The 72,089-nt window shown below is 33.6% G+C and overlaps 2 pseudogenes; one reads left to right on the forward strand and one right to left on the reverse strand.

Annotated features, from left to right (window-relative positions):
- Positions 1 to 13,043: 13,043 nt before the first annotated feature.
- LOC149535612 (putative chromatin-remodeling complex ATPase chain) lies at positions 13,044 to 51,790 on the reverse strand (annotated as a pseudogene).
- Positions 51,791 to 54,649: 2,859 nt separating this feature from the next.
- On the forward strand, positions 54,650 to 63,899 carry LOC149535613 (filament-like plant protein 4; annotated as a pseudogene).
- Positions 63,900 to 72,089: the final 8,190 nt, after the last annotated feature.

The following is a 72,089-nucleotide window of genomic DNA, read 5'->3' on the forward strand; positions in this document are numbered from 1 at the left end:
TAATAAAAAAGAAACTAGAAAACTTTTGGTTAGGTTGTTGTCAAGTAGTAACTAGAAAGTTCTTGGTTAGGTTGTCTTGATCAAGAAGAAACTAGAAACCTCTTGGTTAGGTAGTATAAAAGGGGGGTCAAGGGAGGCATTTGGTGAATAGAGGAATGTCAATTTTAGAATCATTTGTAGTGATAGAAAATGGTCTTGCAGTATTAGCAAGGGCCCAATGATAGCATTGGTGATAATAGTGGGGAATATCAATAGGATAAATTACAATGTTGTCTAAAATCTTCTAGTGAGAGACAATGAATTTTGTATCTCTTGATTTGTTGAAGTTAATATATATTCCATCTGTAGAACTAGTTTTCCCTTAGGGTTTTTTCTAGGAATGATTTGTCCAAAAATATTGTGTTCATTGTGTTGTGAATTTATTTTCATATTTTATTGGTGAAGTTGTAGTTGTGTTATTTTTTGATATTAGCTATGAAATTATTTTTGGTAGTGTAGTAGTTGTTTATGATAGGAGATTAATAATCATTGACTGCAATAGTGTTGATTTTCACATGGTATTAGAGCAATGTTGAGGGTAGAAGAGATTTTCCCTAGGAAATAAATTAATGGTTTATATAACCTAGTGTGATCTCTTTAGAATTATCATTGTGTTAATCCCTTGAGATGGCTTTAGCTAATTTGAGAGGTTAGGACATATTGGATGGTGCCTCGAATTTTGGTGTCTGGAAGATCAAATTTTTTTAATTTTTGGAAGAGAATGGTATCAAGGATTATGTTACTAGTGTTGTACTTATACTAATGGATGTGACACAACTTGCAACATATAAGAAGGATGATGCCAAGGTGAGGAAGATTATCCTTGATGGTGTCAAGGATCATATTGTTCCACATATCTCAGAGCTAGATACAATGAAGAAGATGTGGGATGCCATTTTTAATCTGTACAAAAATGTTACCACCAACATGAAGATGATTCTTAGAGAGAATTTGAAGAACACCCAGATGAACTACGAAGAAGAATTTACAAGTTACCTCACCAGGCTTAGACTTGTCAAGGATTTGTTAGCAGCTATTGGAGATAGTCCTAGTGATGACAAGCTAGAAATAATAGCCCTAAATCATTTTTTAAAATAAAGGAGTGTCTTTGTTCAGGTTGTTAGTGGAGAAGATACCTTACCAATTTGGGATCGACTATGGACTAATTTCACTTAAGAGGAGTTTAGAATAAGTCTTGTCAATGGGGCCAACAAGAGTCAAGAAAGTGAGGTGGAACAGGAGAACGTTGCCCTAGTAGGGAAAGGGAAAGAAAAGAAGGAATCTAGAAAAGGATCAAATTCACAATGTGATTAGAAGAATAGAGACCTTTCTAAGGTCAAGTTCTTTCGATGTTATTAGTATGATCACTATGTGAGCAATTTCCCAAAAAATAAGAAGGAGAAAAAGAAGGTGGTAGCTTTAACAAGTGTAGATGAGCTCTCCAATAGACCAGAAGATGAGTTTGCACTTATGGATTGTATGCTGAGCTCAACCTCACAGACTATATAGTATATAGATAGTAGGGCATCATTTCATATGACAAGAGTTAGAGAGTACTTCTCTAGTTATGAGGAAAACACTAATATCCAGATTTCTATAGGAAACTTGTCCAAACTCAACCCTAGTGGGAAAGTGATAGTTAAGTTTTAGAGGGAGAATGGAAAGATAATTCCAATTCATTATGTGTTACATGTGCTAGGCTTAGATATGAATTTGATTTATATATCTGTTCTTGAGGATAGGGGGTATAAGGTACTCTTTAAGGGTGAACATGTGTTGATTAAGCACAAAGATTCGAAATCACCCATAACTATTGGAGTTAGGAGTGGTTACCTTTATAGGTTGTAGTTTGATACTGTTAGATTGTGGTGACTGATTAGGAAAGTACTGTACATACTTCAGAAAAAAAAATTTGGGCAGTGGCCGACATGGTAGCCAACATATTATGGCCGACATGTTATAACCCTAAAGAGGTTTAATACTTGTATAAAAGGGCTTAGGGTTGGGTATTTTTTTATTATGTTGTGATGCAAAATTGGTTCTTGCAGCAGTATTGAGCTGTAAGGGATTATGGATTGTAATCAGGTTGTAATCACTGGATTGTAATAAGATTAGACTTGCTGTTTGGTGGACGTAGCCCAGGAATTGGGTGAACCATGTTAAATCTTGGTGCCTTGTGTTCATTTTCTATGTGTTCTATTATTTTTTCTGTTATTGGTTATATTTGCATGTAGTTTTTTATTTCTGTCCGAGGTTTATCCTAACAAGTGGTATCAGAGCGAGGTTGTCTTTCAATTATCCTCTGCAGGAAAGTCTCACGGTTAAGTGGGAGTCTCACAGTTGAGTGGGAGCGATGGCAAATGAGGGTAAGTTGAGGGTTGATAGGTTTAATGGGAAAAACTTCTAGTTATGGAAGATGCAAATGGAAGACTATCTATATCAGAAGGATTTATGGAAGTTGTTGGAAGGAAAAGCCAAGAATCAAGGAACTATGTCAGAGGCTGAATGGGATCTTTTGGATAGAAAGGCACTCGGAAGCATTCGGTTATGCTTGGCACCATCGGTGGAATTTAATATTACAAAAGAAAAGATGATAGAAGATTTGATGAAAACCCTAGTGATACTGTATGAAAAGCCCTTCACTTCAAACAAGGTATTTCTCATGAAGTGTTTATTTAATATGAAAATGGCAGAAGGTGGATCTGTTGCAGATCATTTAAATGAGTTTAATACTATTACTAGTCAATTATCTTCTATGGGTATCAATTTTGATGAAGAAATTAGGGCTCTCTTGATTTTGTGTTCTTTGCCTGAAAGCTGGAATGGCTTGGTAATGGTGGTGAGTAATTTTGTTCCTGGATCTAGTGCCCTAAAATGTGATGATGTGATCGGTGTTATTTTAAGTGAGGAAACTCGTAGAAAATCCTCAGGTGGATCTACATCAGGAAGTGCTTTAAATGCACAAAGCAGGGGCAGAATGATTGAAAGAGGAAGTAACTCTGGAAATCATGGGAAATCAAGAGGAAAGTCAAAGGGGAGGAGGTCACAATCGAGAGGACCAAATGATTGCTGGTATTGTGGGAAACTAGGGCACAAAAAGAAAGATTGCTGGAATCAAAAGAAAAATGAAGGAGATAAATCAGATGGAGACAAGGAGGCATATGTGGTAAGTAAAAAATCCGAAGAGGATGCTTTGCTTCTATCTTTAGAGAGTGTTGATGATTCATGGGTTTTAGATTCTAGTGCTTCATTTCATGCTACACCTCATAAAGGTTATTTCATTGATTATGTCCAAGGGGATTTTGGGCTTGTTTATTTGGGGGATAATGAACCCTGTCAGATTGTTGGAAAGGAAAAAATTAAGATTAAGTTGCAAAATGGGAATCATTGGCTACTACATGAGGTAAGACATGTTCCAAAACTAAGTAGAAATTTAATTTCAACAGGGCAACTCAGTGATGAGGGTTGTGTAGTTACTTTTAATGATAAAAATTGGAAGGTTTCAAAAGGTTCCCTTGTAGTAGAAAAAGGTGTGAAAGTAGGCACCTTATATCTTTGTATAGGTCATATTGTTCCTTCTACTTTGATTGTTTCAGAGAAAAATGAATATTCAGGAACAATTACTCCAGTTGAGCAAGGAGAACAAATAGCTGCTGTAGATTCTGATACAGCGCTGTGGCACAATAGACTTGGGCACATGAGTGAGAAAGGTATGAAAGTACTTCATTCAAGGAAAGTTTTACTAGGTCTAAAATGTGTGAATATGGATTTCTCTGAAAGTTGTGTGTATGGAAAACAAAAGAGAGTAAGTTTTGTAAAGATAGGGAAGGAAAACAAAAAGGAGAAATTAGAGCTTGTGCATACAGATGTATGGGGACCAGCCTAGGTATCTTCCCTTGGTGGCTCTCATTATTATGTTACATTTATTGATGATGCAACTAGAAAAGTATGGGTTTATTTCCTTAGACAGAAATCTGATGTATTTCAAACTTTTAAGAAATGGAAATGCTTGGTTGAAAATGAGACTGGTAAGAAATTAAAATGTCTCAGATCTGATAATGGTGGTGAGTATTGCAGTCATGAATTTGAAGATTATTGCTCCATTAATGGTATTCATAGATAGAAAACTATTCGAAGGACTCCACAGGAAAATGGAGTGGCTGAACGCATGAACAGGACTATAATGGAGTGCGCAAGGAGCATGAGGTTGCATGCTGGGTTGCCCTTACACATGTGGGCAGAGGTTGTCAATACTACAATATATTTGATTAATAGAGGTCCCTCTACTCCTTTGGGCTATGGTATTCTAGAGGAAGAATGGACTGGGAAGAAGGTGAGTTATTCTTTTCTCAAGACCTTTGGTTGTGAAGCTTTTGCTCATATAGACTCTAAAAATAGAACCAAGCTCGAAGCTAAATCAAAGAAATGTGTCTTTGTTGGATATGACATTAATGAATTTGGTTATAGGCTTTGGGATTTTGAAAATCATAAAATTATAAGAAGCCAGGATGTCATATTCAATGAAAAAGTGTTGTACAAAGATCTGTTGCAGCAACATGAGAAGAAAGAAGATGATTATGTAGTGTTGGATGATACTCCAAAAGCTAATGTTCTAGCCATTCCTCATGATGTGCAACAACCGCAACAAAAAATACCACACACACCAGTGAATGTTAGACGGTCAACAAGGCAAATTAGACCTCCACAGAGGTTTTCTCCCTCTTTGTATTCTATTTTACTTACTGATGTTGGTGAACCTGAAAGTTATGATGAAGCTGTGCAGGTGGATACTAAGATTCAGTGAGAGTTTGCAATGAAAGATGAAATGGACTCTTCACTGAAAAATAAGACATGGGATTTGTGCAATTTGCCTACAAGTAAAAAGGCTTGACAGAATAAGTGGGTTTACAGATTGAAAGAAGAGGAAGTAGGTAAGAAAATATTTAAGGCTAGGTTAGTTGTAAAAGGATTTGCACAGAAAAAGGGAATTGATTTTGATGAGATATTTTCTCATGTTGTTAAAATGACTTCTATTCGTATTGTTTTAAGTCTTGTGGCTACTGAAGATTTTCATTTAGAGCAAATGGATGTTGAAATAGCCTTTCTTCATGGTGATTTGGATGAAGAAATATATATGGCTTAGCCATAGGGTTTTGAGGTCAAAGGTAAGGAGAACTTAGTGTGCAAATTGAAGAAAAGTTTATATGGCTTGAAGCAAGCACCTCGGCAATGGTATCTGAAATTTGACAGTTTTATGCATGAGCATGGATATAATAGGTGTCATTCAGATTACTGTGTTTATTTTAAGAGGTTGGATGATGATAGCTACATTATTTTATGTCTATATGTTGATGATATGCTTATAGCTGGGTCTAACATGCATCATATTAAGGGGCTAAAATGCCAGTTAGCACATGCATTTGCTATGAAGGATTTGGGGGCAGCAAAACAAATCCTTGGTATGAAGATTTGCAGAGATAGGAAGAATAGAACCTTGATGCTATCTCAGGCTGATTATTTTGAGAAGGTGTTGCAACATTTCTGTATGGAGAATGCTAAATTTGTCAGCACACCTTTACTTGGTCATTTGAAATTGACTAAGGAGATGTGTCCCAAGACACAAGAAGAGGAGGATAAGATGTCCAAGGTACCCTATGCTTCAACTTTAGGAATTTTGATGTATGCTATGGTATGCACTAGGCCAGATATTGCACATGCAGTGGGAGTCATTAGCAGGTATATGAGTCATCCAGGATTTGAGCATTGGAATGTTGTCAAGTGGATTCTTAGATATTTGAGAGGGACATCCAATAAGTGTTTACAATTTGGGGGCTCTACTACTGATTTATAGGGCTATGTTGACTCAGATTTGGTAGGGGATATTGATACTAGGCGGAGTACTACAGGTTATGTCTTTACTGTTGGTGGGGCAGCCATGAGCTAGGTTTCTAGGTTACAGAAGATTAATGCTTTATCCACTACAAAGGCAGAGTATGTTGCTACTACAGAGGCAGCCAAGGAGATGATATGGCTTTAGTTCTTCTTGGAAGAATTGGGACATCCTCAGAAGGATAATTATTTGTTTACAGATAGTCAAAGTGCCATTCATCTTGCTAAAAATTCAGCTCTGCATTCTAAGACCAAACACATACAGTTGCGGTACCATTTCATTCGGTCATTTTTGGAGGATGGACAGTTAAAGCTAGAGAAGATACATACCAATGACAATCCAACAGATATGTTGACAAAGGTTGTAACAAGGGAGAAGCTGAACTCCTCTTCAGCTTCAATTGGTCTTTTAGACTAAACATAAATAAAAGAACAGTAGAGTCCAGGGTGGTTTGATCTAGTGGGAGCCCCATGTGGTAGTTGTATTGCTACATGATCAATCTCCAAGTGGGAGATTGTTGTTTAGTGTGGAGCCTGATCAGTCCCCAAGTGGGAGATTGTTAGATTGTGGTGATTGATCAGGAAAGTACTGTACATACTTCAGAAAAAAAAAAAATTTGGGCAGTGGCCGACATGGTAGCTGACATATTATGGCCGACATTTTATAACCCTAAAGCAGTTTAATACTTGTATAAAAGGGCTTAGGGTTGGGTATTTTTTTATTATGTTGTGATGCAAAATTGGTTCTTGTGGTGGTATTGAGTTGTAAGGGATTACAGATTGTAATCAGGTTGTAATCAGTGGATTGTAATAAGATTAGACTTGTTGTTTGGTGGACGTAGCCTAGGAATTGGGTGAACCACGTTAAATCTTGGTGCCTTGTGTTCATTTTCTGTGTGTTCTATTATTTTTTCTGTTATTGGTTATATTTGCATGTAGTTTTTTATTTCTATCCATGGTTTATCCTAACAGATACTACTAAGGCACTCATGAGATGCTATAATCCTAGATATCTTGGAGAGCTCTGACATAAAAAGAATGGGACATATTCATCATGGAGCACTCAAATTTCTTTTTGAGATAGTAACAGGTGTTCTAGAGGTGATCATAAAGCATAATGATGTATGTAAGGGATGTGCATTGGGGAAGTTTGAAAAAGCATATTTTCCAAGGAGTAACGCTAGATTTGAAGGTGTTCTTGATCTAGTACACTCAAATGTATGTGGACCGATGTCAACAAAGTATCTTAGAGGATATGAGTACTTTGTTACTTTTATTGATGATTTCTCTAGGAAGACCTAGATATACTTCTTGAAGACCAAGGATGAGGTTTTCATTCAGTTCCAAGAGTTCAAGGCTCTTATAAAGAACTCAATAGGAAAGAAGATAAAGGTTCTTCAGTCAAACAATAAAGGAAAGTAGAAAGGAAATAAAGTCTAGGAGTTCTATGTTAGGGAAGGAATCAAGAGAGGGTGGACTCTTCCTTATAATCCATAGTAGAATGGAGTTATTGAGAGGAAGAACCATTCTACATTAGAGGTAGAAAGAGCCATTCTACATGACTAGGATATGCTCTGCTAGTTATGGGTAGAGGTGTGTAGTACAACAATCTACATTTAGAATAGGGTTCCACACGAGGTACTTCGGAGGATGAAACTAGAGGAAGCTTTCATAGGGAAGATGCCTGATGTCATCCATTTCAAAATATTTGTGTTTTTTTCTTATTATCATATTCTAGGTGATACACATACCAAGTTAGATCAAATTGTAGAGAGGGGGTACTTTGTTAGATATAGTGAAACCTCAAAGGAATATATGATTTTTATCCCTAGGGTTTGAATAATTATTGTTAGATGTGATGTAAATTTCATAGAGGAAAAGGTATTTAGAAGGTCTAGAGATTATTGAGCAAATGATTAGAATGAGTAACCAATAGAAGCTCCAAGGCCTAGTCAAGGGTAGTAAAGCACACGTATAGTTACAAGTACAAGTGTAGGCTTGGGTGGTGAAGATTCACAAAGCATGGAGCAATAGGTGCAACAATAAATGTATCTAGAAGACTTAGAGGTTGATATTTTATCCTCTATAGTTGGTAGTAGGAACTGTGAGGTTCAAGAGACATAAAGGGATACTCAGGAGTTTGTGGGAGCTCTTAGGAAGAGTACTAGATAGTAGAGACAACCAACTAAGTTCAATGACTATGTGGCATTAGTGAGTCAATTGGTAGATAGTGAACCTTCCAGCTATCAAGAGGCTACAGAGAATTAGGTATGGTGATATTCTAGGGTTGAGGAGTACTCCTTAATAATGTAGAATGATGTGTGGGAGGTAGTACCTAGAGCAAAAAATAGAGCAATTGTTGGATCATGTTGGATCTATAAGATAAAGTATGGTGCAGATGGAAACATTGAGAAATACAAGGTAAGGTTCATGGCCAAGGGGTTCTATCAAAAGGAGGGAATAGAGTACAAGTAGACATTTTCTCCAGTGGCTAGGTATACTTCTATATGAGTTGTGATCTCATTTGTAGCATTGATGTGATAGAAAATCCATAAAATGAATGTCAAGGAAACATTCCTTAATGGTTAATTGAAGGAGGAGGCATACATAGAGAAAATAGAAGGTTTTTTATTATATATTAGAGAGATCTATGTGAGTAGATTGAAGAGAGCATTGTACAGAATTGAGAAAGCTCTCAAAGCATGGTATGAGTGCATTGACACATACTTGCAGGAATTGGGCTTTGTGAAGAGTGAAGAAGATGCTAACCTCTACTACTTGGTGGTTGGCGGTGAGACTCTCATTCTTATTCTTTATGTGGATGACTTGTTTCTTACAGGTTCACTAGGGATCATAGGAGACTATAAGATGGACCTTAGATAAGAGTTTGAGATGAAGTACTTAGGAATTATGGACTACTTTCTAGACATGAAGGTGTGGCAGACAGATGTAGAGATTTTTCTTGGTCAAGGGAAATACTGCATTGAAATCTTGAAGAGATTTGAGATGGAGGATTGCAAATCCATGTCTATGACCATGATCACAAATTAGAGGAAGGTAGATACATCTAAGGAGAAGGATGCAGATTCCACGTTATATAGATAGTTGGTTGGTTCACTTATGTATTTGGTCAACACTTGGCCAGATATAGCACTTGTAGTAAACTCTCCTAGTCAGTTCATGTTGGAACCAAAGAGAATGCATTGGATAGTGACCAAGCATGTATTGCATTACTTGCATGGTATAGTTGAGTATGGGATCATATATGTTTGAGGTGAAGGTATCAAGTTGATGGGCTATACTGGTGTAGATAATGCAAGAAGTACAATAGAAAAAATGAGCACTTCAGGGTGTTGTTTCAGTTTGGGATCAGAAGTTGTATCTTGGTTCAATAGGAATCTAAAATCCATGGCTCTAAGTTCAGTAGAAGTAGAATACATAGCAACTAGCATGGAGACATGTGAAGCTATATGGCTTCAAAAGTTGTTAGTAGCCTTGTTTGGTCAATAGGTTGAGACTACTATGATACACTAAAACAATAAGAGTTGCATCAAGTTATTTGAGAATCCATAGATTCATGATAGGTCTAAACATATAGACATCTATTATCACTTCATCAAAGATTGTGTACAAGAGGGTGTCATTCAAATATAGTACATACCTATAGAGGAGGAGGTAGAAGACATTTTGACTATGGAATTGGGGAAGGCTAAATTCATCTTCTTTAGAGGTAACTTAGGTGTCATGTAGAACAACTTGCTCAATAAGAGGGAGTGTTAATTTTAGGTAGCTTGGATAGTTGTTCATCCATATCAATTAATTAGCAAATATTTGTTAATTAATTGACTCCTAGAATCAACTAGTAACCTATTAGTTAGGTTGTTTTAGTCAAGAAGTGACTAGAAAATTCTTGGTTAGGTTGTTATTAAGAAGCAACTAGAAACTTCTTGGTTAGGTTGTCTTGATCAAGAAGAAACTAGAAACCTCTTGGTTATGTAGTATAATAGGGGGGTTAAGGGAGGAATTTGGTGAATAGAGGAACACAAGTTGTAGAAGCATTTGAAGTGATAGAAAATGGTATTACAGTGTTAGTAAGGGCACAATGGGGAATATCAATAGTAGAAATCAGGAGATCATTTGAATTCTGCCAGTGAGAGGCAAGGAGTTTTGTATTGCTTAATTTGCTAAAGTTAATTTATTTTCCATCTACAGAGCTAGTTTTCCCTTAGGGGCTTTTCTAGGGATGATTTTTCCAAAAATATTGTGTTCGCTATGTTGTGAATTTCTTTACAAATTGTATTGGTGAAGTTGTAGTTGTGTTATTTTTCAATATTAGCTATCAATTTATTTTTGGTAGTTTAATAATCATTTACAATATGAGATTAATAATCAGTGATTGCAATAGTGTTAATTTTCACACTAGGGCACACGATATTGAAGTTTCCTTTAGCTTGTTGTGAATTCAATATCAATAAAATTATTCATTTTAAGTATGTCCTTCAATGGTTTGGAATGACTATCCCCTTCACACTAGTACACAAATAGCAATATGTGACTGAAAAAACCACTAAAATTTGTATCTATGTGATGAAAATGAATCAGTGGCTAATAGTAGTTAATATCCTATCATTTATAATGCTACTAAATGATTTTAGTCACTTATTTGATCCTTGATTTTGGTCATCAATTTAGTCACATATTTAGTGGTAAATTTAGTAGCATATTTAATCACATATTTAGTATGTTTACTCACATATTTGGCATTGTATTTAGTAGTATTTTAATAGGATATTTGATCATATATTTATTAGCTTTTTCAATAGCATATTTAATCACATATTTGTTAGTGTATTTAGTAGCATATTTAATAGTATATGTCATCACATATTTAGTAGCATATTCAATAGCATATTTAGTAACATATTTGGTAGTGTATTTAGTAGCATATTCAATAGCATATTTAGTCACATATTTGGTATTATATTTGGTCATAATAGAGCACAATGGAATCTAACCACCATCCTCCTGCTTGTAAAGCAGGTGCTCTTCCATCGAGCTACCACTCTTTAAAGAATACATAATAAATTATTATTTGTTTCATTTAATTCTCAATATAGTACCCAAAAAGGTTATGGACAAGTATTTCATGAAATGGGGGCAACAAGGCAACATCAAATCAAGTTGATAGTTTAAAGGCTAATAGAGTTTAATCTAATTGACCTTAAAGGTGATGGCCCTGATTTGAACATGATCAGAGAAATACCATTGGAAGATAACCATATGATTGCTCAAGAGTTGGGATCCTCTTCTTGGATGAAAAAATCTCTTTCTTGAGGAATTAGGTAGTTTATTCAATGTATTTCAACATATATTTGGGTAATTGTGTACAAATAATCAGATCTATCTAATGTAGCCAATATCTTATATTTTCAAGTTTTCTTTCATTGAGAAGTCTCATTGATCCTATAAAGTCTCATATTGCTTTATGGAATTGAAGAAATCCATTTACTTAATCCTATGATATCTTTCATCCCAACAATTAAAAAAATAGGTTTCTTCGATACTCTTATTACCACCAACATTCAACTCTAAAAGGAAGTTATTTGGTGTTTCCTTAATCATTGTTACCTCTTTGAATTTGTCTAGACTAAATTGAATCTAAGTAGGGTTTCCCTCTCCTACTAACATCTTTGGTATCTATATTGATGATTATGAGATTTTTCTTAGAGAAGGTAGCCCTATAGATGATGGTTGGCTTCTTTATCATTGTGTGATTGTTATTTACTCCATGTGGATAATGTATTCCTCCTATCTAATTCTATTGATAATTTGCAGATACAATTTGATGCACTTTTTGAGTTTCATAATCTTCACCAACCTATGACCAACCTAGATAAAAATAAATTCATGATCATCAACACCACTAAGGATGCTCTTTCTAGGTTTGATTTGTTATACTTAAGTAGGATTTCAGTTTATGGGTCTCTATCCTACTGGCTTGCATGTCTTACCTTTACAAGCGAGAAACCAGTGGTATAAGGTGGTCCTATCTCATAACATTGGAAAAGATATTGGTGGATATAACATTTTCTTAGTTTCATAGCTATATTTAGTAGGCACTTACACTCTCCTCCAGCATTGAAAATCTCTAAATCCTTTTTAAGAAGGGCTCAATAAAACTATTTTTGCAATTTTGACATCCCTACTTTTAATATTGCTAGCGTTTTAGGGTAAACCCTTCTCAAAATAAGATTTAAGCCTCCACAATAGAAATGGTTTAAGAACCTTCAAATGAAACAAATTTTAGCCAAGGAGACCCATGTTTAATGCATACAAATTACCAAAAAAAAGTAGATTACAAAAGAAATTCAACTAATGTACCTTGTGAAGCTATTGGAAAGCTTGTTTTTGATCATTTTCACTAGATATTTGAAACCATTAATCAAAAGTCTCAGAAAAGCTAAAAAAAATTGCGAGTAAGAAATTCAATAATGACCAAAATTCATTGATATTGTTTTGCAAGCACAAGCAAATAGGCCATTTAGATAATAATTAACACATAGCAAGGTTGATCGTACTAGCTATAAGACTAATTCTTATTGGACCAACGTCCATAGAGTCAAGTTATATGTCAACATAAAATGTCATAGGAACATAATATAATCCTTGAAAAGATTAGGGATGCATTATACTTGAAGAGGTATCCCAATTATAAGAAGTCTGTAACTGGTGTTATAGATTCTCATTGTTTTTGCAAGAAGTGAATTTTCATTCTTAATTCGATGTGCCTCATCAATAATATTATATCACCAATTGAATCATTGAAGTGTTGTTTTTTATTTAATTGTCATCTCAAAACTAGGGACACACACATCAAATTTCCCTAATACAAACATATTTTAATGGATGTTCTCCTGCATAATTTAAGAAGGCCAAAAATCATTAGCAACTGATTAACAATCCTTTGAAAAGGAAATAGGTTAAAATTGGGACATTAGCTTTAATAAGAAGTAGTGCTATATCTTGATTCATAAAAAAAAATGAACTAGTATGTAATCACTACCATTGACCCAAAAGCCTAAATGATATATTACCCTTCTACTCTGTTGTCCTTGCTATATGACCAAGGCATCTAGTGAAAGTTTATTATAAGCTCTCTCTATCACCTTCTCCTCTATAATATATTGTAATTAAAACAAGAGTAAATATTAAAAAATGACAACAAAACTTGGAAATATTTTGTTCATCTCAAGTAAAAAGGAAAACCTCTATAAAAAATCAGAAGGCTTGAACTTCTTTCTTCTGGCCAATCCTATATGCATGATCTTGCACTTATAAATTTACTTGAGGATTCCTGTAACCCTACAAAATTTAGATTCCAAATACTATGGTAGAAATTTTCACATCTAATACAATATTCCTCATATAACAGGTGCATACCAGTCACTATTATATAGAATGAAAACATCTGCAATGGCAAGGTTAATGCCCAAAACTCCTACTATGGTAGAAAGCAAGAAAATAAATTTTTTACTACCCTCTTGGTTGAAACAATCTATTGAAGCATCCAACTCCTCACCATTTATATTTCCATCAATTTGGAAATACTGATTTCCTCAATACATGCAATAATCCTCAAGAATGTCCAATAGCCTGGTCATCTATAGAAGACAAGAAATATTCAAGAAGGATCTTTCATGGTTAAGAATACTACTCTAAAACAATTTAATTAAACTACAAATTACTTGAGAAAAAATGAGAACTTGGGACTCATGATCCTTCAACTTTGGAAGAAGCTTGTCTAAAAGAACTATTTTGCATAGTAAATGGAAAAATCCAAGATGATAGAATTGCTGGAATTATTTATTCAAGGTTCAGATGTCCAAATAAAACTTTTACAATTTAGTGAACCCATATAACATTCTTAACCATGCATGTATTCATTGTGTGTAAACCAAGACTAATATGTTATTGTTAAACTAACATGGAGAAGTGTAAAGACATAAAACATAACACATCCATTAGTATACTTGACACAATGATTTAATGTGGAAACCCAATTTGGGAAAAAGCACTAGTAACTTGCTACTCCTTTCTCACTCTTTTGAAGTGATGCCCTATTAAAGGTTACAACACACACTATTAAATGCAACCCGATTAAGGGATTTCAATCATCCTATTAAAAGTCAGCCTTGTTAGAGGACTTTAGGTTATTCACTTGGAATGCCATCATGTTAAAGGATTTTCCAATGATTGTTAAGTCAACCTTTCTCCAAAGAATTAACCCTAATCTGATACAATTGTTAAAGAGTAATGGTAGAGTTTGATCTAATACAACTTGCAACCTTAATTGTAGACTATAGATCACTATTTAGTCCTCAACTCTACTTTGCTTCCAATATTTTTAGTTCTAATAGCTTGTTCACCCTTCAAGCATTCATCTTCATTGAGCCTTCTTGCTTATCTTTCCATTACAAACTTCTCTTCCTGGGTCACTTGATGAAGCAAACCCTCTTCCTTCACCTTGTCAAATTTTCACATTCAAAAACTCTCTAACCTCTCAACCTTTGCTTCATGACTAGGCATCCCAAGATATAGGGAATTAGAACTATTTTTTCCACTCATTATCAATCCCAAAAATTAGGGTTTTTGCAGATTAGGTAGGATACAATGTATCAACCCCATATCTTGTCTTCTCTAGAAACTTCTCATAGAATCCATTTGAATTTTCCTTTAAAATAGTTTACATAAGATTTTGTGCCTCTAGCTCATCAATCTTATCTTCCTCCTAATTACAAGTTCCAAGAAAATAAACATTTTAGCTTTTATTTGGCAAATATTTGATCTTATTCATAATGTAGTAGCTCGACATTATCAATTTACTGATGCTTGACACATACTATGTTACTCAACATCTATAGTAAAATCACTTGGCATCAACTGGATTTTACTAGTGCTTGACACATACTAACAATCACTCATCATCTACTAACTTTCTTGACACCTATTAGTTTTCTCGGCATCAACTAGAAATTTCTTTCACTCGAATCCAACTAAATTTTTTCTCAGCTTGCACTAACTTTACTCGGCACCTTCTATTAACTTGGTCAAGCTTATAAAATGAACTTTGTCCAACCTTTTACATCTAAACTTTCTAAGTGTAGCCAAACATTTTGTAACCCCAAGTAGATCATCAATATGTTATGTGATCACTATATTAATTGATTCTTGCACTTCAATACGTAATCATAACTCAACTTTTCCTCTAGGTATTTTTGTTACATATTTATGGTCAAATCCTCTTCATCAATCAACTAACTAATAGTACTTGAAACATATAAGAAATTGTCTTACCAACATATAGAAGGTTTGACATCGGTGAAAAAACAATGATTGAAAACACACAATCTTCTTTCAACAATTTTCTACTCAAATGATCTTTTCAATCATATGTCAACAATCTCCCTCTTTAGCATTGATGGCAAACCAAACTGATCAACCAATCAAACAAATGATAAACTAACTAGGTTAAAATAGTAAGGCAATACCAAAAAGAAATCTTGTGAATAAAACTTTTCCCTCTTATCAACAACTCCTTCTTAGGTTACAAAACCTCACTTATTTGATTCTCTTTTGTCATTAATTAGAAGAATATCATAATATCTCCCTCTCTCTTTTTCTTTCTCCCTCTCTCTTGCTTCCAGTCTTCTAATCTTTTGATGTACTTTCTCCAATATACTTTCTCCCTCTGAGTTGATTTTCTACTTCGATCATCTCCCTGTTTGATCATTATGCACTTGATGAATATACTATACAATATCCCTCTTTGACAACAATGGAAAAGACATGTACTTCAACACTTGGAATCTTAATATATGCAAACATAGAATTTTTTAGGCTCTTCAATTTTCTCCCTCTGTCACCTTGCTTGTGATTGTTTTGAAATTCCAACTCTATAATTACTTTAGGCAATTTCCTAAACCAAGATCCATTGCATCAATTTGTATGAAATGAATGTCAGCTTGTTAGATGCAGGATACTCCTTGTGTCTTTTACATAGCCTTTGATAGGAGTATCACCCCTATTTTACCTCTTAGATACTCATAAGCATCCTTAGGTAATGCTTTGGTGAAGATATCAGTGATTTGCTCCTTTGTGTTTATATATTCCATCTTCACCTCTTCGTCTTGAACCAAATCCCTTACATAATGATACTTTATCGCAATGTGCTTTGTCTTTGTATGCATGAAAGGATTCTTTGATATGTTTATAGAACTTCTATTTTCACAATAAAGTGTCGTTGGTTCATTTTTTTCTTCTTTCATTCCTTTTAGCAGTTGTTTGATCCATACAATGTTTGTGCAATTGGTAGCAGCATCAACATACATTGCTTCAATAGTAGATTGGGAAGTACAACTCTACTTCTTGCTTGTCCATGTGACAAGTCTTCTCCCGAAGAAATATGCTTCTCCACTGGTGCTCTTTCTATCATCAATATTTTTAGCCCAATCAACATCAATGTAGGCTTTTAGTTCAAACTTTTCATTCTTCTTATAGTATAAGCCATACTCTTATGTTCCTTTCAGGTATCTCATTATCCTTTTTAGTACCATCAAGTGATTCTCTCTTGGGTTAGCAAAGAATCTAGAAATTATCCCAATAGTTAATGCAATATTAGGTCTACTATGTATACATATTGTAATTTCCCAATCATGGATCTATATAATGTTTGATTGACCTTAGCTGATTCATCATTCTTTGATAGTTTGAGTGTTGTTATCATAGGTGTACTTACTAGTTTTGAGTCCTCAAGTCCAAAAGTCTTCAATGTCTCCTTGACATATTTTGACTAAGTAATATATACACCATACTTCATTTGATATACTTTTAGTCCCACAAAGAATTTGATTTCACCAAACATTGACATCTCAAACTCTTGCTTCATCTATTTTGCAAAATCTTTACACAAATCATCTTGTCCTCCAAATACAATGTCATCAACAAATATTTCAAAAAACATTATACCTTTCTCTTTGTCTATTTTCATGTACAAATTGTTGTTATCATCAATTCTTTCAAATCCAATCTTAACAAGATAGGTATGAAGTCTTTCATATCATGCTCTTGGTGCTTGTTTCAATCCATATAGGGCTTTGTGCAATCTACACACCATATTATTATTATTTTTATCCACAAAGCCTTTTGGTTGTTCTATGTAGACCTCCTCTTCTAGTATTCCATTGAGCAATAAAAACTTGACATTCATCTAATAAACTTTAAAACCTTTCTAAGAAACATAAGCAAGCAGAATTCTTACTCATTCCATTCTTGCAACAAAGAAAAATGTTTCACCATAGTCAATTTCGTCTTCTTGTGCATACCCTTTGCAAACTAGTCTTGCTTTATTTCTTGTTACTTCACCATTCTCATCTAGCTTGTTCCTGAATACTCATTTTGTGCCAATCAAATTCTTGTCTTTTGGTCTAGGAACTAGGCTCCGAGTCTTGTTCTTTTCTATCTACTAAATTTATTCTTCCATAGCCTTGTACCAATCATGATCTTCCAATGTATCTTTTACCATATTAGGTTCCTTCATACCTAGCAAACATGATTTACCTCTCAACCTATTTATTGTCATTGGCCTTGCAAGACGGTGTCTTTTGACATGTTTGGATAATCTAGGCTCAGTTCTTGTGGCTACATTCTATCTCTTAGCTTTAGTAACACTATGTGCATCTCTGTCAGGTATTTGAACATCTCTTTCATGTGTGCCAATCTCAGAGTTAGATTGTGCATTCTCCTCATTCTACAACTCAACATCTGAATTCAACTTAGTAATCATAGGATATGACTCGATAGTTGTTGAAACTTGTTGCTAATTTGCTACATGATTTGTAGCATCTTCTTTAGTAGGCATTCCTTCATAGTAGTATACAAATGTCTTGTAATCTTCTAGTTCTTTTGTAGGTTCAACTTCATGTGCTTTTATAAACTCATCAAAATTTACATTTACACTTTCCATAATTTTGTTAGTGTTAGTAATTAAACATTTGCAAGCTTTACTTCTTATGGAGTAACCAAGGAATATACCACCTTCACTCTTTGCATCAAACTTTCCACTCCTAACATCTTTGATAATATAGCATTTTCTTCCAAATACCTTAAAGTCTTTCACATTAGGTGGATGGTCATACCATAGTTCAAAAGGTGTTGAGTGAGTACCTTTCTTTACTGGCACACAATTCAAAGTGTATACTGCAATACTTACAATTTCTCTCTAGTATTTCAAGATAACAATTTTCTCCATCATTAGTATTCTGCCATAGTCCATTACAAATTTATTTCTTCTTTCGCAATTCCATTTTTTGGGGGAGTCCTTGGTGCTGATGTTTGTCTTTCAATTCCTTATTCATTGTAGAACACTTCAAATTCATGTGAAGTGAACTCACCTCCTCTATCTAATCTCAAACATTTCAAATTGTTACATGTTTCTTTCTCAACTTTTACCAAGTACCATTTAAACATTTGCAAAGCATCTGATTTCTATTTTAGAAACATAACAATCATCATCCTAGAGTAATCATCAACAAGCAACATTATATATCTATCTCCTTTATAGATTTTCACTTCAATAGGTCCACACAAGTCAGTATGAACAATTTCAAGTATTTCCTTAGAGATATAAGCTTTACTTTGTCATCTTGTCTAGCTAACATTATTTGCACATTATATTTTTTGGTTTCTTCAACTTAGGAAAACCTCTAACTCTTTTCATGTTACTTATACTAATTAGATTATCAAAGTTAACATGACATAATATCCTATTCCAAAGCCATACATCATCAAATTTTGCAATAAGCCAAGTAGCATATTCTATATCCAAATATAACAAATTACTCCTAGTTTGATCACCTTTTCCAATTAAATTTCTATTTGTATCATATATCTTGGGTGACTTATTTTCAAACTCAGCTTTGCACCTGTGATTATTTAATTGTGACACACTTAACAAGTTATAATTCAATCCTTCAACATAATAAGCATTTTCACATAAAATCTTGTATGTAAGCTTGATAGACCCTTTTTTTTTTATTAAACATGGTGCATCATTACCACATCTTACACTATTTTCATCATAACAAGTTAAGGTAATGAACTTACTTTTGTCTCCAGTCTTGTGATGTGAGCATCCACTGTCAATGATCCATTTGTCACTCTTGTTCACACAATTCATAAGTGCAGTAGCTTCATTCTCATCTAATTCATCCTTCATTGCAACATATACCACTTCATCATAATTTTCATTAGAGTTATTTTCATTAGCAATGTAGCATGACTTCTTGCCTTTATCTTTGTGGTCTCTTCCATCATCTTCTCTTCTATTTTTGTACTTGTTCCCTTATCTAAAGTTCTTCTTCTATGTACATCTTGCTACAATATGACCAACTTCATTGCAATTAAAACAAATGATAGGCAACTTACCTTTGAATTTACCTTTTCCTTTATGGAATCTTCTAGCCAACAGTGCTTCCAATTGTTCAATGTCTTCCTCATCTATATTGCTATCACTAGATGCATACTTTTTCTTCCTTTTCTTATTCTTTGGCTTTACCTCCTCAAAATGTTTTAGTAATAATTTTTCTTTGAAGGTTGATTCAATACTTTCTGGATGGTATTTTTCAAAATTAGATAATTCAAATGTAGTGAGTCTTCCCACCAAACCTTCAAGGGTTAGATAATTTCCTAGTATACATCTTAGCTCTTGGATTGTAGACACTCTAATGGCATACACAAGCAATAGTGTTCTCAAGACTTTACTTAGCATAGTATCATCATCTATCTTACTAGTTGCACCTTTTATAGCACTAACAACTTCTTTTATTCTAGCAACATATTGAGCATTTTTTTCACCTCCTTCCATTTTCATGTCATCAAACTTACCTCTAAGGTTCTTTGACTTGGCTATTTGAACATTTTTGTCTCCTCCATAGATGGTTTTTAGGGCATCCCACATCAACTTTTCATTTTTGAAGTCTTTGATATCATCAAAATCACCATAGCTCAAGGCAGAGGCAATCTCCAACATTGCCTAATTGTTTTCTTTCTTTTTCTTCAAACCTTCAGCAGTTAGGGCTCCTACTGGATCAACATGTTCTACTGTAATGAAATTTTGTGCATAATCTCTATGTCCTCCAAGGTGTAGCTTCATCAAATTTTGTGATGTAGGAAAGTTATCTCTGTTTAGCTTGGGTACCTCTCTCTTTGAAATTTTGATCTTTATGCTTTTAGTGCCTTGAAACTAGTCCTCTTAAGCAACTGCACTATGATACCAATTGTTGGAATTCTTTAGAATAACTAAGAGGGGGTGGGTGAATCAGTTATTTAAGGTCCAGATGTCCAAATAATACTTTTATAATTTAGTGAACCCATATAACATTCTTAACCATGCATGCATTCATTGTGTGTAAACCAAAATTGATATGTTACTATTAAACTAGCATGCAAAAATGTAAAGACATAAAACATAATACATTTATCAATACACTTGACACAATGATTAAATGTGGAAACTCAATTTAGGAAAACCCACTAGTAACATGCTACTACTTTCTCACTCTTTTGAAGTGATGCCTTGTTAACGGCCAACACTATCAAAGGTTATAACACACACTGTTAAATGTGACCCAGTTAAGGGATTTCTATCACCCTGTTAAAAGTGAGCCTTGTTAGAGGACTTTAGGTCATTCACTTGGAATTCCAACCTATTAAAGGATTTTCCAATGACTGTTAATTCAACCTTTCTCCAAAGGATTTAACTTAATTTGATATAATTGTTAGAAAGCAACAGTAGAGTTTGATCTGATACAACTTGTAACCTTACTTGTAGATTACAGATCACTATTTAGTCCTCATCTCTTCTTAGCTTCCAATCTTTGTAGTTCTAACAACTTGTTCACCCTTCAAGCATTCATCTTCATTAAGCCTTCTTTCTTAGGTCACCATCGTAGACTTCTCTTCTTGGGTCACTTGATGAAGCAAACCCTCTTCCTTCACCTTGTTAGATTTTTGCATCCAAAAACTCTCTGAACTCTCAACCTTTTCTTCATGACCAAGCATCCATAGATATAGGGAATCAGAACCCTTTTTCCCACTCATTATCAATCTCAAAAATTAGGGTTTTTTATGGGTTAGTTAGGATATAATGTATCTACCCCATATCTTGTCTTCTCTAGAAACTTCTCCTAGAATCCATTTGAATTTTCCTTCAAAATGATTTACATAATATTCTCTACCACTAGCTCATCAATCTTATCTTTCTCCTAATTCACAAGTTCCAAGAAAACAAACATGTCAGCTTTCATTTCACAAATCTTCAATCTTATTCATAAAGTAGCAGCTCGACATTATCAATTTACTAATGCTTGGCACATATTGTGTTACTCACCATCTATTGTAAAATCACTCGGTATCAATGAGATTTTACTGATGCTTGACACATATTGAAAATCACTCAGCATCTACTAACTTTCTCGACACCTATTAGTTTTTTTTGCATCCACTAGAAATTGCTTTCACTTGGCTCCAACTGACTTTTTGTTTGGCTTGAACTAACTTTTCTCAGCACCTTCTATTAACTTGGTCAAGCTTAGCAAATGAACTTTGTCCAACCTTTTTCATCTAAAATTTCTAAGGGTAGCCAAACATTTTATAACCCCAAGTAGATCACCAATACATTATGTTATCACTATCTTAACTGATTCTTGCACTTCAATACATAATCATAACTCAACCTTTCCTCTAGGTACTTTTTTACATCTTGTTGATCAAATCCTCTTCATCAATCAAATACATGATAGTACTTGAAACATATAAGAAATTATCTTACCAACATATTGTTGGAAATATTCAAGACTAGTTGGGTTACTAAGAGGGGAGGTATGACTCAGTAACCTCAAAACTTTTCACAAATTCAACACTTAATAAAATAATCCAATTATTATAGATCTAATCTACTGCATGCATGATAAACTAAAAGCATAAAATATTTTGAACACAATATTTGGTGACCCAAAAACCTTCCAAATAGAAAGTAAAACTCGGGAGGCAATGATACCCACAAAACTTCAATATTGCAACATAAAGTTTTCCTGTTAAGGCTTACATTGATCACTTTTGATGATCTGCCCTTTTAGGAGTAATTAATATTGCTAGGTTCACCTTGTTAGAAGTTTTACAAACATACAATGAAGTATGCACTCGGTAAAGAGATTTAAAGAAAAGATTGTTAAGTCTAACCTATTAAAGGATTTGAAGTTGATTCACCTATTAGGATAAAACAATATATCTCTTACTTACAACTGAATTGATGATTGAGATCCTTGAAGTATTTATATTCTTTGTGTGATAGATGTAACTTGACTACTCCTAATTTGACCTTGCAATACACTTTAATCTACTACTAATTCACATTTGCATTCTCTTCATTTTATTCGCATACACATTTCTCAAAATCACTTCTCTTGGGTATGATACAATACATTACATATATACCAAACCAATTCACATGACTACAAGGTTGACCAATACACAAGTTGACACTAATATTACTGAGTTAGCCCAAATGTAGAAACTTGGGTTCTGAAAATTGACTTGGTGACTTTCTGATACATGACGTCCACTGGCATTACTTAGCATTGCCATGCACTCGATAGAAGTAGAGGCTTGTCCATACTAATCACTTCAACATAGTTTCAAACTTAGTATACATTTGTGACTTGATAGATACAATGTAACTTGGTAAAAAATTTATTTCGTGTTTACCATGCCTGTACTTGGCAAACACTAGTCATCTCATCACTTAGTTAACACTGGCTTCACTTCACAAGAACTGATGACTTGATAGACACTATGAAGCTCAATGAACTCTAAACTACTTGGTAAGAACTGCTAGTCTTTGCACTGCCTGAATTCACTTTGTAACCACTAGAATGCTTGTCTGAACTATAGAAGCTTGGTAACCATTGAATTACATGGAAACCACTAAATTTCTTGGTAAACACTAAAGACTATTCAATGAGCTCGGTAAAAATATAGAATCTAAATAAGTTTTGTCACTAATAAAAAACTTGACTTAATGCCAACAATCTCCCCCTTTGGCATTTGTGACAAAAGCACTTATCAGAAAAAACTTATATATAGTGTAGTGTGATATTGACTTGGTACAGCATGTTGATTTTTTATTTTTCAAAATTTGTCTTTGTAACTCAGCTGTATATATATTTTTTATGTGTCTCCCCCATACAATATATATATTGTGTCATACTAAGTGTATCTTCTAATATGGTATAAATATCTCTCCACCTTAAATATATACATGTCTCTCTCCCCCTTTTTGGAAATAATGCCAAAGATTTATACATAATCTACTCATATAGAGACACCAAAATGTGAGAGAAATTCAGAATGTACCTTAAGAATAATATTTAAGGTCTTGTCCCAGTTTTCTTGCAAAATTTTGTAGGTTTGAAGAGTAACTTGGACTTCTATAGAGAGTTCAATCATATGATCTACAATTGAAAAATTATTGTCATGGATCAATGTTTTGGAATAAGAAATATGCTTCTGCATTGTATCCATGATAGGAAGGATCATATTTTGGATGTCTATGAGTGTAGACCAAATCCTTGCTTCCTCTCTCAATAATTCTACCTGCATATTTGATAAAAATCTGATCTTCATAAGGTGTGCAAAGCTTTAACTAAGGTCAAGTTGCAACTTTTGTGCACTAGCCTTCAGATTTTCATCAATCTTATTCAATTTGCCCTTAATTTCCTTTGTATACTTGGTAACATCACATAACTTTGCAAAAAGAGATGCCACATTTGTGTAGGAAGTTTCAAGATTTGACATAATTGAAGAAAGCTCTACTTGCTAAATGGCTATTTGCTGAGCAATGTGCTCAAGCATTTTATTATCAAACTTCTTCTCTACTTTATCCATTAGCTTATCTTGACCACTAGAATCTTCATTGAATTTGCTAGCCAACTCTTCTAATTGTAACAAAATATGTTGACAAGAATCAACATCAACACCTCTAGCCTTTGTCAGAATATTTTTAGCACTTTCAATGATCCTAAATTCTCTATTTCTCTCTTCTCTTAATTGCTTTTGCTTGGCTTTTTGTTCAAGAAGGTGACTAACTAATCTCATTTGTTCTATAGTGGCATTGTCAAAATCCAATTTGGGAATTTCAATATCTTTATCTAGATCTATATCTCCTTCTATTTCCTTTCCACTGATCAAAAATCTTGGTTGAATCTTTGGTTCAACTTCATAAATAAATGCTTTAGATTTTGGAATAGAAATAATAGTAGAAATAGTAGGGCTAGCAGTTAAAATTTTTATAGTGCCTACTGAAGGAATACTTACTGTATATGAGGAATGTGGCCTTACGCTTCACACACACACACTTCAACATGGTCCTTATTTGTGGATTCATCCCAGAATGAACATTGGATTGTTCATCCAAAAATCAACCGGCAAGGTGACTTGTTGCCTTCTATCTAAAGGGAATTGCTTGTTAGATATCCTTAGATTTGAGGTGTTAAGCAACCAAACCCTGTACAAATGAAGGATTTAAAAAAAAAAATGTGACTAATCTATATGAGAATGTAGATTAATCTAGAATGGAGTATGCACGTTTAATCTAAGAACATGTAAAAGAAAACTATGCTAAAATGTATGCATATTACTTCTATATGAAAATTACGTTAAATGAGAAGCAATTGAAAATGCAATAAGCTTCCAATGTGTATGCAATTTGGTAGAAATTCGATGCAAATTCTAATTTTCAACCTCTATAATGAGGAAATGAGGGTCTCTTAAATAGACTTTCCTAGAATCCATCAATGGTTGAGATCGATTTCAATCAACAGTCAGGATTGAAGATGAAGTTCAGTCATAAAGGAAGATTCTCAAATCAAAGGGAGTTAATTGGCTCAGATCTGAGTGTAATAGTCAGTCAACTCAGATAGACTTTAGTGTCAGAGTAAGTGATCTGAGTCATTTCTTATTTGATCAGCAGTGAATTGGGAATTTCCCTTTTTTGAACTGAAGAGAGATTTTGGAGAGATATTTAATTTAATAAAATGAGATATGCTCTCATAATTACCTTTTTCCATTTAATTAAATAATTCTATTTAATTAATTAGAGACACTTTTCTTATTTAATTAAATAACTTTATTTAATTAATTAAGAATGGCTTCCCATTTAATTAAATAACTTTGCTTGATTAATTATAAGTAGCTTCTCCATTTAATTAAATAATTTTGTTTAATTAATAGGCATATTTATTAAATTAAATAAATTTAATTCCATCAAACATTAGCCTTAGGAGATAATTTAATTTAATTAAAGTATAAATATTTTAAATTAAATTAAATTGCAATCAGTAGGTTTAATGTGACTAATATGAATCAATACTTTAGGAATTAAATAAAGAGTATGATGAATGCCGATTTAGGTTTTCTGCATTTGACAATTAAGTCAAGTAGTGAGTAGCAGAATAAGAATTGCCTATTAGAATAGGTCTTTAGAATCAATTAAAAATATACCAGAATTGGTGATCGTGGCAATAAGCCAATTTTGGGGTATTACATTTTGCCCCTCTTTGAATGAATGTGCATGCAACACATTCAATTCAAAGAAAAATTAGAAAGAATGATGCGAGGATCAAGAAGTAAGATTGGTTCCGAAATTGATGGTAAGAAAACCAATTTGATAAGCTTTTAAGGACTATCTCTAGAATAGAGCTTACTCCCAAGGAATCCAAGCAGAATGCCTAGATACCTAAAATTGATAAGCATTTAAAAGACAATCTCTAGAATGGAGCATAATCTTTAAGGATCCAGACAGAACATCTAGATACCTGAGATTGATATCATTTAGAATATTATCTCCAGAACAAATCTTAACCTTCAAGAATCTAGATATAACATCTAGATACTTGAGTTGATAGCATTTAGAAGATTATCTCCAGAATGGAGCGTAACTTTCAAGGATCTAGATAGAACACCTAAATACCTGAGATTGATAGCATTTAGAAGATCATCTCTAGAACGGAGCATAACCTTCAAGGATCAAGATAGAACACCTAGATACTTGAGATTGATAGTATTTAGAAAATCATCTCCAAAATGGATCATAACTTTAAAGGATCCAGATAGAACACCTAAATACCTGAGATTGATAGCATTTAGAAGATCATCTGTAAAATGGAGCATAACCTTCACGGATCCAGATAGAACACCTAGATACCTAAGATTGATAGCATTTACAAGATCATCTCTAGAATGGAGTGTAGCCTTCAAGGATCTAGATAGAACACCTAGATACTTGAGTTGATAAGATCCAATTATGAGTTGTAGAATCATCCCCAGAAGGAGGCTTGATCCTTAGGAGTTGAGGTTCAGACTATTCCAATACCTATCCCTCGAACTCTGAGAAGAGTTGTTATAAGGTTGATCAATTTGATAAAAAGATGAAACAAATGACAATGATGCCAGAAAAAGGGGACAAGATGCCCTGAGTGATGAGATGCCCCAAGTGACGAGGACACAAGATAGGAACAAGATTCTCCAAGCGATGAATATTCAGATTGATTTGAAATTCAAGTTCAATGATGTAATCATCCTACCTCCTCGAGAGTGAAATTGAAAGATGACACACCAAAAATATGATGTGAAGCTGTATATCATGAGATATAGAAGAAATCTAAGATTCAACAGAATGTAGAAGAGATTAGAATGATCTGAAGAATAAAGAAGAGATTAGAATGATCTGAAGAAATTTGGAAGTTGTTCTGAAGTGATTTTGAGGTCCAAAAGACCAAGTTTGACCAATAGTTGATTATAATTAAGCGAAGTTGACTTGAGTTGAAGGTTTTCAAAATGAATTTTTAAAATATGAAGAATTTAGAATTGAAAGGATTTCAGGAATACCAAGATATCAGATAAATTTAGACTGCATAAGCGTTTGATCGCATCGGTCCCCAAAACTTTAAAACATATTTTTGAGGCACTTAGGTGTGTCAAATTTTGAATTCGATCTCAAAAATGGATTCAAAATGGTCCAAATAGCCAAGGGGGTGATTTTTGCACAAATCGAAGCACTTTGAAAAATTTGGTCAACAGTTATATAAGGGTCCAAGGTGTCATTTTCAAACTCATTTGTGCTTTTGTCTTCTAGTGATTTTGAGCTATTAGAGAGATATAGTAGTGAACGTGAGATACCATCATTTTGAGCACTCTAGATGACACAGCCGACCAGTAGACTATGGACCACCAGTGAGTCATCAATTTACCATCATCGTACTTTCACTTTCACACTTTATGGGGTCATTTATTGCATATTTTAACATGTTTTAGGGTTGTCAAATTGGTCTTCACGCAAGACCTATCTTCTTTCACATGAAGATCTTATTTCTTCATGTGAAGAAATAGGGTGCGTTGTTTCTTCATGCATGGCAGGAGGATCTTCGTGCGAGAGGCACTTATCTCTTGTGTGAAGAATGAGATTCTTCACACAAAGGGAATTCATTTTTTGTGCGTGAAGATCTTGTCTTGCACAACAATGTGATTCTTTGCACAAGATTTAAGATCTTCGTGTGAGACTTCAAGAACTTCGCATGAAATTTCATGGCTTCATGCAAGATTTCTCAAACTTTGTGCAAAATTTCATGGCTTCGCATGAGATTTCAAGAACTTCGCACGAAATCCCATGATAGTCATGGTTAAAAGTTTCAATTTTGTGCTCAAAAATTGCATTTTAGTTTGTTTTGATGTATCATTTCAACTTGATACTGATCGTTTTGTTTGTCATTTTTGTTGTGCATGCAGGAGGTCTTTGGTGATGTCACATTCAAATCGTACTACCCACCATATGGGGAGTTATTCTAGAGTCTCGATGATGCTAATCAGGCACACATTGCTAAATTGAGTTTGTCTTCACTATGTCGGATTCCAGCCGTGATGGTAAATCATGGCTTATTGACAGCTTTGGTGGAGCATTTCCATTCGGAGATGAACACTTTTCATTTGCCAATGGGTGAGATGATGATCACCCCAGAGGATATATGGAGGATACTGAGGATCCCCTTTCACAGTGCTCAGGAAATCTATGATACAGTGCCCCGAGTAGGGACAGAGGCACTATCCATTATGTTTGGGAGAGAGCTACTGAGGGGCAAGGCCATCAGATGGGATGAGCTGATGCACACCTATGGATTGACACATAGGTTGGCATCTATGTTGGCTATATTTTTGAGCTATTTCTTATGTCCTGATAGAGGATAGCATGGTTTGGAGTGTGGGTGGGGAGCCATGCTTCGCAGGATGTTGGAGGCACCCAAGATCTCTGGGTGGGGTCAGTGCATGTTGGCCCATCTTTTGCATGAGATGCACGAGGTCATCTTCCATGAGAAGAAGACAATGGTAGCTGGAGTGTACATCTTATAGGTATGGGCATGGGAACACCTTCTTGTATGCAGGGCCATTTTTGAGGATGCCAGAGAGCCCATGGAGCCCTATATATGCAAATATCAAGGGCACATTACCCAGGTCCACCTGGGTAAGACTGAGCACTAGAGGATACATCTTGATGACCTGGAGTCCATTGTATGGTGACCCTGGAAAGAGATAGAGAACTGGGATGATGCTCCTAGAGAGCTACCATGGATGTTTAGTTCTCAACCTCTTGCGGGAAAGACCACATCAGTCATAAAGAGATTTGTGATTTCATGAGTGTGGCAAAAATATGGCTAACCATAAGACATTTCTGCTGAGTATTGTGCCTATGCTAGGTTGCAGAAGGATGTTGAGCAAGGATGGGAACCATGGATGGATCCAGGGTGATCCATGATAGATATTCATAGCCTAGCTATAGTTCAGTGGGACTACCTGCCAGAGGTAGTAGATGCAAGGATGACACCTATGTATCAGGCATTTTTGATCTGCCATCCATTCCCATGCTTTATAGATCTAGTGGGGATGGTAGGGTAGGCATAGAGGTAGGTGCCCTAGCAGCAGTAGGCACAACCATAGCTACCAAGTCAGCCACAGCAGCAGTCACAAGTCTAGCACTAGGTATAGTAGATGCAGATTCCCCCACATCAGATGGGATCAGACCTAGGTGTTGGGGGTAGTGGGACAGGACACAGTTGGTGCCAAAGACAGAGGACAAAGGAGCAAGCCCCTCAGTAGGAGGTCTCACAATAGTAGGTACCACCACAGTAGGAGGTGCCACCATAGTGGTAGGCACCAGAGATGCTAGATGAGGATATGCGAGATCAACCGGCAAGTGAGGTGCAAGAAATGGTTTGATGGTACCGAGAGTAGATTCATCAGGCCTCCTGATAGTTGGGGGATCTGTAGATTTCAATGGCAGTCTAGGATGCATAGCTAGTGGAGAGACAGTGAGAGATAGATCGATGGAGAGAGCACGCGTAGATTACTGAGCAGAGATTGGAGTTGGCACAGGATGAGGTCTACTTTCAATCAGCTCAAGGAGCTTATTATTATGTTGCATATATGAGTGCAGTATCAGATGTGACCCTTTAGGTTCAGCACTTCTTTGAGTATGCATGAGAGTCTGGAGGTGCATGACCTCTTGCTAGACCAGAGAGGCCACCACCACCTCCACCACCTGCTGCACCTGCTCCTCCTAGAGGCAAGGGTGTGGGATAGAGTTAGATGCTTTATGCCTGACTTTGATTTTTGATTTCTGGCTATGTATCAACTGGTGTGCCAGCACCACATGTATCATTTTTGATAGATTGCACTCAAGTAGCGCCCATTTTTGTATTGATCCATTCTTTTAATATATATATATATATATACTAGATCTTGAGCCAAGTATCCTTGTGTACATGTCATTGTCTATTTTCCTTTATGTTGATGTACATGAGATATCAATATGATGATAATGAGATACATGTTGTACTTTGATATGAATGCATATGTATTTTGATGTGATGTGATGTGATGTGATTATGAGCATGTATAGTAGATGTTCTGAGGATATGGATGCAATGCACATGGAAATGGATTGACATCTCATGTAGTGTTGCATGTTTTTTCTTGACAGTGACAGGGATTTCATTGAGGAGTACGAATTGACAAACCAAATGCTTGTGTAGCCATGAAGAAACTTGACATATTTGAAGATACCCCCAATCCTTCATCACATAGGGGAGAAATAGAATCACAACTAAATTGTGTGTGTATGCAAGTGAAGTATGTAATGCAAGACTATGTTAAATGCAACCCTAGGTCTAGTTACCAAGCTTCAATATTTAATCATCACTGGATATAGAAAAAAGCTTGTAGGTCATACAATTCCCACTAACATTGCAATCATGGAAATATGAATATAACATATGTTATTGGTTTTTCAAGATTAAATGTAAGCATTCAAGGCACAAGAAGCCAGAATGACCAGAACATTTGTCCGTTTTAATGTAGCAAGTTAACATAAGCATCAAAGCATAAACACTAGGATGACTAGAATGTTTCTTGCATACAAACATGCTAGACACATGGGAGATCTAGCTTATGCTAACTATTTAGTATTTATTCTATCCACAATGACCCTTGTGTTCATAACCTAAGATAGAAGTGTGCTAGATATACTCGCACTGATCTGTATGTTCACTTAGTAGGACGAGTATTAGTATTTACTATAGCATGAATAGTTCACTCCAAAAAACAAGGAGAAGAACTAATGTAATTGGCCTATTCATATAAAAGGAATCGAGGTACACACAGCCATCCAATACGAGATGGAGTCTCTTAGAGTGGACACCCCTTTTATAGGAATAAATCAACTTATTGGAACTAAACCACAGACAAAAAGCAAAGAAACAATCATGCTCCCAGTCATTACTTCTCTAGTTGAAGATGACATCATCGAGTTGCTTGAGGAGATATGATAAAGCAAAACAAAGAAAACAAAGAAAATGCTCAACATATCCAAACAAGTATATTTTTTTTAAGTTCAATATTTTTGGGATTGATGTCAAGTTTTAGTGTCCAAAAAATGTTTGAAATAAATATCTTCAGTAGGGTGACAACAATAGGTAGATGCAGTTAGAACAACTGGTGACTAAGGTCAAAGAGGGATCTTCATGATGAAGAGCCTAAGAGGGACTAAGCAATATTAGACAGACACGGTCAGGACAACTGGTGACTGATGCAAGAGAGATCTTCCATAAGGAATCTAGAGACATAACCAAAGCAACAGTAGGTAGACACACTTGAAACAACTGGTGACTGTTGCAAAAGAGATTATATGAGGAGAATCTTTGAAAATAAGGGACACTGGCAACAATAGGCAGACGCAGTGAGGACCACTGGTGACTGTCGTGAAGGAGATTCTATGAGGAGAATCTTAAAAATAGTGACACTAGCGACAGTAGGAAGATGCAGTGAGGACCACTGGTGACTATCATGAAGGAGATTCTATGAGGAGAATCTCAAAAATAGTGACACTGAAGGGGAATGCCCTTGAGCTGTGACAAGACTCAATCCATGCATACATGAGCAGAAAGTAGGAAAAGTAGTGAAGCAACTATACAAAGAGCCAGAAGATGTGTTTCCAGATGGAGCATTAGGAATAAGAGGTGCCTATTTACTAGGTTTTCACCTTCTTGGTAGAAATTTCTATTTTTTTGCTACCATGATGCCTATTTCTAGGTTTTCACCATTGGCACTTTTCTTATTTTTCAATTTTTTTTTTTGTATTTTTCTTTTTTTGATTTTTTTGTATTTTTGATTTTTCACTTTTTTTGGTGTTACCAAGGCGCCTATTGCTAGGTTTTCACTAGGGTAACAATTTTTTTCAGGACTTTTCACAATTTTTAGAATTTTTTTTCAAGACATATAAATATTTACAAAGAGCTTCCTGATATTAGATCAACTATAAAACCACTTTAGGTGGAGAGTGTTGATAGGTTCTTTGAGCACTTCTCTCTCGGTTGTTGAAAGCTAATAGGCACTAGATCCATATACTGCAGTAATGATGTACAGATCGAGCTAGTTTGGTTCAAACTATCTCTTTTGTACTTGTTGTTGTTGATTATTGGCATTCTCTCTCAGGATGAAATCACCCAGCTAGAAGTCATGTGGCTTGACCTTCTGATTGTAGCTTCTAGCCATTCTTTATTGATATGCTTGCAGATGATCACATTCCACTTGTTGTCATTCATCTAGTAACATAAGCTCTTGAAGCTGAGCTATCCTATAGTCATCATTAGTGATAAGGCCCTTCATAGAGATTTTCAAGGTAGAAATCTCAAGCTCTATTGGAAGCACAACATCCACTCCATACACCAAAGCAAAGGGAGTCGTGCCTGTTGGAGTTCTGATACTTGTTTTGTATGCCCACAAGGCTGAGTTGATCTGGAGATGCCAGTCTCTCCCTGACTTACTGACTGTGCGATGAAGAATTTTAAGGAGCACCTTATTGGATGCCTCAGCTTGGCCATTACCCTGGGGGTAATAAATGGAAGACCAATGTTGTGTGATCTTGAATTTCTTGCATAGTTCCTTGAGGTCTTTATTCTTGAATTGTCCTCCATTGTTAGTAATGATTGAGGATGGTACACCATATCTACAGATGATGTAGTTTGTGATGAAAAGTGCTATAGTTTTTCCATTAGCAACTGTGAGAGGTACTGCCTCTACCCACTTCGTGAAATAATCTGTAGCCATGATAATGAACTTATGCCCATTAGAGGAGGTTGGGTGGATCTGTCCCACCAAGCCAAAGGCCCATTGTTGAAATGGCCATGCTGTAATAGAGGGAATCAGCTCTTTGGCTGGAGCATGGATGAGATTCTCATGTAACTGACACTGCTTGTAGGACCTAGCATACTTGATAGCTTCTTGCTCCATTTTGGGCCAATAGTAACTAGCATGAAGGAGTTTGCAAGCTAGTGTCAGGCTATTAGAATGAGATGTGCAAATGCCCTCATGAATGTCAATTAGTGCGCATTTGGACTCTTTGGGTTCTAAACATCTAAGGAGTGTTTCGTCGAGACCTCTCCTATACAGAGTGTTAGCAATAATGACATAATGTGAAGCATTATGGATTAGGTAACATTTCTCATTTTGGGTTAGACCTTCTAGAATTGTTTGATTATGAAGGTAAGAATAAATGTGATGGTAGCGAGATGATTCTTGTCCTATAATGGAATAGATCATCTTAGAATCAGGGGTGTCATAGGCTGGGTAGTGTAACGCTTCAACCAAGAACTCATGTTGAAGATCATTTTCAGGCATTTGTAGCAAAGAGGCCAGAGTGCCCATGGAATCAACTGCTTTATTATCTACTCGTGGAACTTGCTGGAAGGTGATGTGTATAGAATACTTCTTTAAGTCATCAACCATGAGCTTGTAAGGAATTAGTTTCTCATCCTTTATTTGATACACATCATTAACCTGGTTGACAACAAGCTAAGAGTCACCAAAGATATCTAACTGATCCACTCTACATTTAGCTACAATTTTCATGCCATTGATCAAAGCCTTGTATTGAACAATGTTGTTTGTACAAGGAAACAAAATCTTGTATGCTTTGGGTAAAGAGTATCTCTGTAGTGTAATGAAAAGTAATCCAACACCTGATCCTTTTTGTGTGAAGGACCCATTGAAGAACATAACCCTTGTGTGGTGCATGAGTGTCAGAATTGAGTCATCTATGAAATCAATGTTCATTGGCAAAAGATTTTTTACGGGTGCGTTGGCCAACTGGTCTGTAATTTTCTATCCCTTAATAGCCTTGTGTTCAGCATATTGGATGTCAAAATTACTGAGTATCATAACCCATTTAGCCAATCTTCCTGTGAGAGCTTCCTTATTGAGCAAGTACTTTAGTGGATCTATTTTAGCCACGAGCCGTGTAGTGTGGGCAAGCATGTAGTGTCTCAACTTCTGGGAAGCAAAGACAACTGCCAAACAAGCTTTCTCAATAATGCTATAGTTCTTCTCATAAGAGACCAATGTTTGGCTCAAGTAGTAAATATCTCTTTCTTTGTTGTCAGTATCTTCCTGAGCTAATAGGATGCCCAGAGATGTTTCAGTGGCTGAAATGTATAAAATAAAAGGCTTCCCATGAGTAGGAGGCATCAGGATGGGTGGATTAACAAGATATTGTTTGATTTGTGTTAAGCTTTGCTCACAATCCTGGCTCCAATTGAATTTCACACCCTTATGTAAGGTCTTTGTGAAGGGTTGTGATCTATCTGCCAATTGTGAAATAAACTTACATATGAATAGATTGAAGCCTCCCCTGTAGCCCTCTCATCTAGCTAATGTCCCGAGGTGGCAGCATGTCCATTATTTCTTGTACCTTTTCCTAATCTACCTCAATTCCTTTTGCAGAAATAATGTATCCCAACAACTTCCCTGATGTGACACCAAATGTGCATTTCTTAGGATTGAGTCAAAGATTGAACTTTTCCATACGATCTAAGATGGGACCCAAATCTTGTAGATGAGTATTGCATTTAGCACTTTTGACCAAGGTATTGTCAATGTAGTCCTCCATGGTTCTATGCATCATGTCATGGAAAATTGTAGTAACAGCTTGTTGATACGTAGCACTATCATTCTTCAAACCAAATGGCATCGCATTCTAGCAAAAGGTTCCCCATGCACATGTGAAAGCCATTTTCTCCTGGTCTTTTGGTGTAATTTTTATCTAATTGTATCCAGAAAAACCATCCATAAGTGAATACATCTCATAGCTAGCCATCATGTCCATGATCATATCAATATTAGGGAGCAAAAAGGCATCTTTAGGACATGCTAAGTTAACATCACAAAAGTCTGTACAAACCCTGATAGATTTATCGTGCTTGGAAATTGGAACGATATTGGATATCCATTCAGCATAATACATTGCATAGATGAAACCAACCTTTAGGAGTTTCTCCAATTCTGCTTTGATGAGTAATGTAACGTGAGGGTACATTTTTTAAAGCTTCTATTTAACTAGTTTGATGCCTAATGCTACGGACAAATGATGCATGATAAGATCAGGATCCAATCCTGGCATGTCAGAGTATGTCCAGGAAAAATTTATGTTCTTTTCCTTGGAAAAAGTAATGAATTGTTTCTTCTCTTTAGGTGATAGTGACTATGCCAGATGTATCATATGAGGATGTTCTTCTATGCCCAGGTTAATTGGCTGCATCAACTCTATCAACACTAATGATCTGCCCTAAAAGTGATTGAGGCTAACATCAAATATCTCAATCACACAATTAAAAGGAAAAAATGCAAAAGGTCCGATGGTGAAAACCACATTGTGGCAATGTCAAAACCCAAAAAAGTAAAAACAAAAGATGTATCCAAGGGTGAAAACCTCTTTGAGGCCACATTTCTTAGGATTGAGCCAAAGACTGAACTTTTCCATATGATCTAAGATGGGACCCAAATCTTGTAATTGAGTATTGCGTTTAGCACTTTTGATCAAGGCGTCATCAATGTAGTCCTCCATGGTTCTGTGCATCATGTCATGGAAAATTGTAGTAACAGCTCGCTGATACGTAGCACCAACATTCTTCAAACCAAATGGCTTCACATTACAGCAAAAGGTTCCCCATGCACATGTGAAATCTATTTTCTCTTGGTCTTCTAGCGCAATTTTTATCTGATTGTATCCAGAAAAACCATCCATAAGTGAATACATCTCATAGCCACCCGTCATGTCAATGATCATATCAATATTAGGGAGCAGAAAGTCATCTTTAGGACATGCTAAACCCTGATAGATTTATTGTGCTTGGAAACTGGAACAATATTAGATATCCATTTAGCATAATCAATTGCATGGATGAAACTAGCCTTTAGGAGTTTCTCCAATTCTGCTTTGATGAGCAATCCAACATTAGAGTGCATTTTTTGAAGCTTCTATTTAACTGGTTTGATGCCTAGTGCTATGGAAAAATGATGCATGATAAGGTCAGGATCCAATCCTGGCATGTTAGAGTATGTCCAGGGAAAAATTATTTTCTTTTCCTTGAAAAAAGCAATGAATTGTTCCTTCTCTTCAGGTGATAGTGACTGTGCCAGACGTATCATATGAGGATGTTCTATGCCCAGGTTAATTGGCTACATTGGTTCTATCAACACTGATGATCTCTCTTGAAAGTGACTGGGAAGGACATCAAATATCTCATCCATAGGCACCTCAGAGAGGTTTTCACCCTTGGATACATATTTTGTTTTTACTTTTTTGGGTTCTAACACTGCCACAATGTGGTTTTCACCATTGGACCTTTTGCATTTTTTCCTTTTAATTGTGTGACTGAGATATTTGATGTTAGCCTCAGTCATGTTTATGCTTTGTTCATTGGTGGAAGACATTACAGGTTCGATAGCGTTTAGGTAACAGGCAAGAGCATAGTCATTCTAGAATGTGGGAACTTCACTAGATGTATTAGGGTTCCAGTCTATAAGCTCAGGATGTGTGAGTGAGATAGTAGTGGCTAGTTCAATTGCATTCACCATATAGTCATTAAGTTCTTGGACCAGAAATTTGAGACCTATGACAACCTCGTCCGCAGGTGTGTTCAAACGCCTCGGAGTGCAAACATTAGTAATTGGCGACTCTAGGACACTAGTTGAATCCGACCCATGTGACCTAACTCTAGATGTTTCACCCACTTCAATTTAGATTTCATAGACATGCACTTGGTCAATTTCTTTATCAGTAGTCACTTCTAAAAGAGATTCAAACTCATATTCCTTAGAAACAGTGCTACATGGATAGAGATTATAGAACTCCCCAACAATGATAGGGACATAGTCACCTTCATCCTTTGGGTTTTTACACAAATACTCAACACAACATGAATGACTAGATTATCCCTTTTCTGAATGATATTTGAATTGCTTAGTATTTTCCTTAGAAGAATCACTAGTATCATCCATAGTGCTAACATATGGCACAAATTTATCTAGCTCAGCAAAGAATTTAACGAGATCATAAGGGATAGGATGACGATAGGAATCCTCATCATTAGATTCTTCCTCTCAAGTATCTTGCTCAAATTGTGGCTCATTTTTAGATGAATTCTCAGGTTTGGGGATGAATTTATTTGATCCCAAATGGAAAGGGACACTTTTAAACCCTATGCCAATTGTATCACTATTGCTTTGAACTCTTTCTTTGATAGGATCAATTAGGCCACTGTTATTGCACCCAATAGGGCCAGTTCCCTTATAACCAAAATGATTCATAAGCCTAAGACCAGGTCCATATTTCTTAGGAGTGATTCCTCGAGCTTGTTCTGTTAGGTCCATTGAAGCCTCTTCTTTGCAAAGCCATGCAAAAATGACTCTGTTTTCACTTTCATCTTCTAAGGGAACTGTAGCCTTGACAAAAGTGCCATTATACTTGGTTTGAGGTGTCAGCACGAATGGCTTCTTTGCCTCTGAGGGTCTCCCATAATGTTGAGGGGACTCTGGGAGAGATGTTAATGACATCACTGGTTCAATGTGGTACTCTCCCATGCTATTTTCCTTCAGTTTGAATGACTGCTCAATTTTTTTCAACTTATTGTCATGATAATTAGTGGACTCACAATTAGCAAGGATGAAAGTTTCAGTAGCTTTGAGCATATTGCAGGTGTAGCTAGTAGTGGTAGGAATAGTAACTTCGAAGCCATGAAATGGGAACTTGATGCATTGGTGGTATGTGGATGGTACAGTGCACATCTCATGTAGCCATGGCCATCCTAACAGAATGTTGTAGGCCAAGGGAATGTCAAGCACCTGACAGGTGACATCCCTTTCGATAAGATCGACACGAATTGGTAAAACCACAAGACCTAGAGACTTACATTCCACTTCGTCATATGTTTTGATAGTGATATTTCTTTGAGGATCAATAGAGTCCTTAGAATAATTCAATTGTCTAAGTAGAGCAGCAAAAACAATATTTAGGCCAACACCGTTATCAATGAGTACCCGACGAATACGTGTCTGATGGATCATAACCTCGATGTGTAGAGGTTGATTGTGTGGGTGACTCAGCAAGTTGTCATCTTCCTTAGAAAAAGTCATAAGATATGGTGAGGTCAGATGACCTACCATGGATTGAAATCACTCAAGATCAAGATTTTGGGGAACATTTGCCTCAGCGAGGGCTTTATCTAGAATCTGCCTATGAGCAGGTGAGATTTTAAGTAGGTCAAAGATGGAAATCTGAGCATTAGTTTGTTTCAGTTGATTGAGAACACTATAACTAGTTGGAATCAAGTTTGTTGTGAGTTGTGCACCTTTTCCAGATGGACGAGCAAGGTTTTTATCTTTGTGTTGTTCAAGATCTGAAGTAGGAGGTGCAGGGCCTTTGAGCACTAACTTGGTGCATGAGCGAGTAACAACATTAGCACAATGTTGTGAAGGCATATTATCCATTTCATTGGAGGTAGGGCCCTTCAAGATAAATGGTGTCTTGGGTTTGTCATTATCTTTCTTGCCCTTAATGGTAATAACGTTGCAATATTCAGAATCCATAGGCTCAACCATGTGAATGACATTGTCATCATTGGAATATGTATAGTTGACCTTGTTGTAGGGTTGTGGTTTTGAAGTCTCTCCTTTTTCATAAGCTGGGAAAGGTTCTTTGAATGCCTTGTGATCCAAGTTTTTGTTATGTCCATCTACCACAAGATCACCAGCATCAATCATGTCCTGGACTTTATGGTGCAATTTTATATAGTTGCTAGTATTGTGTCCCTTATTTTGGTGATACTCATAGAATGAGGTCTCATTCCACCATGGTGGACATGGTTGTGGATCATAGGGATGAGGGTTATCCATTGGTCAAATAAGCATATGTTGTAGCAATGTTTTGTAATCCACATCCAAAGGTTCCCCCAAAGGTGTATACTCTCATTTGGGGTGTGTTGTCCAAGAGTTTCTCATTTTTTTCCCAAATGTTTTGTTGTCTAGGGGAGGTTTATCAGCATTTTTTGCTGCTTTGAGGCCGTCTGTGAGATTAAATGCCATTTTAGCAGGTTTGGGTGTGACATTGTCAACAACTCCATCATGTACGATTTCTCAATTCTTGTTGACATGTTTGATTTTATCCCTGTTGGAAGTGGAACCTTGTTTTATGTCTCTCTGAAGAGTGAGTTCACCTTTCTTGACCATAAATTCTTCAATGTGGATAGCCTATGTAATCATGTCTTCAAAGGTATGTGCACCTTGTAGTTGGACTCTATACCTGAAATCAGGTAAGAGGTTATCAGTGAAAATGTCAAGCTTCTCCATTTCTAGGATTTTATGGGAATACTTAGTGTATAGTTATCTCCATCTTTGGAGGAAAGTGAGGAAAGGTTCTCCAACCTTCTATTTAAGGTTGCATAGATCTCAAATATTGACAGGATGTTGATTTTTATGAGAATATTGCTAAACAAAGAGATTGGCACTTTCATCAAATGTCTTGATACCAGGAGGTAAATGTGAGAACCATTCCAAAGCCTGACCACCTAGGCTTCTAGGGAATAAACACATGAGGTAGGTTTCATCATGTATAAAATCCATAGAAAAAGCACCAAATTCCTACAAGTGGTCTTGGGGATCAGTAGTACCAAAGTACTTGTCATATTTGGGTAGTTCTACACCTCATGGGAAAGGTGGCATGTTTATGCTTTTGCCAAATGGAAATGGACAAAGAGCATCCAATGTGTATGTTTTTGTGGGTTTCTCTTTCTCATGCATCATCTGAGTCAATTAGTCTTGCATAATTTTCAATTGTTTTTGCAGTTTAGAGGTCTCAGTTTCTTCTTCAGGTGTGACAATGGTTTCCACATTGAAATGAGAAGGTAACTTTGCTCCCTCTTGGGCAAGTTTGAGAAAGTATTTTTCTTTCTCTTTATTGAGTAAGATTCCCATGACCTTTTGGAAGTTTTTGTCTCTTTGAAATTTTTCTATGTGTTCAGGAAGTATTTCCACTTCTTCTTGTTCCTCATCGGTGTCATAGTCTTTCTCTTTCTCTTTGTCATTCTTAGGTGTTTCTTGATGTCGACTATGACTACCATGTTCAGGTTCATGATTAGTCATTATAGGAACATGTTCAGTTTCAATGTGTTGTGTTTCAAAAGATCCTCTGAAAAAAGGATCAGACATCGTGTTTGGTAATGCAGGACCTCTACCTATCTTGGTATCCTCTTGGTACAAAGGATTCCTAATTTGTTGTAGGTTTATGGAAAATGTTCATTGAACTCGAGATGACTTGGCAAGTGAGGGAGATCATGAAGATGCCTCGCTAGCCGAACTAGATATAGATTTCATAATCAAAGGTAAAAAACCTCTGCTACAATTATGACCCCTAGTACGACCATGTCTAAGGTTATGGGGATAAAGCACATTGCCACTTCTAGTTACGATAGTCATAGAAAAGGACAAGAAGCTAGAACCTGGACAAGGACTACACTAAGACTGAGTCTTAAAGAGGACAAGATAATAGTAAGAATGTTGTTCACTAAGGCACAAATGGTCTGATTTAAAGGCTAGAACAACCAGAGATTATGACCAATGTGACACAAAGTATGACAAGCATTAAGAGGAGGACCAAAAATAACTTATGAGACAAGACTAGTCAAAGTGCAAGATACAAGCCAAAAAATGGCAAATGGATGTAGAAAAGGGCAACGTACAGGTCACAGATAGCTAAATTAGACCAAAAGTAGAAATGCTAACACAAGATCTTGTGTGAGAAACCTTTATAGGCCACGTGAAGAAGTTTTATGAGCCACACGACAAAATTTCCTGTATCGCGTGAAAGTCAGTGATAGTGGTTTAATTTCGTGCAAGGAAGTTCAGAGGGTTGCGTGAAGATTCATGATAGAAGTTTAATTTTGTGTTTGAAAAAAATGATTTTGCGCAAGGAAAAAATGATTTCACATGAGACTGAAAATTTTTTTACGCGAGAAGGCAGACTAGTTTTACAACAATGACTGGATTTGACAAGATTTTTGAACTTTTGGGATAGAATAGACATATTTATCAGACAAATCTGATTGGACAAGCAGCAAGGTTGATTGAGTAAGATGTTTGGACAAAGTTTCAAGTTTTCAATCCAGGAAAAGTGTTTAAACAAGACAGTGGGGAGCAAGCAGTAGTTGAAAATAGTCCTACCGAGGACAAAGCAACTCGACAGGATAGAGGAGTATTGACTTTTGTTTGTTGTAACTAGTTTGGACTTTGTTGATGACTTGATAACAAACACACTTTATCCCTAGAAAGAAAAATTGGTAGAGAAGGAAAAACCTTTGTTCCACATCTTATGCGCATGCGTGTACCTCACATAGCCATGTCACCCTCTAGAGGGTGCCCATGTTTTTGGTATATTCAAAGGACTCAATAGTATATGCTGAATGAGTGCCCTTGTGGCAGGGGACGAGCGTGTATACCACCTTCAAACTTCTAGTAGCATGCCTATGGTGAGTTCTAGAAGAGAGATTCTTCCCTCTCCTTGCAAAAAGATTATGTCTCCTTTCAGAGGTGAATCGGGTGGCTTCTAACTAAAAGGTTTTTACTTGACATCTGTTCGAATTAATCCTTGGTGGCTCCGATGGAAGAATTGAGGCCAGCAACCCACACTAGCATCTAAAAGTGCACACTACTTTCTTAACAAGCCAGGGGCCAGTGCCAACCAGTGTACAGACAGAGCTTCCCCTTGATATGCGATATCAAGAATTAAGGGGAAGAAATTAATCCAACTTTGGAGTCTTTCACTTTACAAAGCATCTTGATTATAGTGAGTTGGAATCTCCGACGAAAGGAGTGTGCTCACTTGGGTCATTCCCAGAGCTTGAATCACTTCGGTAGGCCCTCTAAAGGATCAACATGGACTGTAGTTTAGATCTAAGGGTCCGAGTTTCTGATTTCCTTCAAGGGGAAAGAACATAATCCTCTTTCTTATTTCCTTGCCCAAACATGCAAGACAAATTAATTACTGACTTGGCTTAATCATTCCAAACTCATTCTTCCTTAAAGATTTCGATTCCCTTAAAGGAAATCACTGTCATATCATAGAAGAGAGCAAGCTTTGGAGAACCACCAAGCTACTTACCTTCTTCAAAATGCTGTCTTTCGCAAGTGTCTAGGTTTCTAATTAACTCTTGGTCATGACCTCTAAGAAGTGAAGAGCATATTTCCCTATTCTTTCATCTTGCACCCTAGGAAGTTCACAAGCTCCTAATTAGACTAATTTTGAAAGCAGGAAAAGAAGACACACATTGTTTTGTGGGTTTGAAATACGGTCTTTGACAAGCGTATCTTCAACAAGCGTCCTACAAGCAAACAATCAATCTATTTTTGAGTGGGTTTTAAAAGGAGTCTTTGGCTAACATCCTATAAAAAATGGTTAAGCTACAAGAAATCTAAAGGAATAGATCAAGACAAGCACGTTAATGAAATCAAACAATCTGAAGATCGAAAAATAATGCTTAAAACTGAAATTGTTGTCACAAGATTTTGCGCAAAATCTTTTTCATAGCTGCGTGAAATTGTTTGAAGCTCGCACAAAATTGTTTTATGTCTCGCGTGAAGAAAATAGGTGCCACTTGAAGTTTCATGCGGTCAGCCACTTTCTCGTGCGATACAAAAAGAATCTTCGCACGAAGATTCTAGGTCCTCGTGCAAAAATGAATAGTCTCGCATGAGGATTCTCAAATCTGTACGAAACAGTATGGATAGAAAAAATGAAAATGATAAAAAAATGTAGAAAGAGGCTAGAAAAGTTGATTTTATTGGCCCCACGGTGGGCGCCAAAAATGTATATGCAAAATGTGGCCTTACACTTCACACACACGCTTCAACATGGTCTTTATTTGAGGATTCATCTTGAAATGAACATTGGATTGTTCATCCAAAAATCAACCGGCAAGGCGACTTGTTGCCTTCTATCTAAAGGGAATTGCTTGTTAGATATCCTCAGATTTGAAGTGTTAAGCAACCAAACTCTCTACGAACGAAGGATTTAAAAGAAAAAGCAACTAATCTATATGAGAATGCAAATTAATTTAGAATGGAGTATGCACGTTTAATCTAAGAACATGTAAAAGAAAACTATGCTAAAATGTATGCATATTACTTATATATGAAAATTAAGCTAAATGAGAATCAATTGAAAATGCAATAAGCTTCAAATGAGTATGCAATTTTGCAGCAATTCGATGCAAATTCTAATTTTTAACCTCTGTAATGAGGAAATGAGGGTCTCTTAAATAGACATTCCTAGAATCCATTAATGGTTGAGATCGATTTCAATCAATGGTCAGGATTGAAGATGAAGTTTAGTCATAAAGGAAGATTCCCAAATCAAAGGGAGTTAACTAGCTCAGATCTAAGTGTAAGAGTCAGTCAACTCAGATAGACTTTAGTGTCAGAGTAAGTGATCTGAGTCATTTCTAATTTGATCAGTAGTAAACTAGGAATTTCCCTTTTTTGAACTGAAGAGAGATTTTGGAGAGATATTTGATTTAATAAAATGAGATATGCTCTAATAATTGCCTTTTTCCATTTAATTAAATAGCTTTGCTTGATTAATTATAAGTAGCTTCTCCATTTAATTAAATAATTTTGTTTAATTAATAGGCATATTTATTAAATTAAATAAATTTAATTCCATAGTACATTAGCCTTAGGAGATAATTTAATTTAATTAAAGTATAAATACTTTAAATTAAATTAAATTGTAATCATTAGGTTTAATGTGACTAATATGAATCAATACTTTAGGAATTAAATAAAGAGTATGATGAATGTTGATTTAGGTTTTTTGCATTTGACAATTAAGTCAAGTAGCGAGTAGAAGAATAAGAATTGCCTATTAGAATAGGTCTTTAGAATTGATAAAAAAATAGACCAGAATTGGTGATCGTGGCAATAAGCCAATTTTGGGGTATTACACTTACTAGAATACTCAAAGAATCCAAAACTGATGTACTTGCCAAGCTTCCCAAAGTTGAAGTATTTATAGGTGAGGTACTGATAGAAGTATGCATAACTGAAGAATCCAAAATTGTACTTATCACTAAAGAAGTCAAAATTATGGAACACTTTGTATCAATTGTAGAGGCTAACTCAGTAGGTAAAGGATAATGTAGCTCAGTGGATGAAGTGGTAGACACTTCTATTTGTGATGTGCTAAGCTGAGAGGTAGCAGGGAGTGATTGGACATTTGATGTATCAATGGTTGTCACAATCAAAGGTGTTAAAGCTATCTCTACACTTGATGATGTTGCTATTGTTACTAGAGAGTGAGGAAGGGAGGCTATGACAATTGTTGATATCTTAACTAGATCACTCTCTTCTTCTTGCCTAGCTTCCTCTTCAGCTTCATCCTCTTTTCCTTCTTCATCATCCTTCATCAACTCTTGATAATCTTTAGAATCAATGGTGATAGAAGGAGTATTGTCTTCATCATTTTCTTTATCCTTGTCACTTTCATCATCATCATCTTTGATCTCAAAAGGATTTTCATTTGGTTTGTGTAGATGATAAACATTCTTCCACATATTTTTCGCATCCTTGACTACATTAAATTTTAGAGTCATCTTTTCTTCATAGATTTTTTTACCTCAGCATTGGTAATGCTCAGTAAAAATTGTCTTAGAGTTTTCTCATATATGTCTTTTGTTGTTTGCATGGTTGATTCCCATCTTGGCTTTAATCTTTCTAATAGCTCATTAGAAATTTGAGGTGCTATCTAATCAGGGGAATACTTCCATTTTCCCATCTTGGTTAGTACCAACTCCTCAATCTACATCTTCCCAACCTCTGACCTAGTTTCATACTTTAATGCTTTGAAATTGGTTATGCCTACACCTTCTTCCATTTTTTTAAATATTTCCTAGAAGATGAGAGGAGGCTTATTGAACACAACTTCACTACCACCTTTCTTCTTGGATCGTCTTGAGAATATTGTAGTGGAGGGCTTGGGTGGCTTGGTGATAATCACCTTGCCTTTCTTTCTTGCAGTCTCTTCTTCCTTTTCAGATTCATCTTCATTCTCAAATTCCTCCACATATTCACCTTTTCCCTCAGTAAGAATACAAGGGCCATTTTCTATTTTCAACTTTGTTATCTTCCTCTTTCCCTTGTTTACTACCTGTGGAAGGTTAATTTCAAGTTCAATTCTAGCTTTACCTTCTTCATAGGTTCCAAAGAGAGGTTCCTTTGGATATACAGGCTCATTAACCAGGGCTTCAATGATGTCTTTTGTCTCATCAATATTAACCTCATAAGGAAGAGGTTTTACTCACATTATTCAAGGCCTTACGAATTGGATGTATACTCTATCACTATCAACCATAAAACAAACATCATCCTTATAGTGTTCAGCAAAAATCTGTGGTATTCTAAACCTATTATTCATCTTTTCTTTGAAGGATTCAAAATAATTATCCATGATACTATCAAAATTTTCACCCATTTTAGTTATAAACTCATTTATCTGATGTAAGACTAGTGTGTCTTTCCTCTATACAACTGTGCTTTTAGAAGGGAAAAACTTTTGAACATTGAAAAACAAGCATGTCAACAATGAACCAAACTTACATGGGTTATTCATTGAGGTTCTTATGCTTTCCATATTCTTTTTTAGCTATTTCAACATCAAATCTACTGGATCATATGACAAATTCTTCTTAACAACCTTATAAACTAGGTCAACTACTTCACATGACACACTATTGAGTTGACTTGAGTTGTAAATCTTATGAGCTATCACATGAATGCCAAATTTGAGTTCTAAATTAGATACACTGCTAATTTTCATTCCTCTACTATCTCACTCAGTTAGGGTTTGCTTCTGTAACTCATCCTGACCTAGGGTTTTAGTGACTTTAGCCTTGGTAAGCATAGGGAGACCAGTAATATGATGAATCATTTTCTTTGTAATTAAAAATGGCTGCTTTAATCACAATTGACCATTATGAACCTGGCTTAAGATATACCTAATCCATTTAATCTAAAAATTTCATGGCAAGTGAGGAATATGGGTTAAGCCTTTTTCTTCTAGGTGTTTATGCTTAGGTTTAAGAATTCCATCCACATAGAGTTCATTTAAGGCATTGTCCATTTCTAGGGTTCCTATCTCCTGAACTACACATTTAAAATGAGTTCTAATGTCATTGATAAGAGTACCTTGGGTGATATCTACGATTGAGCTCTAGTCAGGTCGAGGGTTTCTATGATTGCTAGCACCAATTTGAAGTCTGGGGCTTTCCATACAACACCTCACAACATTTCAAATCCTTTCTTCACCTTGCTACTACTATTCGATGCCATGATCGCTTGGTAAGATGAGAAAATTCTTCAGAAAACCTTTGCTGCAAATTCTGCTCAAGATCACTAGGATGCTCAAATTGCACTATTTGCAATATACAAAATTCATGGTGAAAATGAAGTTGATTTCCTTCCTTTTGATGAAAAACTTCCCATAAATGCTAGGTATGATGAGAGCCATAATGACATAGTGTGTGATAGCCTGACATCCACTATCTATACAGATCACTCAGTAGAAGCTTGTAACTTGGTAACCAAACATAACCTTGTTACTCCTGACTTCACTCGATAGAGTCCATGACCCAACCTTATTGTATGATTACTAATACTAAACTTTGTGATCCCCTTGTATCTAAAATACTAATTTGGATCTTTTCTTTCTTTCCAATTGGAACTATTTAAGATGTGTCTTTGAAAATATATTTCTAGTTCTTCCTTAAGAACTTAATTGGAAATGGTGGAGTCATCCACTTCTTGAGTGACTTGACTACCATCACTTGGACTAGCTTGCTCAGGTAGATTTAGGAATACACTACTATCTCATCTGCTTCGTGATGCTATCAGCTTTTGCTTTCTTTTCATCTTCAACTCTACCTATATTCATGCAATTCTTAGCTATATGACCAAGTTCACTACATGTGTAACATCTTATGGTAGTATCCTTTCTTCTCATGTGATGTCTAACACAATCATGCCAATGTGTCCACATTCTCCACAGTCCTGACATCTACACCATGTGTTGTAGTCCCAACCAAATATTTCCTTTACAAATTGTTTAGCTAGATTGAATGGTTTAGATTTTCATTCATATGCCTTGTGACCTTCTTTCTTACATTTATGCAACTTGCCTTCAAACTTTGGTTTCTCCTTGCATTCATTAGCTTTGTGATCATGCTGACTGCAATTGTAGTATTTTCCATTGAATTTTTCCTTTCTCTTACTCCAACATTTGTTTGATGTATAATCTATCTTACCATAGTAATTTCAAGTAGGTCTTTGATTCCTTTGAGTACCTTTTTTAGAGGATTCACCTTCTTCTGTGTATCCAAGTCCTGCTTTACCCTTTTGCCTATAAAGATTCTACTCATTTAGTTGATTCAATTGATCCATGTTTGCTTGGGATTTCATTACTCTCTCATTGAGTTGCTTTTCAAAATTTAGATCAAATTTCATCCTTTCATTGATTTTCTTTTTAGTGTTTAAATCATTCCTTAACCTTTCATTTTTAGATCTTAGACTCATGATTTCTTCATTTGCATTGGAGAACTGATTGATAAGACTTTCTTGTTGAAGGGATTGAGTTTGAATTTCATTTTTCCTTACCTTCAGGTCTTCTTTTGTCTTATTTATTTGTTCTAAGATTTCACACAATCTTATTGACTAAATTTTTTGTTCTCTTTTCAATTTTCTTACTTCTTCTTACAGGGAACCATTCTTTTCTAGGACTTCTTTGATTGCATCATCGGCTTCATCTGAATTGCTTGAGGGGAAAAAATCTTCAATCTTCTCTTCAATACATTGGTGGTCATTCATTTGATTTTAAAGTTCCTTCTTTCTTTTTAGGGGTTGGGCAAGATGCTCTTTTGGTTTCTTCAGTTGAGCTATGGCCATCTCTAGATATAGCTTTTCATTGTCAATAGCTTTGTCAAGTCTGAATATCCCCATTGCCCTTGATCTTTGCTCAAGCTATCAAACTTTATCCTAAGAACCACAACACTCTGATACCATTTTTTGGAAATATTCAAGACTAGCAAGGTTACTAAGAGGGGAGGGGTGAATCAGTAACCTCAAAACTTTTCACAAATTCAACACTTAATAACATAATCCAATTATCATAGATCTAGTCTACTGCATGCATGAGAAACTAAAATCATAACATATTTTAAACACAATATTTGGTGACCTAGAAACCTTCCAAATAGAAAGTAAAACTAGGGTGGGGATGATACCCACAAAACTTCAATAGTGCATCATAAAGCTGGCCTGTTAAGGCTTACAATGATCACTTATGATGATCTACTCTATTAGGAGCAATTATGACTGTTGGGTCCACCTTGTTAGAAATTTTACAAACATACAATGAAGTATGTACTTGGTAAAGAGATTTAAAGAAAAGACTGTTAAGTCTACCCTGTTAAAGGATTTGAAGTTGATTCACTTATTAGGATGAAACAATATATCTCTTACTTCCAACAGAATTTTTGATTGAGATCCTTGAAGTACTAATCACCTTTGTGTGATAGATGTAACTTGACTGCTCTTGATTTGACCTTGCAATACACTTTAATCTACTGATGATTCACATTTACATTCTCTTCATTTTATTCACACTCACTCTTCTAAAAATCACTTCTCTTGGGTATGATACAATACATTACATATATACCAACCCAATTCACATAATTACAAGGTCAGAAAATACACAAGTTGACACTAATATTATTGAGTCTACCCAAATGTAGAAACTCAGGTTCTGAAAAATGACTTGGTGAATTTTTTATACATAGCATCCACTATCATTATTTGGCATCATCATGCACTTGATAGAAGTAGAAGCTCAGTCCATACTAATCACTTCAACATAGTTTCAAACTCAGTATATACTAGTGACTTAGTAGATACAGTGTAACTTGGTGAAAACTACATTCCACATTTACCATGCCCTCACTCGGTAAACACTAGTCATCTCATCACTTGGTTAACACTAGCTTTGCTTCACAAGAACCGATGACTCTATAGACACTACAAAGCTCAAAAAATATTGAACTACTTGGCAAGAACTACTGGTCTTCACACTACTTGAATTCACTTGGTAACCATTGGAATGCTTGGCCTAAACTATAAAAGCTTGGTAACCACTAAACTACATGGCAACCACTGAATTGCTTGGTAAACACTAAAGACTATTCAAAGAGCTTGGTAACCATATAGAATCTAAATAACTGTTGTCACTAATAACAAACTTGACTTAATGCCAACACATATAGAAAATTTGACATCAGTGACAAAACTATGATTGAAAACATACAGTTTTCTATCAACAATTTTCTTATCAAATGATCTTTTCAATCATATGTCAACAATAATTAGCGAAAGTAATATATTAAACCTACAAGTGTGGCAAAACCCAAGATAGTGTCAAATAGAACCTACAGTGATATGCCAAACCAACACTTACCTACATTTGTGACTAAATGGTCTCAAGTGGTATATGGTGGTCTTGGCTTAGCATCTTCGAAAAGATATGGATGGTTACAACATTTTCTTAGTTGCATAGCAATATTCAGTAGGCTCTTACGCTCTCCTATAGCATTGACAATCTCGAAGTCCTTTTGAAGAAGGGCTTGATAAAATTATTTTTGCAATTCTGACATCCCTTCTTTCAATATTGTTTCCCTTTTAGGGGGAAAACCCTTCTCAACATTAGATTTAAGCCTCCACAATAGAAATCGTCAAAGAACCTTCAAGTGAAAATTTTTTTGGCCAAGGAGACACATTCTCAATGCATATTAATTACCAAAAAAGAGTAGATAAAAAAAGAAATTTGACTAAAGTACCTTGTGAAGCTGTTGGACAACTTCTTATTGATTAGTTTCACCAGATATTTGAACCATTCATCAAAATTCTCAGCAGAGCTAAAAATTTCTATGAGTAAGAAATTTGGTAATGACCAAAGTTCATGGAGATTTTTCTAAAAGAACAAGAAAATAGACCATTTAAATAATAGTTAACATATAAAAAGGTTTCTCATACTAGCTATAAGAGTCATTCGTATTGGACCAACACCCATAGAGTCAAGTTACTTGTTAGCATAAAAATGTCATAGGAACATAATATAAGTCTTCAAAAGTCTAGAGATGCATCATACTTGAAGAGGTGTCCCAGTTATAAGAAGCTTGTAATTGGTGCTGTATATTCTCATTATTTTTGCAAGAAGTGAATTTTTATTCTTAATTCGATGTGTCTCATCAATAATAATGTATTGCCAATTGAATCATTTAAGCGATGTTTTTTTCTTTAATTGCCATCTCAAAACAAGTGACACACACATCAAATTTCCTTAGTACCAACATATTTTCATGGATGTTTTCCTGCATAATTTAAGAAGGCCAAAAATCATCAACAACTAATTAAAAATCCTTTAAAAATAAAATAGGTTAAAGTTGGGCAATTATAGTCATCAATAAATACAAATCCTTTCTTCTTGGCTTCTAAGAAGCTTCACTGTGCACAAAATTGGATAGAATCATCGAATCTCATTCATCCAATTACCAAGGGTTGATTTGGGTGCCACAACCATGTGTGGGCTTGATATTCCTTAAAATTTGTGTAAATATCCAAGTAAGGAGATTGTTTACAATGTTTTTCCAAGCCCCTATAAAATAAAGAAGAAAAAAAAATGTTTAATGCATTTACATAAAGTCCTTTCTAGAAACAAACTTCATTCAAATAATAAAATAAGTTTAGAGAATGTCCACTACCATTTCATCTATAAGTATTCCATTTATCTCATTTTTATACAATGAGATCAGCCAGTTCAAGTGGGTTAACTGGTAATCTCTTATTTTGCCTTGAATACCTGAACATAAACAACTAAAAAAATAGCAAAAATCACAAATGATGTTTCCAAGTTAACTATGAAGTAGAATAATTAATTGCAATAGACAACAATAATCTAGATAGCTAGATATTTGATATTAGTAGAGCTCAAGACAATTGAAATTGTCCAAAAATTGAGAGCATTTTATGTAAGGATGAGATTACTACTTTCTTCCTTCTTGGGTCGTGAATTCTTTCCACATAGTGGATGCATCTCCGTGTTGTTACATAGTGAATAACAATAACTAATTCTTGTTAAAAGACCAAATGATATTAAAAAAAATGAAAAGTCCCAATTGCATCTTAATAAAGATACCAAACCATAATTTCACTCCTCTGACATGTCTTAGTTCCTAATTTCATATATCCAAAATGTTTGAGAAATAAGGCAAACAAGTACCAAGAAAATGAATGTCACTTAAACATAATACAAAGAGAATTTGGCATCTAGCTGAAGGAAGAACCTACTTTCTAATGAAAGAAGGTTTGTGACTCATTTATCAAAAGAACATTAATAGGTTACAGGAAAGTCTCCTCTTCAAATTTGGCCAAACAATGTGGTCTCCATCTTCATGATCACAAAATAAAAACTTATCCTATGTGTGTAAATTTCATAAGGGAGAACACACCAGATGTAATTACTGGAGAAAAATGCTAGCTAGAGGTACATTCTTAGCAAACAAACCTTAGGTGTATTGTTAATGTGACCACTCAACTCAACAAGAGAAACATCCCTCTCCATGTTGGAGCAACCTACACTCGTGTCCTCCAACAATGAATCAAACTGATCATGTGAACTACCAAACACATCTTCATAGTTTTCAAATGTGAGATCAACATTTGACATATTAAAACCATCAACATTATCACCGCCATCATAGAGGACAAGATCTTGCATGTGGGGATCCCATAGTTGCAGATTCCAATAAAATAGAGCTTTGTTAGACAACGCCAAAATATATAAGAAGTTAATCCAAGATATAATATATGTTATATATCCCTTTTCAAGTGTATATTTAGAAGCATATTATATGGAGAATTGAATACAAGGAAAAGTGAAAAGAGATGGAAATAAATAAAACTCCTATCTTATCACAATTTTAACTTGTACTTTTGCTTTGTCAAAAACATTAAGCTTTCTAACTCCAATGGATATTGAAATAATTTATACTTTATCGAAAAAACATTCAATTTATTTTATTTCTTCAAAGAGAATAAGCTAGAATAACATATATACTACCACTTTAGGAATCATATTTCTTCTTAGTTTAAATCACTTTTTCCAGGATTCTCATTGAGTTATCTATAGGGTAATGGTTCTAAAAGTGAACTTCATCACTCTAAAGTATTTGAAGAATTCATAACTAGATTAATAAGATAAATCATTGAGAATATCAAATATCCACTATACTTGTAACACACCTAGTTAGTATCATTTGTAGGATTGCATCGCCAATATGTGTCACCTTCCATGATATGTTCAATATTAGAATCAAGCTACAATTGTTGCATTCCTAGTAGAAACAATGAAACTAATGGACTCTCCTTCCACACTCTTGATAAGATCAGAGTCCGCATATTCTTCATCTCCTCAAAGAGTAACAACCAATCGAGTACCTGCATCAATGTGAAAATGACTCTCAAAGTATTATAGATTGCTTGAAACTATTGTGACAAAGAAGAATCATTAGCCCTCACATATGTCTCTACAATGATACTTAGTTTTGTTTTGTAGATGATAATCAGATAAGTGTGGGTTCAAATTGCAATTATATTAGTTTTTCATATTAAAAAATTGTTGTTCTACATATTGAATTGTCTTTGCCCAATTATACAAATTGTGAATAAATAGTGTGAGAATAGTGACTGTGCAAAAGATTTCCAGAGTGGGCCCTATAGCACCTCTATGCTTTAAAATAAAAAACTTAACATAATAATATATCACAACATCCTAAGTGATATAATTTATAATCTTTAATGGAACTTAATATTACAACTGCCTAAGCCATGATCAAATGTATTTGCACCAACATTAGAATGGTGTTAATTTATATCGTGGTGATTTTCAATGGAATGCAAACTTATGAGGAGTTATAAATGAGTGAACCACACATTTTGTGAAGATAAAATGAATCGAAGAAGCACAACCAGATACAAAAGCTTATTAAATCACAAACAATTGTTAACATCAGCAAGTTGACCAAAACTTATCCAAATCCAAAGATAATGCTATAAAGCAATATTCAATTCCAAAAAGGCTAATTTCAAATTTCTTTTGAGTTTAGTGATGGTTGGTCCTCAAGAAAATTAACAAACCATTATAATGACCTAACATCAGTAGTTAGCTTTTCTAAATTTAGTGTTGATATAGATCATTTGAATGGCTAAGTAATTTAGTTCTGCCATGGAAAAATTGGAATTAGCCATGAGAGTGAATGGTCCCCATCTCCTTGGCACTAAGTGTATCGGGTGATGGTGATAAGGATGTCAAGATGACTAAGTGTATCGGGTGATGGTGATAAGGATGTCAAGATGCAAGAAACTAGCCAAAAGACATTAAATAGCATCAATTGCCATGACAAGGACTTCCATAGTCTAACCTAAACATTTGGGATGAATAATGATTTTGGAAATACTCCAGTTCTATCATATTTAAAACAAATCTAATATTAAGGTCAAATTGTATTGGAGAACTGAAAAACCTTTAAAATTTTGGAAAAAGAGAAAATGGAACAGAAAAGAGGAAAAAGCTTTCATCACCAATCCCTTCATATCCACCCAACATCTACCAACATTCAAGTGTTTGGGGCACTATTGAAAGTAAGCATGACGTTGTAGACTATCTTACTTGGACATTCTTCTATCAAAGGTTCACATAGATTCCAAATTACTATAATCTTCATAGTGTCAATCATAGGCATTTTTTGGATCACCTTTCTGAGCTTGTAGATAGCACATTGAGTGATTTGGCATCAAGCAAATCTATTGTCATAGAAGATGATATGCATCTTTCTCCTTTGAGCCTAGGGATGATAACATCTTATTAATATTAGCTATACCACCATTGAACTCTTCAACTCATCCTTGACTGCAAGGAGAAATCTAAATTGGCTTCTTGAATTTCTTTCCTCTGCCTCAGAGTATTTGTAGCTTTCCAAATGACCAGGTGAAGAAGCAACAATAAGAAATTTGATAATTCATCAAAAAAATTCTATCGACTATAAACCAAAATATATTGATCCACATATAAAGATAAATGTATTGTTGCAAGCTCACTTCTCAAGGTAGGTCATAGTTGGCAACCTAGCAGTAGATCAATGAGAACTAGAACTAAGCTAAATGGCTACAAAATGTCTTTGGGACTATGATTCTATACTATTATAGCTTCCACATTCCAAGGAACTAGCTAAGAAGTGCCGTAAAAATCTAGGTAAAATCATTGAAACTATTTTCAATTTAGTCGAGATGGAGGATGATGAAAGGCATGAATCATTATAGATTGTAGATTCACAACTATTAGACATTTCTCATTTTTGTAACTTCTTCCCAAAAATTGATCTGACATATGATATAGTTGAACAAGTTGTAGCCCGTTTCTCTCCTGGCTGGGTCTTCAACCAGAGTTTTATCTTTTGTTTCTCAAATTCTTAAACCACATTAAACATAAAGATAACAACCATCAAGCTGCAACAACCGAATTTCTCAGGAAACCCCCTTTCAAGTAAAAGATCATGACATAATAGCTTTCATTACCAAAATGGCAATGGTATAAGAGCACTTCTAAAAATATCAAAACATTAAGAAATAAAAGGATTTACATCTAAAGGTCAAAATGTGACAAGCTTTGTCAACTTACAAATTTTTTTACAAAGTTGGGCATTATGATGAATTTCAAAATATGCAATTGAAAAAATATAAAAATGAAACAAATGAAAAATGCATTTCCCATATGGTGGTTAGTATTCAGCTATAGTAGTTGGGTGACTATCAAGAACTGATTTGATGTTCTTAGTTAAAGTATTTTGTTGTGATTGATTTATGGGTGGTGATGTGTGAAGCCAATCTTGGCTGTAGCAGAGAATAGAGTTCTCTCTCTGTGGGAAAAAATCAATATGTAATGGAAGTAAGATTTAGTTAATAAAAAAGGTCTTCTGCATGTGGTTTCTCAAGTTTTAAAATGACAAGTTCCATTATCCTGTGAAGTTTCAGCATTGAATTCTTTATATTTTCAGTCCTTTCCAATTTGTGGCAGAGCTATTGAACTTGTTTAATTTATTGGTGAATAGTTTCACAGTGAAAAACTCAATACGCTAACAAAGCCTTCCTATTAATATATCGGGTTCTTTTACATAGACTAATTTCATTGGAAATGCAGATTTCATAGCGTTGAGAATCCATTGGGTATTTGATTGTTTTAAAATTTTGATTTGAGTTGGATTATCGACTTCCTATTTTGAGCTGAAGAACTGATACATTGGAATGCTTCTTAACAGTTCTAAGAATCACTAATTCATGTAACAACATGAGAAGAATAGCATCAGTTCTTTCTCTAAGTGATCCATAACATTTTTCTATTAAAATCTGATTTTAATTAAGTTTCTTGCTGCACTGAACTATTGCAGGTTCATGAACTGACTTGGTATTTTCTTGTTCACCCAAGGCACAATTTATAATGCACAAAACCTGTTTTAGAAAAATCTGAAACTATATCTTGGTGACGGCTTCATGGTATGTATTTCTCTTAGACTTTTCTTGGTCATTATAGTCCTTGTTTTGGTGGTCACTTTCAGATTTAAATAAATCTGAAAGTGTCCTTTGTTTTGGGCTGTATAAGCTGATCCTCTATGAATTATAAAAATTTACTTTGGGCAGCTCTAAGATGGTTTAATTGAGTTGATTTTAAATCCCATCCATCATAATATTATCGGGCTGTTTGGAAGCCATGAAATGTGCAGATTTAATGTCGTTAAGTAGAGAATAAATGGTATGTGATGATGTAAGTTTCATTAAACTTTAAATGCAAGAATATTTGGTATTAAAAGAAGATCATCAAGCTCTGCATTATCTAATTTGATTTGAGGTTTTCTTATCCATTTTCAGACTTAACAAACAATTAAGTTGTTTTATGTGAAAAAGAACTCAAGGAATTGAATTTGCATTGGTAAGCTGATTCAAACTATAAATGATTCATGCCTGGGTATGCAGATTGGTGTACAGTGGATGGTATAGAATGTGCTATATGAACAGTACAAAATTTAGCACCAATTCACCAAGAGTACCAACTCCTAGAGAGAACGAACCCTCTTTGGAACACCATCTTCAACCACATGAGACACCAACCTCAATTCAAATACCAACTTCAAAAATATACATAGAGAAACATAAATAGTAGTTGAAATCTTGTAACTAGCACTACATATATGTTGTCAAGGACTTATATCCACAAAAACTTTATTCACTTTTCTTAAGAAGTGCCGATCATACCAAAATGAATGGTCATGCTTGATGATTTCTTTTTTGATTTCACACCAATCCATCTCTCATCTACACATGTCCTTCAAAACGAGACTCCCTCACCATGCATAGCTGCAACAAAAATTAAACATATCAAAACACAACTCTATCACAATTTGTAACCTTCAATCCTTAAACATTAATCCCCTTTATTTAATTTACACTATAGTTAGGTGTTGTGAGAACCAATACCAAAGTTATCTGCAATCAATATCTTAGCTTGACTCACTAATATCATTGCTAAATTATAATCAAATTTCACAACACTCGAGATTCAACATCAACTATATTAAAAAATCAACCAAATCATGCTTATCTCACTTCCAAAAGAATATCATTCTGCCCAAAATATATATGCAGAGTAACATTTCATAATACTCATGTTATTCTGAACTTTTGTTTGTAAAAATGTAGCTTAAAATTTCTACACAAAAAATAACCAATTGAAAAGCATACCCAAAAAATAAGGAAACACAACGTCATAGAAAGTAGAATACTACACATCCTTTAAATCCAATCTATAGTCAAATTCCAGCTCACATCACATATGCAATATAGCTCAATGCATCAATTCCAATAGAATTCTAATTTCTCAATCATATAATTTCCTCGTAAATGAAACTAGCTTAACTTACATCTTATTTACAAAAATATGAACAAATAAGTATACCTTACAAACCATTCATTATAAACCTTTTTAAAAACTAATTAGTTGAAAAGGTTTATGTTTTTGCATGCATGTCTCATACATGTACTATTAGGTATTTTACAAGTTTTTTTTTATGATTAATATTATCTTATGTTCTTCCAAGCAAGCTTGTACTGTTCTTGTAGATAAACTAGTCAAAACAACATTATATCTTTTAACTAATGAGACCACCCAAGGCCAAATTTAAAACATCATTTGATTCAATGCAAACAAGATGTGCATTGGTATTACAGATTCATCTCCATCTTATATGACTGCATTATCAAAAGTTGGTGGACAACATACATGAGAGGAAGCTCTTAATTCATTAGATATTTTAGCAAGGACTTGATTGTTGTGGACGTTGGAGGTAGTACTAGAAAATATTTGTAGCAAAGACTTGATTGTTGTGGAACTTCCTTTATAAGTAAAACCATTATACACATAGTATCATATCTCATAGATCTTAATATAAAGAAAGCTCATTTCTTGCATACTCTCTTGTTGAATATTTCTTTGTTTTTATTAATCTTTGGCTTCATGGAGACATCCACACAGATTAAAATTTCCATCTAGCACAACCAACATAGACATTTGGCAAGGAAAATTAGGTGTGTAAAGTTAGGCATTCTTTAGTAGATGTCATCATTGCTTACTAGCAAAGAGGAGATCAGTGAAAGTAGTTCAACCATACAGTAAGCGCTAGCAGGAAACGAATTAGCTAAACAACTAAGAGATATATTCTTCAATTAAAATATGGTCAATGAGTTTGGTAACACCAAACAGGCAATAAAGTTAGAGTTTTCTAATCTAAAAAAAATAAAATCAGATTTGACAAGTGAGATTAGGAGTCTAATTTATTGACAATCAACATTTGGGAGTGAGAAGATAGCAAGGCTTTCTTAAAAAACACTGAAATAAGTGTGACTTGTTCATATTTATTTTAATTTAATTGTTCATATTAGTAATTTTTAGATGTTAGAGTCTTCAAATCTAATAAACAAAGGACTTAACATACACATTCTATGGCTAGAATGGGGATGAATTAGAGAGGGAGATATGTCACCTAGGGTAATGGTGGGCCAATCTTGAACAACCTACCAGGGTAGTTCAATTTAGAGCAATATGCTGCTCAAAAAATTGCACATCAACAGTATGTACAAAAAATAGTAATAATGTCAGTAGCAATAGTAATAATTATATTAAACACAATAATCACTAGCATTAGTAGATTAGTAGAAGTGAGATTTAGCCCCACAAAGATGGAGTAGCTAGTAACAACAAAGAGAAAACGGTGATCCCAGTACACATGATTGGAAGGCCCAACTAAAAATCCCTCTTGCCAATTGACATTATAGGACTAAGGATGTAACTGCTACCAAGGGAAATGGATTTAAAGACTATTTTCTTAAGTGAGGGCTACTTATGGGAATATATTTATGACACTTTAGATTGCATTGTAACAACATATTTGTGAGAGCTACTTACAATTGGAAGGTTGCATTGTAATAGAATATAGATTGTATGTGTTGCTTTCCTTTGAAATGAATGATGAATTTTTGAATAGGGAAAGAATGTTATGACAACTAAAAGCTATTTTAGTTGTAAATCATAAATGGTAACTTTATGCAGTTGTTTTGGCAGGCTATAGGTTTGTTTTATTGTTCAATGTTTTGTAGAAATGTTAGAAACAAATGCAAGAGAGAAATAAGATGACTTGATGAACACTTTTTTACCCATTTGAAATAATATTGGAGGCAAATGAATTAGAGAAGAAGGGTAGTGGTCTGTTATCTTACAATAGTGTAAGGAAACAAATGAGCTAGAGTTGAGGACCTCACCACTCAACACTAATAATTTAGTTCCTTTAGCCAAGAGGTTCAACACATGGAACATGGTCAACCATAGGATAAGTAAACTACCAAGGGAAAAAGAATCTTCCCAATAAAGTTACAAGAATCTTAACACAACACTATTTCACCACCAAACAAAAAGCTTTAGTTTTCAATGAGCACAATATTGTCAAGGTTAGAGAAAAATGGGAGAGTAAAAAAGAAGGGATTAAGGGTCTTGGCCATTAAGAAGTTCATTGTGTGGAATTAAAAGTGGAGGCTCATCTTTCCATATTAGAGACATAGATTTGACTCTAGAATATGTTGCCCTATAGCTTAAGAAGAGTTAGGTGTAGAAGGTGACCTCAGGCGACCTCATGTGTTGAATGCTAATCTTCTTCAAAAAGAGAGAGATTACATATGAAAATAGACTACTAATAGCATCCCAAACCCTATTCTACTTAAGAAATGTGCATTTCCTAATCAAAGTCACCATTCTCTAGACCAAAATTTTATGACCCCAAGCCTTTGTCCATGTAAATCAATGGGGCAAAAGGAAAAAAATGGATGAAAATGTGACTTGTGCATGCATGCCTCCATGATCAAGTTTTCTATTTAATGCTAGAACATTTGTGCTAGGATTTCTATTCCTTAATCTCTAGATTGTGTTCTTTATAATTTAGAAAGATGTGTTACGCCCTCCATTCCTTCACTTTTAATCAATTTTTCTAACTATTTTATTGGTTATCAAGTTGTCCATCTTTCCTATAATACATAGTCATTCATACATCTTTGTTATTAGCTAGCACCAACACAACTATATTTCATAGAGAAGGACAATAATTTGGCATGCATAGATAGAAAAAAATATTATTTATATGATAGACACAATTTTCTTCTTGCATCGATAAATAGTATTTTGATCTCTCAATAGTGAAACCACTACTTTATGCCCACCAAAGGAATCATTTTTGGATCATTCTCAAGATAGCTAACCCTCTTTACTACCATACCACATGAATATACACCAGTGATAAATTAAAAATAACCAATGTGCCTAAGGCTTCATTAGGCTTAGATTCCATAGTAGTTATCTATGTTCACAAACAATGCAAAAGTAGGCCATTTGAGTCAATAAATGATTATAATTTATAGGTGAATGAATGAAGATCTGGGAAAAAGAAAAGAAACACCTCAATATTTTCATTGGGGGGTAGCTAAAGAGATAAGACTCTATAGTACTCTACCCTTTCTTCCACTCTAATCATTTAACCTGTTAAGTATATAGTGTGAGTTTCTTGGATGATCTTTTAATGTGTTTGAACTATTTGATTTATTATAGTTACATTATTCATTGTCTTTTGGTTCTAGAATTTGAATAGTAACAAAAATTATGTTCTTTTTTCAATTTATTCTTGAAAATAGTGTAAGAGTAGTAGTAGGGCACTACCACATAACCTTAGGCAAGGGGGTGTATGAGTGTAAGATTACAAGAAGAGGGACACCTCCCCTATGTAATGACTATGCAAAAGTAAGGTGTTACAGAGGAGCATCTTGTAAGTTTTTACACTGTGATGTTTCTGGTGATTATGCTAGTACATGGGTTTTGAGGAAGGGTGAGAAGAAGATTAGAGAACAAAAAAGATGTGGAAAAATCTACTCATAGCTAGGATGAATTTTTTTCTAGGGAGTTGGAGAAGGCTAACAATATATTTCCTAAGAGATTCTTGGATGGTCATTCCAAACAAATATTCATGCTAGACAAAATTAAAATAGAGCTTCATGTGTTCATCTCTCTGTGTTTCAGTGAGATTCTATTGGTCACTTTTTCTCAATTTTTTCCATCCTCATAACTGAAATGTGGCATTGTCAGGATAACAAAACTTTACACTAAATTCATTATAGTTGGAAATGAAATAATATTTTAGGGGCATGGTCCTACTATTGTTTATTTGTATTTACATTGGTAGAATTCAGCATGAATAAAAAGCACACATCCCTATTTGAGTGTTGAAAAAGAAATCAATCATTGTATACATAAAAGAAACCATCAAACTCATTATTAGTTGAGTTGAGTTGACAATCAAAAGTTGAGAAATGTAGTATACTAACATGAGCTTGCAAACATGGGCTTGGCCACTAGATTTCTCCTTAGCTATCTACTTAGATTTCCCTTGTTTGATGCATCTACATGAATTTCAAAAGGGCATAGCTTTGTTGTGCAGCTATGCTACAATAAGTATTTTATTTGGATGAGAATGATATCATCAGGATTCTTGCAGATCATGTTCATATGTCAGAAGAGGAAATGATTCAAGTTTATGAGTCAGGGGAGAAAGTAAAGTATTTAAATGAAAAAACTTTCTGCTGCAATGTTAGATATAAGTACTAAGGAAAGTCTGGTGAAATAGCACACCAAATTTGCAAAAGATGTCTTGTTGGGTAGGATTCTTTATTATTTTCTTTAGCCATTTGTGTTTAGTTTTCATATTTAAAATTAATTTAGATCTTTCTATGACAATTGGAAATTGGTCTTGAAGAAAAGTACATATATAAGGGAGTACCTACTATATTAATTGAGACATGACTATAGGGAAAATAATATTGAATAGTAAAATACTAAAAGACCAAACAATTCTTGGAAATTGAGAGTTAATCAAGAAACTACTCTCCTGATGTTATAGATTGGGAAAAAATTGGTGACAAGGATGATGAAATATAAAAAATGATTTAAATGCCTCTTGTGAATAATATGTTTCACAATCTTTATATTTACAGTGTACACAATATAATCTTTTTTTGAATAAAAGTGTGTGCGCCTTTTTTTATTCAATGTTTGAAATCAGTTACAGTGATTTAACATCACAAAAACAATTGTGTAGGAAATATTGTTTGACTAATTAGAAATTTTAGACATGTCATTTTTCTTCTCTAAATAATATTTCCTTGTATAAATTTCAGTCAATATTCTATTGGGGGAGTGGTTCGTTGTAGTTCTAGTGATGTTAAATTCTTTTTCTTAGTTCATAAGGGTGATTACACGAACAATCTCATGGAAGCTTAGGCTATTTTATATGTTGTGGAATAGTGTTGCTTGCGGGGATGGAGTAAGATTATTTGTGAGTCTGATTCCCAAGTGGTGGTGAACTTGCTTTCCTCGTAGGAGCTTGAGGATGTTAGTTGTTAGCTGACCACTATTGTTAATCAAATTATTCTATTCTCTACCTCTTTTCAGTTCATTAGGTTCACTTATATTCCTTGTGAATGGAACAGAGCTGCTAATTGTTTAGCCAAATAGGCTTCTAGTCATGATCCGGGTTGGAATATTATGGATAGAGGGAAACTTTCCTTTGAGATGGTGCAAGAATTTGATGATCTTGTTGCTTAGGATTGACCTCCTTGTTGAGCTCTCCTTGTTGTATTCCTTTCTATCTTAATAAATTTTTACCCCTCTTTTTCCAATATTCTATTTTCCTATATCATTTATCCTCATGCTCTGATATTTAGTTAATTGTCTTGTTTTCATGGTAGGTTAGGAAAAGGCTCAAAAGGAAGCTCTAGCTTCAAAATAAGTTGAGTCTCTAACATAGTAAAAGGTTGTTCTTGAAGAATGAGTAACCCATTTGGATGGTTCTCTAAAAGAGTGCATGAAGAAACTTCGGCATGTAAGAGAAGTGCAGTAGCATAAAATTCATGAAATTATCATCGACAAGACCAGAGAATGTGATAAAATCAAATTTGAATTTGAGGCCAAACTATTGGTTTTGGAACAAAAAATTCTTCAATAAAGTGTAGAGAATATTGAACTATATGGGTCATTGTAGAAATGGTCAAGATTATTAGTAGAATTAAATAAAGTTAGATCTCAAGTTGAAGTTGACATTAAAATGCTCTAGGATAACATTGAGTCATATGAAAAGAAGAACTCTTGTGTCCAATATGAAATTAATGTGCTTAACGAGGAACTAGAGATCCACAATGAAGAAAGACCTATGAACATGAAAAGTGCAGACACAAATAACAAGAACTATTTAGAAACTATCAAAAATATTGCAAAATTAGAAGCTGAGTGTCAAAGACTCTAGGGATTTCTACAAAAAAAATTGTCAAGGCCTACTATACTTTCTCAAATGAAAATGGAAGTCAAGAACTGGGGAAAGTGGGTAGGAGAAGGAAGGTAAATGAGTTCACCTATGAAAGCTTCTAGTTCATGTCTTTCAACTTCATACGATTCTAGCTATGATGATTCTCAAGAAAAATGTCAAAAAGAGTATAAATTCCTAACTAAACACCTTTTACCATTGAAGAGGAAACAAAAATGAAAAAAGAGGCATTGTCAAAGTGTAATAGTTACCTTCAATCTTCAAGAATGATGTGTGCTAGAATAGATCTAGTAAACTTTCTAGTTTAGAGAAACAATTAGAAGTTTTATACACTAGTTAGAAACCAATAAAACCTACCCTTGAACTGCATATAGAACAGCTGCAAGGTCAAACTTTAAGAAACCCACCAAGCTTAACCTTAGTGTCTGAAGATGGGAATGACAATGAGATAAGTTATGCAAATGCATGGGCCTCTACACTAATATATCAGAGCTACCTCACATTTAGAAAGAAAAGAGCTTAGGCATGCACACTAAGGATCTAGACTCATGCAATATGGATCTAATAGATGATTTCATAGACATGTGGAAGTTGACCTCCCCCCATTCACCAAAAATAAACTAGATAATCAATAAAGTAGACAACCCAAGTGAAAAGAGTGTGGGAGGAACCAAAGAGAATATTTCTTTAGAAGAAACTTTTGCAAAAAGGGATTCAAGGCTTCAATCTATGAATCAACAATGCTTAGATATGTCTAAAATGATAGCTTTTCTCTAAGAAGAGTTGACTGAGATATCTTGCTTCTTGCCCACCAGACTGGCATTGATTTTATCTAATAACCAAATTAGTCATGCATTTAGTCACTTATAGTTGGAGATTGCAAAGAAATAGTAGAATATGATTATTTTTAGTCATGTGACTAAAATTTTTAGTAGTGTGACTAAATGTTTTAGTCACATAGTCACATATTTTCCTAAATGTACTAATGTCATCTCCATTCTTATTTTATGTAAGTGTGAGAAATTTGATATCATCTAACACTATATAAGTACAAATATAAAGGTCGGTTCCTATAATTACATCCACCAATTGTGTCCTAGTTTGTTGATTGTATATTAAATTTGGGTGATTAAGATGTTGGGGCTCTGACACTCAAAATTTAGTTAATTTATCATACTACAACTTGGTCCTTATATCATCTCTGCTATGATTATTGTGCCTTGATATTCCTCTTTATTTCATGCTCACTTTAAGATAATGTTATTTATGATACTTCAGCACACTAATATGCTACTTCACAAATGTTTTTTGTATATTAGAATGTAGGCCATTTACTATAAGAAGATTTAACTAACATCGAGGTCTTTTAAAATATTATTAGATAGCAACTTCTCCATTATGTTCAATATTAAACCCTATATAAGGTACAAACTATTATTTTGTCCTTGCACTTGGCCTCTTGAAAATTTTGACATGAGCTTCTTTGCCATTACTTTTCATGATGATGTTACTAGAGGTATTACTCACTTTGTGTAATAGAAATCTTGATCTACCATTGTTGTATTGTGCTCTATCATTCTATGAGTAATACTTGATATGTCTTTGGAATATCCTCAAGCTTTGAATGACTTGCATATTTTATAGTTGCTATCTCTAGGTTGGTAGGAACTAGGTCTGATATTACTTTACTACTTGAATGTTTTCAATTTGGGACTAGAGTAGTTTTCATTTTGAAATAACCAACAAGATTTTTTTATTGTGTTTGGAAATTAAAATTTTAGTTTAATCATATTTTTTATTTCAGAATCTCTACATACATTTATAGTCTTTCTCTTATACCATGTTGAGTTACAAGGATTTCTTCTACAAATGTAGTAACACTATCATCATCTATGGGTGGGTTCCAAATGCAGATTTGACTTATAAATATGAGATGACGAGACATCTCTTATGAAGGGACATGTCTCTATGATTAATCATCATTAGATAATATATTAAAAATAATATATAACCATATACTGATATATGTGTGTGTGTGTGTGTACACACACACACACACACATATATGTACACATACATACATACATACATACATAAAAAAAAATTTAAAAAATTTATATATATATATATATATATATATATATATATATATATATATATATATATATGTATGTATGTATGTATGTATGTATGTATGTATGTATGTATGTATGTATGTATGTATGTATGTATGTATGTATGTATTTCCCAATAACCACATATATATGTATATATGTGTATATATATGAATATATATACATACACATACATATATATACATATATGTGTACATATATGTATGTATGCACACACACATGTATATGTCTAAATAATGATTTCCCAATAACCATAAAAGAATTATCTTTAGGTCAATTGAATCCAAATGAAGCTATTTAATCTTAACACTTTCTTTTAAGCTCTTTTTTTTCTAAGTACTAGACTTTGTGGAGTTCTTCTCTTTTAAAAGAAAAATATCTCTCATAGGATCCATCTCTTTTCTAAATTAATTTACTATGGCTATTATTTGCTATATTGTATGATGAAGCCTCTAAATTCAATGTTGCTTCAAATGCATCCTCAAGATTTCTAGGTTTTCAAAAACTGACAAATCATTTTTAAGTGGTTCCTTTAATCTAACTATAAATAGATTAGTTAGTCAATCCTCATCCATTCTTCTCACTCGCATTGATCTTACTTAAAATTAATTATGGTAACTTTCAATTGTCCTTTATTGTTTAATATATGTTAGTCTTTTGAAATCTTCTTTGGGATGTCTTCTATAAAAAAAAATCGCAATTTTTTGCATGAATTCCTTATATGACGTGATATTGTTATGGCCTCGGGTGTTTATCCCATGGTCACACCATTCATTTGGTACATTTTCTATATGGAGAATGGAAAATTAGAATGCATCTTCTTTAGTCATTAGGTTAAACGCCAAGCAAGTGTTCAATGTCTATAGCCAATCATATGTCCTAATCTTTCCTGATCCATCAAATTATATTATATCCACCTTATTTTCTTTATGCTTAAGATATTTATTAACATGTATCTTGGATGTATCCTTTCTCTTATCTTCACAAAATTCTCTAAATGACAAAACTTCCCTAATATTATGTTCTAATTCTACATAGGCTCTTGGTATATCCTCTATTTAGTTCATTGGTTTTTTATCCATTCTTGCTCTCTTGGTAACTTTCCCCTAGATAAGAATGAAAGTTGTGGCATCCAGACTATGAGAGACACAATATTATTTACTAAATGACTTGAGCTTATGTATCTTTATGGGTAGGTTGATCTTTTAGATTATTACTATTTGAATTTCCCTTATTTTATAGTGCTTGAAGAAGTGGTTGGTTTGATTTTTCTATTTGACTAATCAAAGTTTGGTTATTTTGTTCGATACAACATCTCATTTCATTTTCAATGTTTCACAAGATGGTTTTTTTTTCCCATCATGAATTTCCATAAACTTCTATTCCCATGATGACTAAATTATTTTCTGACACCACTTGTGATGACCAGTTCTTGAAGGCTAAGAATAAGAAAAATATAACATCTATTAATACACAAACAATTCAATTAATTACAATAATAATAAATATATATTATAATATTTCTAATAATTAATTTAAAGTTGTGTAACTACTTTGTTTTCTTTCTTATTGAGATGGAATATATTTTAAATTGATATCTAAAAATAAATTTCATTTCTAACTCCCATCAAATGTATTTTCTAATTATACTTGTTAATAATTATGATCGTCAAATGACATTACATATTTTTATTTTTATTTTAAATATTTTTGTGAATGTCAAATTACATTTTCTATTTTAAATTAATTTTAAAAAATAAATCTTGTTTGTAGCTCTATCAAATTTATTTTCTATTTACATTTGTTAATAGTTATGATTGTCAAATGACATTACATATTTTTATTTAGTTTTTAATAATTTTTGTGACTGACAAATGACATTTGTTATTTTAATTTAATTTTTAAAAGTGAATTTCATTTGTAACTCATCAAATCTTTTTTCCTTACACACATTATTCCTTAGAATATTCTCATACTGAAAATTGTTGCTTCCATTGTATATGTCTCCCAACATAATAATTATGTCATTATATTGTAAAAAATATAATGTTTGGTAGAATAGTCATATTATATAATTGATTTAATAAAATAAAGATTCAAATTTTTATATTATGTAATATTTGTGTAAAATAGATTACTTATATTAAATTATTAATTATTGTATAATTTATTTTACTTTAGTAAGAAAATATATTTTTTATAGTTATGAATGTAGAACATCTTATATGTATATCTTTTATTAGGAGGATGCATATTTATCTAATTTTAGATAGTAATTAATTAAAAGACAGTCACTTTTATTGAATCTAGTATATCATTTTTATAGAAAGAATATAAATTTTTTTTAAAAGATGATTATAATATATTTAGATTCCATACATTTGGATCAAATCTTCCAAAAGGAGTGTTTCCAAAAGACAACGATGACACTATTGTATTGGAATTCCTTCTTAGTCTAAAAGAAAATGGCAACCTTTTTACTTGTCATATGGTAAAATCTTTATGCTGTATAAATCATTTATATGTATTGTAGGTAAATAATTAAAATTCGAGAGGAATTAGATTTTGATAATTATGAATATATAATATCTTATATTTATATTTTTTATTGGGAACATGTACATTTATCTAACTTTGGTTACTCAATTTTAGAATTATCAAAACATAGATAAAAGACAAGTGATTATGTTGTGTTCTATAGTATTTCATTTTATTTTTTCAATTAGTTATATGTAATAGTCACATGTGACCTTTATTAGATGTAATTTATTAAACTTTCATAAAGAATGTAGATAAAAGAGATGTAATTATATTATGGAGTATATTATTTTTTGTTAGCTTTTATTTTGTAACATCTTGGTGAATTAATTTGGACCAATGAAAATATTGTATTTTAGCATTTTATTTTTTTGATTTTGTTTCAAATCATATAATAATTAGTTTGAAATGTCATTGGTCTATATCAATGATATGAGCAATTTTTTTTAAATAGAGGATTTGTTACTAAATTTCAAAGTTGTAAAATGAAAAAAAAAAGTATTTTATTGTATCAATTATTTTTTCAATTAACACAAAATTATACATATGTTTCTAAGAAAATAATGAAAATTAGAAATGATATCTTAAAAGTTATAACATGTAAATTATAGAATTTTTAAAAAAATATTTTAACCATTTATTTTGTGAAAAATCATTTTCACACTTATATTATTACAGATTTTGGTATTATTATAGATTTACTTAATCAATGATCACTATTTAATTATTTTTAATATATTTTTTTCATTAACTAAGAACATATTTTCTTTTGTTCAATCAATTCATTAGTTTGGTTATTTTAAAAGTAGGGTAATTTTTTTATTGAATATTTAAAACTATACTATATTAGCACTTTAAACAATTCAATCTATTTTTTTAATAGAAAAGTAATTATTATCATCTATAAAACTAAATTAAATGAATAAATTTATAAATTTACTACAATAGTCAAGTACACACTACTATGTGCCACTTGTTTCATTTATTTTGTATGAAATCAATAAAGTTATAACTATCTATAAATTAATGTGCCCTAAAATTTTAATTTCTTTAATTGTTTTGTATGAATCTTTCACTTGTTTTGTATGAAATCAATAAAATTATAGCCATCTATAAATTAATGTGTCCTAAAAATTTGGTTTCTTTAATTGTTTTGTATGAACCTTTACTACTAACATTGATATTTAAAGATACACACATTGAATCTAATTTCATGATTTTGTTGTTATTATGATTAATAAGGTTCTTGCACGAATTCTTCTTTAGCTATGAGGTAGGCAACGAATTCTTGTTACATTTGCTAATTCATCAAAGAATATTTTTGCTATTTATCTATGACTAAAGTTTTCCCTTGGGGTCCATTTGATTGCTGGAATAGGACTAGAATAGGAAGAGAAAATTAGAATATGTTTTATATTCATTGTTTGGTATGCTCAATCAAAATTGTGAATAGGAAGACATTCTAATTTTGCCCCTAAAATGAGCATATGCTTATGCAAAAAATATCTATAATTAGAATAGGTCAGTTTTATTCCCAATCTGATTTTAGATTTTTCTTCTTTTTTTAAATTTTTAATATTTTTCTTTTTAATTTTTTGAATTATTTTTTTCTTTTACTTTTTTTTTTTAATTTTTATTTTTTTTTACATTTTTATATTTTTTATAACATTTTTTAAATTATATCTATTTTTTTAAAGAAATAAAATAAATTAGATTTCTCATTAACTTCAATGATTAAAACAAAAATGAAAATAAATTAACCTTTTTACCATTAAAGAAAATAATAATAATAATAATAAATTAAAATTAAAAAATTAAGTGATTTAAAAAAATACAAAACTTAACCTTATTTCTATTCCATTTTTGTACAACCAAAACAATGGATTAACATATTCCCAATCAAATTCCAAGTGAACCAAACATGATTGGAATTGTTATTTTCTAGTCTCAGTCCCCATTTCCATTCTGATTTTCAATTCTTATGCTAGCAACCAAGGAGGCCCTTATTTTAGTGTATTACAATCATGGTTTTCTAACTATCAACAATTGATACTATCTATTTTTTTACACTGCCCAAATCCATTGGTTATATTCTTGTTTCACAACATTTTCATTTGCTTCAATAAAATCATCAAATCATTTTGCATTGAATCCCAATCCTCTTCTATGTTCCCATTGTTTTATGAGACTACTTAAGTGAACAAATTATAGCTGGCACTATAGGCTTGGTAACTAAACTAATTAGATCAGAGTTGACATTGTAGGCTTGACAAAGATTACCTCGTGGTGGAAATGGATATTCAACATCTTTTGTCAAAGCATATGAGAAATGGTTTCACCATCATGTATTACCAAGTCAATTTTAAATTACAAGTGTAAATGGTAAAAATATACTATCTTAGAGCAAAAAATATAATTGGATTGTATAGACTAAATGAAAAGAATTCAATCCAGTTTCTCCAATTTATTTTGTTATAAAATATATCAATCTTTCATAGGAAACCTTAGTATTCTATGATAGGTGGAAAGTATAGTATAGAGATGACTGAAAGCATATAATTTTTTTTTCACAGAGGAAACGACAATTTATTATGAGAGTCATTGGATAAATATTATTAATTTTCTCTGAAAATATAAAAAATGAGCATTTATTTTATAGAAACTAGTGGTCATTTTTTTCCAATGCCAAAGATTACAAAGATATTCTTAGTTTTAGTTTTATATAGCAACATGTGATATAACAAATTAGTATATATTAAATTTAAAAACAACTCTTTAAAATTATGATAAGTTAGTGATTTAAATTTTGTAGTCTTTTAAACATTTAATTTAGTTTAATTAAATTTGAGAGATTTATGTCTAAATAGATGGTGTTACTAAAGAGAACGTTAACATTCTTGTTAGAATTAAGTGATTTTTTTAAAAAAATTGTTTATGGAAGGTATTAGTGTGTGTCATGTGTGAGTGTCCATTGAATAAACAAATAATATGAACATTAATAATTTCCTTTAGTTTAAAACATGATTCAAAAGTTTGTTTCTACATAATTTGATATCTAATGTTCATTCTATTTGATGGAAGTGGAAAGTACATATGTTCTGACAAAGTACATGAGAAATGGTTTCAACATTACTTATTATGAAGCCAATTTTAAATTATAAGTGTTTAAAAGTCTAAATTGACTATCTTACAGAAAGAAACATAATTGAATTTCACAAGCTCAATGGAAAAAAGTTTCAATCAAGGTTTCCCATTTTATTTTGTTATAAATTGTATCAATTCTTCATCAAATCTTTAGTATTTTGTGATAGTGGAAAATATACTGTAAGGGTGAATGAAAGCCTATATATATATATATATATATATATATATATATATATATATATATATATATACACACACACACACATATATATATATATATACATATATACATATATATATATGTATATACATATATATGTATATATATGTATATACATATATGTATATACATATATATGTATATATATGTATATGTATATATGTATATATATAGATATATGTATATATGTATATGTATATATATATATGTATATATGTATATGTATATATATATATACATATATGTATATATATATATAGATATATACATATATACATATATGTATATATATACATATACATATATACATATATGTATATATATACATATATCTATATATATATATATACATATATATATATATATATATGTATATAGATATGTATATGTATATATATATGTATATGTCTATGTATATATGTATATATATATGTGTGTGTGTGTGTGTGTGTGTGTGTGTGTATATATATATATATATATATATACACATATATATATATACACACACACACACACACACACACATATATATATATATATATATATATATATATAATGTCGAGAGAGTAATAATTCTAGAGGTGTTTATTTTCATTTAATCCCAAGGCTATTTTAATCATAGTTGGGATCTATTAAAATAGGTATGTATAAGCTAGTGGCACTTGGTGCAATCGATTTTATTTTTTATTGTTTCTATTTTTGATAAGCTTAGTATCAAATTATTTATTTATTTTTAAATATAGTTGTATAAAGTTACTATAAAATGTAGTTATATTTAAGGATATTGTAATGTAAAATGTTATATTCAGGAGTAGAATTATGGTTGAGTAGAATTATGGTTAGGGTTAGAGTGAAGGTTAGAGTTACCATTAGAATTAGAATTAGGGTTAGCATTAACATTAAAATTAGGGTTAGGGTTAAGGTTAGGTTTAGAGTTAGGATTAGAGTTAGGTTTAGGGCTTTTGCTAGGGTTAGAGTTAGGGTTAGGATTAGAGTTACAGTTAGCATTATGTTTAGGGTTAG

The sequence above is a fragment of the Cupressus sempervirens genome, chromosome 10 (assembly GCF_028749045.1).
Source record: "Cupressus sempervirens isolate cs-2001-9-10 chromosome 10, ASM2874904v1, whole genome shotgun sequence".
NCBI classification, from domain to species: Eukaryota; Viridiplantae; Streptophyta; class Pinopsida; order Cupressales; family Cupressaceae; genus Cupressus; species Cupressus sempervirens.